Source organism: Equus asinus, chromosome 22 (genome assembly GCF_041296235.1).
Source record: "Equus asinus isolate D_3611 breed Donkey chromosome 22, EquAss-T2T_v2, whole genome shotgun sequence".
NCBI classification, from domain to species: Eukaryota; Metazoa; Chordata; class Mammalia; order Perissodactyla; family Equidae; genus Equus; species Equus asinus.
In genome coordinates, this window is record NC_091811.1 from 56,225,240 (window position 1) to 56,284,181 (window position 58,942).

Below are 58,942 nucleotides of genomic sequence, written 5' to 3' on the forward strand. Positions count from 1 at the left end.
GTTGAGTAGTGGCTATGTTGGATAGCACGGGCAGGGAAACTTCCACTGGAGCATGCCCAATTCTGAGATCTGAATGACAAGAGATCTGAATGACGTGATGTCTAGAGAAAGAATATCACAGAAAGATGAAATAACAGATGCAGAAGGCTTGAGCTGGCAATGGGCTTGCGTGACAAAGGAATAGCAAGATATTCGCTCACATAGAGCAAAGTGAATAAGAAAAACAGTGATGGATACATTTTAAGAGCATTGGAATGGTAAAGAAGGCCATCCAGGGGATCGCAAGCTGCTTCCACGCTCTAAAGCAGGGCTGCCTTTGTTTTCTTCTTCCCTGCTAACTTGACCCATCTTTGTTAGGATAGAAAGCAAGGCATTCCTGAACATTTTAAAGCAGACAAATTCTCAAGGCCTAGGGACTGTTTCCCAGTGGGTCCTGAGTCTTTATATGCTCCAGTTCAGCCTCAAAAGGAGCCGATTTGGACCTAAGGCAGAAGTGATTCACCAGCTTGAGGTAGGAGAGGGTTGGTGACGGCTACATTTAACTAGAAACATATAGTCTCCTTATTTTGTTTGTGTACATTTCACATTTGCTTGTTGATGCAACTGCACACACTTTTTAAAATAAAATTTGGAATGATTTAAGTACATACAGGTAACAAACTCAAAACATAACATTTTAGTACATATATTTTTTTTTTCAGGCAGTAAATATTACACCATACTCACAGAATTAAAATTAAAGTGGTAAAATAAATCAAATGACAAATATTCTGTTTTTCCACTATGCCCATTCTTCTTCTCACAGATTTGATTTTCTTAACTTTCTTCTTAAATGTAATCTAAAACAATGCTCCATAAACTAATAGATATCTTAAAGCTTTGGGGTCCACCACAGAAGGAAACAGAAGCTAAACATGAAAGTGACATATAATTCATCATGAGGATGAGTTGTCTTTGAGAGTGTGAATTCATAACTAAAGTTATCCATAAAAGAATTGGGGAAGTTCTTCCACACCCTTTTAACTGCACATAAACCTTATCTTTTTTTTTTTTTCAGTGACCTAGGGGTAAATCTTTTGAAGACAATATGTTTTTTTGCCAAATAAATTCTCTTGGGATCAGGTATTAATTATATCACCATATACATACACATATGATTTTATACATATATATATATAAAATATATATAGCACTGATAGAACTAATCTTTACTATAAAGGAGTATCATCTTTTTTATGATGAAAGAAATATGTTTAATATAAATTTTACTTCTTAAATAAAAATTATCATTTTGTTCATCTTTTATTTAATACATGATGAGACAACTTACTATTATAAAATTTTGCTTTACTCTCGTTTTTGAACACTCATTTATTCATTCAGTAAAGTGGTTCTATTAAGCGGGAATCGACTGCAAAGTTTTGTTTTGTGAAAAAATTACTATTTAAACAATGGAAATTTCAAAATATTAACATTCTTTAGTGAATGCAATTGCTTGATTATTCACTTTTTAAGTTAGAATTTTGTCTTAATATCTAGGATCTCAAAATAGAAGATTACATTGATATCTTCAAATTATCTGACACACTAGTTATTTTTATGTAGAAACAGAAAATTTTACCAATTGTTCCCATCCCTAATATTTATTTCAACTGACTGTGGCAATATTACAATTTAATGAACTATTTTGTTATAGGGGAAGTAGTGCCCTAATATTCCTCTAAATGTAAAACATTCTTATGAAATTCATTATTTGTACATAATTTTTAATTTCTCATACTTGTAAATGTGTACTAATTATAAATTAGTCAAGATAACGTATTCAGATGTAGACAGCCAAAATTTCAATTGACACTTAAATTTACATTATTTGTACATTAATCTAACTGTTCATTAACATAACAGAATTCCTTCCCCCCCCCCCAAGTCCCCCCAGTACATAGTTGTACATTTTAGTTGTGGGTCCTTCTAGTTGTGGCATGTGGGATGCTGCCTCAGCACGGCCTGACAAGTGGTGCCATTCCGCGCCCAGGTTCCAAACCGGTGAAGCCCTGGGCCACCAAAGTGGAGCGCGAGAACTTAACCACTTGGCCATGGGGCCAAGCCCCAGAATTTCTAATATAACACTGCATAGCTGCATAGCATCTTATAGCCTTTAAATATACAACTTTCTACAAAAGTGCTAATTGGATACAGTTATAATATTAGTAACCCTGAAATTTTCCAGATACAATTTTACTAGATAATGTCTTCCTAAGTTGGCAAAACTGCCCTTTTTCTGTATTAAATATTTCTGTAATTTTTAACTTAAGATATAAAATGTGTGACTATTGCTAACTTATCATGGATTATAATATGAAAATACACTAGCCTATGTAGTGAAACAATTGATCAAATGAATAGAATTTTATGATTTTTTGAATAGGAAAAGGCATTCTGTTAGTAATATTTCTTCCTGTCTGATTATGGAAAATATTAAAAGAACATTCTGAAGGAACTGTATGCATAAACTTAATTGAAGCTTTATTTGCATAAAACTCTATAGCATTCAATAAAATGGGGCTATGAGTCTAAAGATAAGTCAAAAATATATTTTGCATTAAAATGTTACTAAACTGTACAATTTTCCGGGCTCTGTATAAAAAATATAAAGGAATAGGAGCCTATTCTTCTGGTCAATTCATTGGTGTTAAAGTTGGACAGATAAAGAGTGCATAACGTGATATAACTGGAAAATAACTTGACCTTACGACTCAGTGTTATGTTATGGTAAAATTTTATAAAGAAGAGGAGAAACAATTGTTGATTGGAATGGTTAGATAAAATTGTACAGAGAATTGAGCTTGAACTGACTTTTTAAGGCACTATACTGTGTTGATAGATTCTGCGTGCACCAAGAAAGCACAGTGAGATTGTTTTGATTTACTATTTCACCAAGGACTAATCCATATATCTATATTAAATGGTGATGGCATTTACTGAGCCCTGACATGAACAAAGAACTGTAAGCAATATGAATTCCGAACACTATTAAGAATTAAAAGAAAAATCTATACAGGCTTTGAGCTTCAGTAGGCACACAGAATTATTATTCAAAATGAGAAAGTTGAAATAAGCAAAAAATACAAAACAACGAGAAGAAAACAAGCAAGCTCAGTGTTGTTCCTATAGTTCATACCATGCATTATATTGATTTTGTTGACTAATAAACTGAGAGTTAAAAGGCTAATTTAAAAAATCTCAAATAAAACATACTCTCTAAATTTGCTTTAGTTTTGTGTATGCACATGTGATAGCACACAATAACAGAGAGGAAAATCAGTGTAGAAGGAATGAGAACAAAAATATAAACAAGTGGGAAAATGGTGAGAAATAAATATTGATACTATTTAGAAGAAATGATTGAAAATGTCCCTAAGAAGCAGGATCTTTGTTATTTCTGCAATAAATTAGGAACATGTGTTAATTTTTTATTAAAAGATAGGTCATTTTAAAAATAAGGGGTCGAGGAAGATTCAGCGTTTTGAATTTTACTTTTAATTATTTCTGACCTTCATTTTATATTTCAATAAAAATCTGGAGCCTTTTGTTTTATTCCAACATTTATCATTATTATTTTCTGCCTTAATTTGTCTGAAGTTAACCATGGGAAACCAAACATCAGTGAAAGAGTTCATTCTTCTTGGTTTCACAAATGACGCCGAACTTCAAGCTGTGCTTTTCTTCCTTCTGCTGCTAACTTATGTCTTAAGTGTCATGGGGAACTTGACCATCATCATTCTGACCCTGCTGGATTATCACCTCCAGACTCCTATGTATTTCTTCCTCCGGAATTTTTCCATTCTGGAAATATCTTTTACCTCTGTCTTTGTTCCCAAAATGCTGGTCAACATAGGGACTGGAGACAAGACTATCTCTTTTGCTGGTTGTTTCACTCAGTACTTTTTTGCCATCCTTCTGGGAGCAACTGAATTTTACCTTTTAGCTGCCATGTCCTATGATCGCTATGTTGCCATTTGCAAACCCCTACATTACACAACTATAATGAGCAGGAGACTCTGCATTCAACTTGTCCTGTGTTCTTGGTTTTCTGGTTTTTTAGTTGTCATTGTGCCACATACAATGACTCTGCAGCTGCCTTTCTGTTCATCCGACATCATCAACCATTATTGCTGTGACTATACTATCTTACTAAAATTATCTTGTTCAGACACACATTTCATAGAAGTGATTGCCTTTGTCGCCTCTGCGGTCCCCCTCATCTTCACGTTGATGCTCGTGATCCTTTCCTACATATGCATTATCAGGACGATTCTGAGAATCCCCTCTGTTCAACAAAGAAAAAAAGCCTTTTCTACATGTTTCTCTCACATGATCGTGGTCTCACTTTCTTACGGAAGCTGTATCTTTATGTTTGTAAATCCCTCTGTTAAGGATGCAGCAACTTTTAATAAGGAAGTGGCTGTTTTAAATACTTCAGTTGCCCCTCTGTTGAACACCCTAAGGAACAAGCAAGTCAAAATAGCCTTCAAAGATATGGTCAGGAAGATAATTTTTTCAAGAAAGTGAAACTATCTGAGGTTCATTATTACAATAAATAATAAATGTTTGGATGTCCGTAGATGTGCATTATTATAATTTAAAAATATTTTCTATATGACATCATTAATATCCTATCTGAGCATGGAGACAGTAAAACTACTTATTTAAGTGAGCTGATTTTCTCATCACTTTATTGTTCATAAAAATTTAGAGGGGTGTGTGTAGGTATGTGTATGCGTGTCCTCTAAGAGTTTCATACTTTTTTCTTCATTTGTACTTTACTTCTAAAGAAAAGATTGGAGAGAAATTCAGAATTGGAAAAATGACTTCTAATAATTTGCTTTTTTTACAACTGAAATTTTCTTATCTTATCCATTGCCATATGGTCTTCAGTGTCTACACTTGTAACTGAATAATTAAATACAAATCCCAAAGAAATTTACTTTAGTTTGTTAATAACAGCTTAAGTAATATATTAGTGAATTGATGCAAAGTTGGTTCTTTTCAAATTATAATATTCATACTTAAACTTAGTCTTTCCACAACGATCACTTAATGAGAACATGGGCATATTCGATTTTTAAGGGGAGAAGCTCTGAAGAAGAGAAAATCGATATGTCTTTGTTTCATTATTGATGGGAAAGTGCTTCAGGATGATTTGCACACAGATTAAACTCTTTGAATGAATCCATGAAAGAGGTAAAGGGATGATTCGAATTTAAGCTAATTAGAAATAGGTCCTTATAGTAAATTGCATATGATTTAGTGTCGTGCCTAGTGACTGTTCTGGTTCTCATTTACAAGAATATGAAGTAAAACTACATTAAGATTGTCCACGGTGTTAATGATATTGTAGCCTTAAGTTATATTCTTTCTAAACTTCATACTAAACTTTAAGAGTTTATAATTTGATATCCTTGTGCGGGCTTTCCATCACAAGTAAAAGCTGACATTTTCTGAACGTTTCTTGTCCATATGAATTTTTCAAAATGAATGTCACAGATTTCTAGCATAGTTAATTTTAAAATTTAAAGAGACTATAGATATTTCTACTCCAATACTTTCAAGATACTGATGAAGAAAACTGAGTCCTAAAGACGTTAACAAGCTTCTATTAAAGCACATAGTTAATTAGTGCCACATTTCTACTCTTGATTCTTTATTCATCCGTCTAATGATGGCGAATCTACTAAGTAGCAGAGATCCTGAAAGAGTACCCCGGGAAACCATGAAGGAGAAAGATGATTGAAAATGTTCAACTTGTCAGTTTCTATACACCTAGTTATAATTATATCAAAAAACACCTCAATGCCTAAAACATAATTGATGTTAACAAGTAAATGTTTGTTACTTTGTTAGTTATTTAGATCCACAGATCTTTGATTCATTAGTTCACTCGTTTGAACTAAAATAGCTGACAATCTGGAGCAGAGAGAAAAAAAAGTTAAAGTCTACTAAAGATCAAGGTCAGGGAATCCTAGGACATCCAAAGGAATAATAAGAGGGAATAATAATTCAGTCCTTCATTCAACTAGAGCACGAGTTGAGTTCAGGCTGGGTTGCAGGTTTACTGTTTTTTTTTTTTTTTTATTGTTTCTTTCTTTCTTTGTTTTACAGTTTTGTCGAGTTAAAATTCGTGCACAATAAAGCCCAACCAAAAAAGTTTATAATTTGAGGAGATTTCCATAGGTATCCACCTGTGAAATCACTGCAAAATTCAGGATAATAAACTCCAAAAGTTTCCTTAGGCACTCTGGCAATACATTTTTGGACACTTTGTAATGTTTCAACTTGGCTAGGCTGAACTATTTTTCTAGGATTTCCCTTCCATCTGTGTTTCCTGTAAGGGTGAACCACAGGGGAGGATATTTGGGATATTTGGAGGGTGGAGTGAAGCGGAAGTCATTTTGTAACTCACACATGTTGTTGCTTATCTGCTGGTTATTTTGTTGGTCTGAGGGAGCTGCCAGGCTTGTAATTATTCCATTTTTGCCTGGATCTTTTTTCAGCTTCTTCAACTCCAGATCCAGGTGTGTATATTGAGCTCCTTGACACGGTGCCTTGGCTTCCGTAGGATACCAGTAAACCTGAGTTCAGAGGCAACAAGAGCTAATACAGGTTTCAGTCCTTCCTCATGTGGATCTCCCTGTGCTAGACACAGACATTACACTCACAAAACTGGACTCAAAATGGATCGTGGACCTAAATGTACACTGTGAAACTCTAAACCTCCTAAAAGATAACATAGGAGAAAAGCTAGATGACTTTGGGTTTGGCAATGATCTTTCAGAAACGACACCGAAGGCAGAATCCATTAAAGAAATAATGGATAAACCAGACTTAATTTAAAGTAAAAACTTCTGCTTTGCAAAAGACAATGGCAAGAGAATGAGAAGACAAACCACAGATTGGGAGAAAAATATTTGCAAAAGACACATCTGATAAATGACTGTTACCCCAGATACATTAAAAAAAAATCAAAAACCTCTTAGAATTCGGCAATATGACAACAAACAACCTAGTTAAAAGATGGGCTAAAGATCTTAGACACTTCATTGAAGATGATATGCAGATGAAAAATAAGCACATCAAAAGATGACCCACGGCATATATCATCAGGGAAATCGAAATTAAAATAACAATGAGAAACCAATACACGCATATTGGAATGACCGAAATTCAGAACACTGACAACTCCAAATTCTGCTGAGGATGTGGAGCAACAGGACCGCTCATTTCTTGCTGGTAGAATGCAAAATAGTACAGCCACCTTGGAAGACAGTTTGATGGTTTCTTACAGAATTAAACACTCTCTCCATACGATCCAGCAGTCACCCATCTTGGTATTTACCCAAACGGGTTGAAAGTTTATGTCCACACAAAAACCTGCACACAGATGTTTATAGCAGCTTTATTCTTAATTGGCAACATTTGAAGTCAACCAAGATTTCCTTCAGTAAGTGAAGGGATAAATTGTGGTACATCCAGACGATAGTGTTTCTCAGCATTAAAAAGAATTGAGCTATCAGCTGTGAAAAGACATGGAGGAACTGTAAATGCATGTTACTAAGTGAAGGAAGCCAATGTGAAAAGGCTACCTATAGTATCATTCCAACTACATGCCATTCTGGAAAAGACAGAACTATGGAGAGAGGAAACAATTGGCAGTTACCAGGGGTTGTGGGGTGGAGGAAGAGATGAATAGGCAGAGCACAGAAAAGTTTTAGGGTAGTGAAATTAACCCATGTGACACCACCATTATGGATACATGTCATTGTATATTTCTCTGCACCCATAGAATATACAACACGAAGAGTGAACCCTAAAGTGAACTGTGGATTTTGGGTGACAATGTTTTCTCAATGTAGGTATATCAACTGTAACAAATACACCAGTCTTGTGGTGGATGTTGATAATGGGAGAAGTCATGTAAGTATGGAGGTAGGGGGTATAAGGGAAATCTTTGTACCTTCCTCTCAATTTTGTTATGAACTTTAAACTTCTCTAAAAAATTAAAGTCTTAATTTTACAAAAACACAAAGAAAAAACAAGACGCTACTACACACCTATTAGAAAGGCCTTAATCTAAAAAAAGACCGCACCAAATGCGGGCAAAGATGCGGAGCAACAGGAATTCTCATTCATTGCTGGTATGAATAGAAAATGGTGCAGCTACTTTGGAAGACAGTTTGCTGGTTTCCTATAATATTAAATGTGCTTTTACTACATGATCCAGCAATTGTGCTCCTTCATATTTAAACAAAGGAGTTGAAAACTTATATCTACACTAAAGCCTGAATATTGATATTTAGTGCAACTTTATTCATACTCATCAAAACCTGGAAGTAACCAAGATTTCCTTCAGTAGTTGAATGCATAAATAAAGTGTAGTACATCCAGACAATGGAATAATATTCACGACTAAAAAGAAATGAGCTATCAAGTTGTGAATAGAAATGGAGGAACTGTAAATAAGTATTATTAAGTGAAAGAAACCAATCCGAAAAGACTACATACTGTATTATTCCAACTGTATGACATTCTTTCAGGTAATGTACCTTTGAATAATAGAATAACTTTTAAAAATTATTTCTATATATTTTTTCTTGTTTGCTTTTTCATTTTTAGTGTCTTTGCTGGACTATTTTATTGAATTCTGTTTGCTCTGAGAAGCCACTGGTGTCACTTCTCTGAGGCACAGCCTGAGGCTTGTGTACAGTTACTCTTGTGCATAGTTACTCTTCGATGGCAGGGGTTTAATCAGGGCTGCCTTTGGCTGTGTCTTCTCTGATCATTTGTGCCTCTGTAAGTTTCCAACCCAGCAGATAGCCTCCACTGCTTCTTCTTGTTCTGTGGTTTTGAAAACATCTGGGAAACATATTGCTGTATAGCCTGATCCAATTAGATTTGGTCCCCTTTACAAGGATAGTCTTTAAGACCAGTCTTTGAGGTTTGTTCCAGCTGCAGGATGGCCCTTGTTAGCTATTTTCTTCCCCAGTTCTCTCCAGTAATCTAGTTGATCGACAGTTAGCTTTTTGCTCTCATGGAGCTACCAACCTCCTCTTAATTGCTTATCACCAAATACTTGTTATGTTTGAGAGTTTACTTATGCTTAAACATTCCCATATTTTGTTCCAAATAAATTCTATGCACTTGGGTAAAGCTTTGGAGCCTTCTCTTATTATGGCCTGCCTTTCATTCTGGGTAAAACCTATGTTCAACTTTTCTGGAACTGGAGCAGGAACAGTGGCCCAGGTCTTTCAGAGTGACACCCCTGCTTTATGAGCAGGTTTCTAGGTGAGGTCAGTAGCCTATGGCCTTCGAAGCTTGTCTCTCTTTGCATAGAACCTCTGACCTCTGAACTGGGGTAACTGAAATTGGGGCCCCATTATTCTTATCCTATCATGCCTGGGGTAAAACGTCTACCTATGAGTGGGGCCAAGTAGAAGAAGAGATCTCTAGACATTTTAGCTGCAGTTCCTTTGAATAGAGCTTCTGTGACATGGAACTGGAGAGGATAAGAAATGTGTGCAGCCTGCCACTCTCAAGGTGATATGGTAGACTTTGACTGGAATCTGGGTGAAGAGGAATCCCTCTATTCTTGTCTATAGTTGCCTGAACAATTGGACCTTCTATCGTGGTGGACTGAGAGAGGGCAGAGATGGAGTGGCCTCTGACTCGAATACAAATATGTGAATTTTCATACTGACTTTATTCAGAATAGCTAAGAACTGAAAGCACCTCAACTCTCCATCAATTTAAGACTGCAGAAACAAAGTCTGGTATGTGTGTACAATGGTAAACAGAATACTACTCAATACTATGCAATAAGAAGAATGAATTATTTATACATATGACAAAATGAATGCATCTCAAAATCATTTTACTCAACGTAAGAAGACTGACAGAAAAGAGTACATACTGTGTGTATGTGTGTATGTATATGCAAAAAAAAAATTACCTAACTGGTTATCTGAGAATGGAGTTGGAAGGAGGCGTGGACTAAAAAGGGTCAGGACAAATCTTTTGGAGGTGATGGAAATATTCTGTATCTTGATGTGGTGATGGTTTCACTGATGTATAAAACTGACAAGATACACAGAATTGTACACTGTGAATGAATACAGTTCGTTTCAGATAAGTTATTCATCAATAAAGTACTTGAGAAAAAATAATGAGCCAAGCTGCTTTTTTAGATCCAAAGACTTGCATTTGTCCATAAGGACTGCAGTAGCGTCAGATACAAGCAAATAGTCTAATAATAGCCCACATACAAAGAACATTTTCTTCTCTGGTTGTGTTTATCCTTGGGAAGTTTCTTTGCACTTTATTTTCTTTATAGACAAAGAAAAACTTTGCAGTATTTATCACAGCAGACATATTGATAGGCATGGAGAAACAGATTGAAAAGTTTGTACACTACGAGAGACGTTTTAGATAAATGAATATTTTAAATTAATTATGTAGTAAATTACATTTGTTATGATTTTAAAAGGACAAAAATTTATTCCAAATCAGTTTACCTGTATTTCTTGAAGCACACATATTTTGTGATATGACAAATGTCTTCTAAATCACAAACTCAGTCAGGTAATGTTTTGCTAATTTTATGCTTTTCTATGTTTAAATACTAAACAATTAGAAAATATAGTGAAGGAAATGATGGCATTCCATAAAATTACTTTAAAAATCCTTAGTAAAAATATTTATGAGCAATCAGGACCTAAATTTAAAAATTCTTTAAAAACTACTGTGTGACTAAAAGACTATATTTAAACCAGAGACATAATACTATATTTGATGAGCCTAATATTATAGGGATGTCGTTTTTTTCTCAAATATTTACAACAGCTAATTGTAATCCTATTTTTAAAAATTCCTCTTTTAATGAAAAATTATTTCTAGAATTTTTCTGGAATTTTTTTTTGGAGTATAGATAGCAAAATGATATGAGGCCAGAGCTTCTCCTTCTTATAGTACAATATTAGTAAAAGTTTGGTCAGTGTTGGAAGGGGAAGCAGTTTAAATATTTTAAACAGGAAAATAGTAATTAAGGTAATATGAGGCTGATCAAATTTGGAAAGGCTGGAGGAACTTTTGGATGACAGCTTTGTAATGATGCTTAGAGTAATATAAGAGTAATTCACAAAGAGGGCTACCATTGGAGGTATGATTTAAAAACATAGCACTATAACTCTGATCCAGGGATCAAATACATAGACTCCGAAAGATGTCACTACTTCCTCAGCCATCAAATAACTTCTCTAGGAAGTTTAGGACTCAACAGTACTGCAGAAAAAGCACACATCTTTCCACAACCTTCCTAAATGATAGAAAAAGAAGAGAAAAATAATTCCCTTCTGAATTCTGTTTGTATGGATCTAATTGGTAGAACACAGTCTGTGTCAAGAACCCTAGTAGTAGGAGACATTTTAACTTTCTAACATCTCCAAGTAGAAAGCACATGGAGTGGAGCTTGGGTGCCTAATCTATAAAATGTACCAGATTCCAATATTCTGTTTCTCATGTTTGAACTTCTGACAATAACATCAGTAACAACAACATGCTACTGCTTATAAATATGTAAGAAACACTTACTTGCATTCACAACAGATGGGACATAAAGAAACTCTCAACAAATTCAAAGATTGAAATCATTCTATGTATGTTCTTTGATCAAGTCAACTCAATATGGAAATCAATGACAATTAGATAACTACAAAAATCTATGGGTATGGACATTAAAAATTGCCTTCCTAAAAATCCATGGATAGAAAAGAAAGCAAATTGAATTACAATAAATTTATGATAAATCTAAGCTTCTGGGATGCAGAAAAAGAAGTACTTTGAGGGATATACCAAGCTTTATAGGTAAATATTATAAAGGAGGAAAACAGCAACATCTAGATTAATCTTCTATCTTAGTAACGTGATATAGAGAACAGCAAGTCAAAACAAAAAAGATAAAAGAATGTAAACAATTTAGATAAAAATTAGTTAAATAAAAAATATGGATAATATAGAATATTCACCTTGGTTCTTTGAAAGGTTAGTAAGGTGTATAGAACTCTAGCCAACTTAACAAGGATAAATCAGCAACATTAAATCATAAACATCAGCAATGAAAATGGGAGATCACTACAGATTCTCCTGATACTAAAAACAACATAGTAAACAATATTTTTACCAAATATTGGTAATTTTTAAATAAAAATATTTAAAATGGAACAAGATGTATAAAAAAAGAAATGTGAATTTTAAAATATCTATTAAAGTCATTAAATTTTTATTAATAATCTTATAAAGAATGATCATTGCCTAAATGGCATCACCAGTGTTTACTTTCACATGTTTAATAAAAGAATAACACCATTCTTCCATAAACTCTTTCAGGAACAGTCATAAAGGAAATACTTCCTAACTGCCTTTATGAATCCATCATGAATCTCAAACAGACATTAAAATAAAAAGTTATAGGGGCCAGCCAAGTTGCGTAGGGCTTGAGTTTGCATGCTTTGCTTAGGCGGTCTGAGATTCACTGGTCCAGATCCTAGGCGTGGACCTATGCATTGCTTACCGAGGAATGCTGTGGTAGGTGTCCCACATATAAAGTAGAGGAAGATGGGCATGGATGTGAGCTCAAGGCCAGTCTTCCTCAGTAAAAAGAGGAGGATTGGTGGCAGATATTAGTTCAGAGCTAATCTTCTTAAATAAATAAAGATAATTTTCTAACTTCAAAAATCTTTAACAAAATATTAACAAACAAAATAGTCCAAATATAAAGAATTATAAAATCTCACTGAAGCATGTGTTTATACTACAAATATAAAGACCATTTAACCTTTAAAAATAATGAATTTAAGATAGTTTCCTATCTTCTCATGAAAGAATAACTACTACAAGATTTCCCTTCCATAGCAAAAATCTAAACTCTGGAGAAAATATTTGAACCAACTATTTTTGGATGCCGTACAATAAGCAGTGAAAAACTGCAATTTCCAACAAAAAGGAAACAAATTCAGAAGAAAAGATTTTAAGCTTGAATCCATAGCAATAGAAACAAAGATAAGCACAGAGTTAAAAGGAAAAAAAATGAACATTCAATGAGAACTGAGAAAATGTTGGAAATGGAAATGGAAGGAGAGGGGCCAGAAAAATATTCGAAACTAATGGGCCAAAATCTTTTCAGGGTTGGCGCCAACTATAAACACGCATGCAAGAAAATTCACGAAATCCCAAGCAGGATAAACAGAAAGAAAAGCAGATGAAGGAATAGCAGAATAAGATTTCTGAATATGAGTCAAAAAGCAAACATTAGCCACATAGCCAGAGGGAAAAGGAGACGCTACACATAAGCAAATACAAGTTAGAACATAGATTTTTGTCAGAAACAATTCAAACCAGAAGACAATGGAATATCTTCGAAGTGCCTACAGATAAGAGGGGAGACCAAACCAAAATGTTATATCCGGGAAAAATGGACTTTAGAATTGAAGGCAAAATAAGGAACTTTTCAGGATCAGCTCCATGGTGTAGTGGTTAGTTTCAGCATGTTCCACATCAGTGGTCCAGGTTCGTGGGTTTGGATCCCAGGCCCAGGCCCACACCATTTATCAGTCATGCTGTGGCAGTGACTAACATGCAAAATAGAGGAAGATTGGCACAGATGTTGGCTCAGGGAAAATCTTCCTCAATGACAACATCAAAAAATAATAAGAAGAAGAGATGGAACTTTTCAGATAAAGAAAAATTAAAAGAATGCATTATGCCAAATTTGTACTCTACGAAATGCCAAAGACAGTTTTTCTAGCTAAAGGGAAATATTATCAGAATAAATTAGGGTCTCTAGGAACATTTTGAAATGCACAGAACATGATTGTGGAAAGCCTTGAAAATTTTCATGTAAGACTCTCTTTCCCAAAATGTTAGTTGAGGAACCTTTGCACATTCTAGAGTAGTGGTCATCAAACTATAGCCTGTGGGCCAAATCCAGTTGCCCCCACTCATTGACCTATTGTCTATGGTGCTTTCACAAGACAATGGCAGCACAGAAGATGTAAAAAGAGAGGGAATTTCTTTCTCTTTCAGTATGCTTCTTGTGATGTTTCTCTTTTTGGTTCCAGCACCTGGTAGGCACCACGGTTCTTACCATGGATCTCATTCTTGAAGAAACTCCCAGACCGCTGGCATCTTTTAACACCACCTCTTCTTGTGCCTTGAAATCATAGATGGAGTATGACTGCCTCCTTTTACGAATCTCTATGTTACTTCAAACCCCCTCCCTTTTTTTTTTGACTCTTTCATTGACTATTTAGATTATTCTCTATATTTATTTTCTTCTTGTGCAAGCATGATGTATTTACAGCAGAGACAAGAAATGAATTTCTAAAATTAAGGGTTGCAATCTATTCAAAGGAAATATCACAAATGTCCCTCAGTTTAAATCATGAAAATAAAATAGGAATCAAGTACTTCTCATCCAAATGTTTTTCTATTACATTGTTTTAAAGTAGAAGTTTAGTTCTCATGTCCTCTAGATAGCCCTTCTAACTTTCGAATGGTCTTGTGAGTTTACTAATTGATAACTTTTCTCATTTTTCTTTTTGCATTATGACACAAAATACATTACTAGTGAGAGAACCCTTGGTCCTGGTTAATAGCTTGCAGAAGAAATTCCAACCGCTCTGATGTCCCTCTCCATGAGAAGGTTTCTCTCAGTACTTGTTCCAGGTCTCTTTCTTGGTTTAATCAATGAAAAAATAAATTTTTAAAAAAAAGAGAGAGAGAGGGAGATAAGCTACAATTTTTGCTAGTACCTGTTCTCAGTAATTTGAGTCATGATACAAGCCGTGAGGAAACGCAATCCATGTTGCAGAAAAACTTCACGCTAAAAAACGTTGTTCATTTCTTTTCATACTTTTATTTCTTCATGGGTGTATTCTTTTTCAAATATAGTGAGAGTGTATCAAGATAAGAAGTAGTATTTATCCTTGAGATTCTCTCTCATACTTAGTTTATTCTCAACACTCTTCTTTTATATAGTTTTGGTTACATCTTTCTTTTTTCTTCCGATTTTTCTGTTGAAACTAGAAACTCATTTAAAGCAAGGTAGCATTTTTTCAGTTAATGGGCCCTGTCAGAGATTATTTTGATCATTCCTATGCCTTCAAAAATCAGTCAACATTTCTGTAAACTTTTAATCTTTTCCAGAAAGTAGATATTGTAACTGAACCAAATTGATTCTAATGTACTTTCATAGCCCCAATCTATCTTAAAATAATCTCAAAATTATTGAAACAATAGCAATGAGAATAACAAAAATTAAATAGATATTATGAGACATTTTAAAATTTATATCATATAATTTTATTTTAATTATCAAATTTGTATAAAAATTTATATATACAGAAATAAAAATTTTTATAATTTTAAAAGACATGTCCTTCCTAAGTGAATTTTTGAATTTGTTGTCTGTCATCTTTCTTTTATGGTAGATTATTGAACAGTAAAACACCATGCTGCTCAATCTCATGACTCTAAGTCTCTTATATCTGCTTTTGTCTCAATTTCCCCATTAATAAAATTAGAATAAAAATTTCTTCCTTTCTCTAACTCTCCACTCTGCATTTTATTTAAGAACATTTTATAGTCATAATAGTAAAAGCCTAAATAAATACAATGCAAATTTATTTAAACACATTTCTTTTTCTTCCCATTTGTAGCTGTCTTTAAATTGTCCCAAGCACCTTCTATCATATGGACATTGTTCATATGGACAGGTCTTTGCATTTGCAATTAGATTTGTCTGTTTCTGAAAAGACAGAAAAATCTCTACTCAAGATTTTAGAATTCTCTACTTGCATTTCAATCTGCAAAATCCAAAGAGAATGAAAGAGAAAGAAGAAAAGAAGGAAGAAAGGAAGGACAGAAGGATGGAAAGAATGAAGGATGGAAGAAAACAAAGAGGGAAACAATAAAAGTCTGATTTTATTGTGTTTAGGAAATACAAGCAAGTGTCACTTTGGATTTTAGCAGATGAACTGTGCCACTAAGAGTGTATGTTGCCACAGGGACCAAAATAATGAGAAATAAGGATATGAGGTTAATATGTAAAAGGATGAAACTTTTGTCAGGATCTGAAGTCTTTCTCCAAATGTAAGAAAGACAGATACAATCTTTGCATATTATTTTTCTATAGTAGATAAAGAAACTAAATAATCATTTAAAAATAAAATAAGACCATCAATTGAATTGATTTTTACTCCAAATAAAATCTTAGATGAATTATAATGTCTGTGAGAAATTATTCCCACTAAAGTCGGCAACTTTCAATGTCAGTAAACAGATAATAAATAAAGAAAATTAATAAAAAAGCTTTTGTTTGTTTCTAGGCATTTTCCTAGAATCTCCATTTCTCCAAAACGCTTAGAGAGCAAACGTCATTATTTGCAAATAAGTATCTAAAAAGGCTGACCAAGCAGATTGAACTCTTCATTAGGAAGACTGTTTAACCATTCTTTATGGTCATTGGTATTTTGTAAAATTTTAGGTAATATGATATGAAATAATTTTTTTCCATGCTGGTTTCTAGTGGTTTTTACTAAAACAAGTATGCTAATCATTCATTTCTTTCATTTTTACCACCTCTCCGGTTCCACCTGTAGTTCAGCTATGAAGAGAAGGCCTATTAGGAACTACTCAGAGGTCACTGAATTTATTCTGCTGGGGTTCAGGACCCCTCCAAAGATACAGATCCTCTTATTTCTAGTGTTCTTGCTACTCCACGTGGTCACTGTGGTGCGAAATATCAGCATGACAACTGTCATTACAATGGACTCCAGACTTCAAATCCCTATCTATTTCTTCCTTAGAAATTTGCATTTATATCTCTGCTACTCCACAGTCATTGCTCCCAAAAGTTTAGACAACTTCTTGGCTAATGAAAAGAACATTTCTTACAATGGCTGTGCTACTCAATTTTTCTTCTTTGCCCTATTTGTCACAACTGAAGGCTTTCCACTGGCTGTCATGGCATTTGATCGATTTTCGGCCATTTGCTCCCCTCTCCTTTATCCTGTGCACGTGTCCCAGAAAGTCTGTGTTCTTTTGGTAACTGGATCCTATATCTGTGGATGCATTGACTCCATGATACAAACAAGGTTCACCTTCAGTTTGCATTTCTGTGGAGAAAATAGATTGGACCACTTTTTCTGTGATGTCCCAGCCCTGATCAAGATCTCATGTGCTGACACCTTTGTGAATGAGATCGTACTGTTTATTCTCTCTGCTCTCATCATCATCACCACCACAAATGTCATTCTTGCTTCTTATGCTTCTATCCTCTCCACTGTCCTGAAGATCCCTTCCACCCATGGCAGGAGTAAGACCTTCTCCACTTGTGACTCCCATATAGCTGTGGTGAGTTTATTCTACGGACTGTGTTCTTCATGTATGCCCAGCCTGGGGCCATCTCCTCACCAGAGCAAAGCAAGATTGTAGCTGTGCTCTACACACTTGTAATACCAATGCTAAATCCTCTAATATATAGTCTGAGAAACAGAGATGTGAAAGATGCTGTGAAAAGAATATTACACAGGAAATGAATCTCTCACTATTATTTGTAAAACCATTATACAATGAACAAATTTTGTTTTCTATGAGTCCTAGTTATGTTCTTGTAAAATTATTATATCAAGATACTTATGTAAATAGCAGCAAATATTTTTTGAAGTTTACAAAATAGTATTTCTAAGAGTATAGGTATGTGCATCTTTATTTTATTTGTTTAGAATATATGTAAGCATATATGTTTCCAAATAATGATGTAGTAATAATATTTTCATTTTTACTTTGCCTTGACTAGAAGTAAATATTAATTTATTATTAAATTAATAATATTTTGTGTATTATATAATAATTAAAATAATATTATATTTGTGTGAAGTATTCTTTAATTTTTATCCTACAAAGCAAATAAACTGATATCTGTTCGGAAAAGATAACAGCCCCATTGTGAAGGTGGCTCTTAAGATGGGATGGTAATGGTTACACAGAACACTTTTGAATAAAGGTCTTATTCTTTCTCAAAGATCCAAGTCTGTATTCTGAGAAGAATCATCTTTAGCATTATTGCTCCTATGAAAAGGGGGCCACAATGCATTATTTGAGAAGCAATTTTTCAGATAAAAAATGTGTGTCAATAACATTCTACTAATTTTTATTTTCCCATTTTCTTCTTAATATAAAATAATATGTTTTGTAATAATAAAAGCTGATACTTAAAGAATGATACATATACCATTATTATCACCATTTTCAAATAAGGAAATTGAGGTACCAGGAGACTAGGTAACTTGATGTCTCTCAAACTTGGTGCTTCATTAAAATTAAAAAAAAAAAAACTTCTAGAGGCCGGCCCCTTGGATACCTTAAATATATGTAATAACATACACAGATTCATAATTAACATTACTCATTTATTTTTCACTTTCAAGTTAGTCTTAAAAACATCTCAGAATAATATAGCTGCTTATTATTATGTTATAGATGTAGAGTCTAAGGAACACAGTTTGTTCCAAGTTGAATAATGAATAGCTGGGAAAAGTATCAAATGTGATCTCTCTAGGCTGTATTTTATTTTTAACCAAAGTTACCTAGATTTAGTACACACATTTGATTCAATGTTTATTTACTTATACATAATAAAATATAGCATAAATATAACATACCTTATGATTTTTTTATTACACTATGATGGTGTGATTTTTTTTGTCTCAAGACAAAGAATGACATGGATATTTTAATCTCAAGTTCCTACTTTCAAATATCTTTATTTAAAAGCAACAGGGAATGTGTATAAGGGCATGAAAAGCCAGGGAAAAACAAAATCCCAAAGAAGCCACATCATTTAATTGTTTTGAATTTATTAAGATTTTACAGAAAATCAACTATAAGAGAAAAATTTACTGCACATATATGGATATAATTAACAGTCTTCATGAATTGATACATAAAGTTGATTAAAATAACCTTTCAAATATTTGGAACACTTAAATGAAAGGAGAAGAGAAGAAAGGGTCAAATTTAAAAATTCCTTATAATGGAACAGAAAAATAAAGTTTTGAGATTTTGAAAGGGAAGGCATTATTGAGAAACAATAGCTAATGTAAACATCATGACACTTCAGAAAGAAGTTAAAGGACAAAGAGGATTATCTACTAGATAGTGCAATAGGAAAGTTGGGACCTAATCCAAGCACTTCCCTTGCAAAATTCCTTAATAGTTAATTTCACTTATAGATCTCATTATGATTCTACTTGGATAAAGACAGGCCTTTTTGTACCAAGTTCTTAAATGCTTGCTTCACCTGCTGGTTCCTTAGAGTATAAATAAAGGGGTTCAAAAGTGGGGCAACGGAGGTGTTGAGAATTGCAACTCCCTTCATCAAGGATATCCTCTGTTTGACCGAGGGTTTAATGTACATAAAGATACAGCTACCATATGAGACAGAGATGACAATCATGTGAGAAGAACAAGTGGAAAAAGCCTTTTTTCTCTGGTTGGAAGAAGGAATTTTTAAAATTGTGAGCGCAATATATGTGTATGATAGAATCACTAATACCAGAGTGACCAAGAGAGTCACCAAAGCTAAGATGAAGCTCATCGTTTCCAGCGAACGTGTGTCTGTGCAGGAGATTTTCAAGAGAGGAGCAATGTCACAGTAGAAATGATCAATGATATTGGAGTCACAGAAATCCAGGCTTAAGCCTAAGATGAGTCCTGGAAAAATGATGAAGAAACCAGCCATCCAAGAGCTAAGGACCAGCTGGATACAGATTTTGCTGCTCATGATGGTTGTATAACGCAGGGGCTTGCAGATGGCAACATAACGATCATAAGACATGACGGCCAGGAGGTAAAATTCAGATGCACCAAGAAGGAAGGCAAAAAATAACTGAGCTGCACAACAGTTATAGGAAATGGTTTTGTCACCAGTTGCCATGCTCACAAGCAATTTGGGGATACAAACTGTTGTATAAGAAATTTCTAAGAAGGAAAAATTTCGAAGAAAGAAATACATAGGGGTCTTCAGATGAGAATCCAGCAAAGTGAGGGTAATGATAATCAAGTTGCCTGAGATGCTTAGCAAGTAGGTGAGAAGCAGGAAAATAAATAGCACGATCTTCAATTTTGGGTCCTCTGTCAATCCTACTAAGATAAACACCGTCACTGTTGTACGGTTTTCCATTGTTGCCTCCTGATCTGCTTCCACTCTGGTAAAAATATTAAGAAAAAAGTTAAGAAGAGGTACTGAAGGTAAAATATGAAAATAACAATGTTAAATATTAGTAATTGCTATTGATTATATATACCGATGAGGCACTTTTTTCAAATGATTAAAATAAGATAAACTCTAGCCAAAATTGTTACTTTGTACACACTGAGAAAAATATTTTCTAAAAATCTGATGAAATAAAAGAATATCTTATAAATCATCTTTATATTCTGGTTTAGTTATATTTGTGGCAATGAGGTGAAGAGATGAACATGTGTGCAAAAAATTAATTTCCTCTTTTCTCAATATGTAACAGCTAAAATGTCACATTAAATACACTCAGCCTGATTGATGACCATGTAAATATCATTGACTCAAGGAGCTGACTGTCAGTGCAATCGACAAGAAAGATGATTTATAAATGTTCTTGATGGTTGAAAACAGAAATCCAGCTTTAGGCTTAAGATAAATACTTGAATTCAATATAATCATGACCATAGCTCTTCAGTTGTCTGGCCTTTTGTCACATCTCCCATAGCTAATCACCACTCTTTGTCTCAGTCCTTCTGAGTTATTATTTCTATAAATAAGCATGATGTGTTTTGTCCCTATTGCCGTCTCTTCATATCTTCTGCCACTCTTCACTTTTACCACCTCTTATTCCAGTATTAAATCGACCTGATTATATAGTAAACCGGACCTGAACAGAGTTAAACAGATTCAGTGTTTCTTCTGGTTATTGCTCTGAAAATGGGAAGGGAATAATAAAATTAAATGCAAAATAAAGTGAAGAAGGAGTCAGAAAAAGGGAAAAATAGAATAGGGAAGAAGAAAAGAAAGAAGACAAAAGTAGAAAACAGTTAAAACAGTAAGGGAAGACGCTGAAGACGAAAATCTACCATTAAGGCTGGACTCTTCTTCAGAGAGAATCACTTCTATTTAGCCCTTTGCTTCTTCACTGATGTATTGACAGGATTACAGCAACACTGTAATTTACTTCCACCTGGGAGAATACAGAGGAGAAACCCTAGTAAATTCTACTTGGATGATCAATCACTGGGCAAGTGTTCAGACACTTGCAGGTAATACTGATGGCTCTAAAATAGTAGAGCAAGTTAAAAGCCAGGCTAATTCAAATGAAGTTAATTGTGGAGATGAGAATTTTATAAACTCCCACAGAGCTAATGTTGTGAAAACTCCTAGGTGTAAACATTTCATCCCTTGCGGGAAGATTTCTTCTCTGATGAATAACAAACATTTATTAAACAATTTTTATAAGTCCAGGGAGACTGCATTGTTATACACCAAGGAATCAAATAAGCATAAGATAACTCCCTGACTACTGCAGATTACCAACATATTGAGGAGACAGGATGCATGCCTGAATGTAACAATGTCCAGTGTGCCATAATCTCAAGGGTAATGAGACTCAGTTTTACTACGTGGCATGGGAAATGAGGAGAGGAGATTACTCTGGAGCTTGGGGCAGTGGGGGAAAATTTATATGAGAGGATGTTATAACTGAGGATATATCTTCAGCTAGACATTGGCGATAGATTAAGAACTAGAATAAGGCATTTTAGGAAGGAAAAACAGTGTGAACAAATGTATATAAGAATGAAAATTCATGAATTGATTAAAAATTCATCACAGAGAATATGGAAAGTGTTTTAAAAATAAAAAAAGAATAAAAGTTTTCTCCAGAGAATATTTAAGGCTCTGGAGATTCTGACTGTTAGTCCCAAAGTGTAATAACACCTTCCTAGTATTTAAAGACACTCTCCCAAAACCTAGGGGCAATTTCTGAGGAAATGAATTGTATTATAATAGCCAGAGTCACTTCTGTCAGTAATAGACCTCTGCTCGCCACAAATCAGAATTTTATCAAGTCAGACTTACCTTTCCTCCTCCTCCCCAACCCCCTGCATATACACTGGAACAGTGTTGCAATATGTATAGAGAGCTTATTACTTTTATTTGTATTTACATTAAAAACTGAAAGGAAATTTTCCTCCCAATTGTGGGAAGCATTCCCCCAATCTAGCTGCCATTGTATTGTGACAAGGTCTGGCAATGGAAGGAGAATCGTTCAGGGCACTTCTCCAGGGAACATAAATCTTTAAGCAGAATCCTTTGTCCTCCTTTCTAAAGCCTATTACTGATTAACGTCTTCCCTCTGTCCTGGAAGCCTTGTAAAAACAGGCAGAACTAGCAATAAACATATCTCAAAGAACAAACAGCAGCCCCCAAGGATGCGGGGGTCTATATTCCGTTCACTATGTACTCGCTGCCCTCCTAACTTCTTTGAAGACCCTGAAACTACGTAACCTCTTCCTAAACAATCGATATGTATGCTGCACATCTGGTATGTAGATAACCACCTTTGATGATTACCTTTAGTCACGCACTGCCCCTCACCTATTGTTCCCATGACGACAATAGTTAGACCACCTCGTGTGATTGTTTCCTATATAAGTGTACCCTGTCCCCGAAATAATCGGACTTGCTTGCAACTGCGTCGAGTCTCACGTCTAGCACTTACACTTTCGCCGACGCCGTCTCTCCTGTGGGAACCTGGACTCTGCCGAGGCTGGACCCCGGCACCCAATGTCATGAACAAATTTTTACTCAAAAATGGTGACATTTAGTGAATCAGTTTCAGATCTTCCACAATTAATATCAAATCACTGTAATTAAATTTAAATCTATTAACATAAATGAAGTTCTCAGAATTTTAGGGAGATTTACTTTCAGTCATATGTGGATTTATAAATCAGTCTGCAAAATACACTAAAACTTCCAGACTGTTACTCTTAAAGTTATAGACACAGAATTATTCAGGCAAAGGATTTTGTTTGTTGATGTTCACATTCTTTGTATTCCTCTTGCAGGATGAAGAAATCAGACTTTTTTTTTCCTTTCCAGGAGTCACACGGAGATGTATAATTATTTAAAACTTTTAATACTTGTAGACATGTTGTGTTTAGCTATTTCAATCTCAGATCAGCAATTTGGACTATCCAACTATCTCCTTTATTCCTCATATTCAAGAGTTTTTAAGTTAACACAATAATACTAAAATGAGACAACTATTTACTCCATTAAGTGATGACGATTTGCTTATTTCCAAGGAATCCCTTAAACAGTGTACGAATCTCTCCAAGGAATTCCAGTCCAAAGCAGACATTACCCTGAAGATCTTTGCTTTTATTACTTTATGAGAGATGCCAAAATGCACAGAGACTTTTCTCTGTTTCCTTCAACTATGTTCTCAGGAGATTCTATACAAACTATACTATGTTCAAGTCACCATGTACTCCTTTTACCCTCATTTATTTATTAATTCATTCATTCATTCCTTGAAACCTAGCTATTGTGTGCTTGAAATGTGTCGTCTATGTGTCAAGTTCTCTGTCCTGGACATAAAAGTGAAATCAAGACGCATGAATATGCACGTGAAATTGAGAATATAAAGGGCTAAGAAATAAGTTCAGAGCACATCTGGAGGACTTCTGTCTTCTGCTCCAATATGTAAAGATCTGGATCGTCACTCCTGTACGGACAATAAGAAAAAGCAGGAAAAGAAAATGAATGACCTTCTTGTACTCAGCAGAGAGATGATGTTGCAAGGCAAATCACCACACCAGAATCTGGAGAGACAGGTTCATCCAGAGAGACTCAGCCAAGATCTGCCCACCTGTAGCAAAAGCGGCTGAAACCATAAACTGGTGGCAACACTTCAGTGGTGACTTTGATGAATTGCTAGATGCTGAGTGTGGGGTAATGTGAGAGTGAGAAACTCTTGGAGGCTGAATTCTCAAAGGGGTCCCTACATTTTCATGGGTTTTGCTTCCAACATTCCACCAAGTTCTCAGAGTGAAGAGCCAAGAAAGATCCCCTTTTGTGGAAGAAGAAGGAGAAGAGTAATCATGAAGAATGACCAGAGCATTCTCCATACAAAGGCTAGTTTCCAAGGGATAAGACTTTACCAGAACATTATTGCACTTGATGGAAGGGCATTTCTCACAGTCCAGCCCCCAGTCCCCTTCTTGTTTCACCCGAAATTGGAAAAAATTTATACCACTGGAGAAATACTGTGAAGATCACAGCCCTGAGACATAGGCCCACCAGAGCTGGAGGTTTAATCATAAAATTACAGACTGCTTCCTCTACACCACAGATTGATACAACATCAACAGAGCTCCAGTATAATAAGTGAATTACAGCTGAAAGAGCTGTAAGATGCAGACTCCCTCTGAAGAGGAGCGCTTAGGGGAACCTAACGTCAATAAGAGAGCCACAAAAAGGACACAAGAGGAATTTGAAGCCACTGGCTCCAATAGCTACAGAAAACATTAAGCACAACTCATCTCTTAGGGAGATTAACATAAAACCTCACATTAAAGGCCTATTCATCTCAGGTCCTATTGCTTGATACATCATTTCCAGCTTTCAACCAAAAAGTACAAAGTATGCCAAAGGGCAAGAAAAGTCACAGGTTGAAGAGAGAAAGTAAGCATCAAAATCAGAATCAAATATGATATAGATGTTATAATATGTTAAAGGCTATAACAGAAAACATAGATAACATGCAGGAACAGAAGGAAAATGTAACCAGAGAGAAGGAATCAAAAGGAAATGTGAAAATTAAAAAAAAAATAAAACTGTAGCTGAAATAAAGAATGCCTTGGATGGGCTCATTAGTAGACTGCACACCGCCATGGAAAGAATCGGCAAGCTTGAAGATGGATCAATACAACATTCTCAAACTAAAATGCAAAGGGAAAAAAGATGAAGAACACAAAATAGCATTCAAGACGTAGGGGATAATTTCAAAAGATACAACGCATGCTTAATTCGAAAACTAGAACTAGGAAAAAAAGAGGGAACAGAGCTGAAGAACTGTTTGAAGCAATAATGACTGAGAATGTTCCAAAGTTAGTCTCAGACACTAAGTCACAGATCAGGAGTCTAAGACAACACCAAACAGGATAAACACTTCCCCACTCCACCTAAAAATCCTACACCTAATCATACCATATACAAGTTGCAGAAAAATATAGCCAAAAAGAAAATTATTTTGGAAAAAGTCAGAAAAAAATTATCTCCAGATAAAAAGGGATAAAAATTAGATCAAACTTCTTGTCAGAAACCATGCAAGTGGGAAAAGTCCAGTGAAATATTTAAAATAGTGAAAGAAAAAAATCCTACCAACTTAGCATTTTATACTCACCAATATATCCTTCAAATGTGAAGGAAAAATGAAAACATGCTGAGAGCAACTGCCATAGATGGAATGTCTGTGTTACCTCAAAATGCATATGTTGAAACATAATCCCTAATGGGATGATATTTGAAGGTGGGTCGTTTGGGAGCTGATTAGACCATAGCAGTGGAGCCCTCCTGAATGGCATTAGTGTCCTTTTAAAGAGGTCCCAGAGAGTTCCCTTGTCCCTTTCTGCCAAGTGAGTGTATAGTGAAAAGACTATGAAGTCTATGAAGGAGATTCTCACCAGACACTTAATTGGCCGACACCCAGATCTTAGATTTTCTGGCCTCTAAAACTGTGAGAAATAAATGCTTGTTGTTCAAGCAACAAAGTTTATGGTATTTTGTTACAGCAGTCCAAATAAAGATAGAAATTAAAACAGAGTATTCATGCCAACAGACTTGTCATGCAAAGAATGTTAAATTTCTTTAGGAAGAAGGCAAATGATCCAGGTGAGAAATTCAGATCTACATCAAGAAAAGAAGAGTTTTGAAGAAAGAATAAAATGGATAGGTATATTCAACTGGATTTTCCACTGAACTGACTGAGTTTTTCTAAGTAGCACCGACTCTCTATTAATTACCATTTATTAAAATTAATTACAACTCCAATGTTATTAGTGTGGTTCTGTCTTTAATAGATGGCAATATTATGAGCCCTAAATTAGATTATCTCAGAATGCCTGCCTGCTGTATTGCTCTCTCTCCCTCCTTCACTCCTTATTTTCTTCCACTTTACTTCCATCATTCCTTCTTCTGTGTTCCTTTCCGTCTTTCTTTTCCCTTCTTTATTATTTCTTCTTTTCTTGCAATAAAAGAGTAGAGGTGTAATGTCCAAAAGAGTCAGAAGCCAACTTGAAGAGTTTCCTTCTGGCTAAAACACTCCAAAGGGGTAGAGATGTCAATTTAAATCTCCCCTGAAATATTTGTGTAATCACTAGTGTGACCTACAACAAATAAAACATTTATAAATCCATATAATCATAAAGATACTAAGAAAAAGATACTATAGAACACTGAACACTGAGAAAAGAATAAAGAAGGCATTCATCTGGGCTCTCCTGTATAAACTATAACGATGAATAAGCAATTGGTAAATGATAGACTAAGAATATAACCATTGTGCAGCACATAATGAATGAATGGATCCAACCATAGATCAACAATGGAAAAAAATAAACTAAACATGTATCTCCTGTCAGAAATTTAAAATTCCATTTCTGGAGAAGTCTTGCCAAAAAAAAAAAAAACGTTTCCAAACCTGTATTAAGACTCTAAATAGCGATTACGAGAAACCATGAGGATGAGGACGCAATGAAGGGTAGCAACACTGCACACTTGCCTCCATTAATAATGACAGTTTCTTGTGGTTTATTAATTGGGCTTTTAGAATAAAAGCATAACACCATTTCCCTATTACCACGAAACTGATCGATAAGAATAAGATATTATATACCTTATGGGGAGTTGCTTAGCGAGTAGATCTTAAATGTTCTCACCACAAAAAAGAAATTGTAACTATGTCAGTGACAGATGTATTAACTAATCCCACTGTAGCAATCACTTCACAATATATAAGTGTATAAAATCAACATGCTGTATTCTTTAAAGATACACAATATTATATGTCAATTATGTGTCAATAAAGCTGGAAAAAACATGAATGAAGTGGACAAGGGTCTCACTCCCTCTGATATAAAGCCACATACGCCAAAAAACTCCTTTACTGAGTTAAATAAACCCAGTATAAGCACTGACATAGATTTGAGTTATGCCTACCTTTTTCTTCCATTTTTTTCCACACTCTCTTCTAATTTCTCTCTTCCAGTAAGTAATTCCCAAACAGACTAGGATTCCAGCTGTGGTTTAGTTCTACATTGGTGACTGTATCATTATTCGATTGCATAAATTTATTATTTTATTTTTTATGTTAAATGTATGTTTTGTTATTGCATTTAAACATATAACACTTAGCTAATATTAAGTAGTAATATAACATATCATTAGTTTAGATAATTATACAACAAATATGTAGCTTATTATTTACTGATTACATTTAATATAATTTTTTCTTATCATAATACTTGGACACATAAAGAACAACAATAAAAAAAGTGATTAACAATTCACTAACCAGAATTTGAAATAAACAAAAGACTAGTATTTTGTGATATTTTTCATTAGAACGTTGAAGATATCACTTTTTTTGTTAGTGCTATTGAGTCAGTTCTGAGTCCTAGCAATCGTGCAACAACAGAGTGGAACCCTGCCCAGTCTTGTGTCTTCTTCTCACCTTCCAGCACTATGTCAGACAATGCTCCTGTGCTATTCACTGGGCTTTCATGGCTTATTTTTCAGAAGTGAGTGGCCAAGTCCTTCTTTCTAGTCTGTCCTACTCTGGAAGGTCCCATGAAACATGTCCACCACGGGTAAACCCTACTGGTATTTGAAATATCAATGGCATAGCTTTCAGCATCCCAGTGACATGCAGCCTCCACAGTATGACAACTGACAGATGATAGATGGGTGCTGTGGTTGTCTGACTGGGACAAGAACCCAGGCTGCAGCAGGAAGACAACTGAATCTTGACTACTAGACCACCAGGGCTGGTGAGGACATGATAAATAAATGTAAAAGCCAAGATGAAAAAATAAGATGGACAAATTTACCACTGCAGTTAAATATTGCTCTTGGTAATGAGGATAAAACTAGTTAACCTATGTAATAGCATTTTTAAAAATTATGAGTACCACATGTGCCTTACAACAGTTATAATTTAACAGAATAATCTTGCTTCTTGATGCTCCAGAACTAACAAGGCTTATTGATAAGCAACGAAAGAGTCTATGTAGAAAACTTTTATACTTCAAGAAGGTGATTAAATATAAATTAGATGGAGTCCTATTTTTGTCAGGAAGTAGATTTCACAACTATTTTTATTACTTCTTAAATATTAAGCAATTGTGATTAATGGAAGTAATTAGTTTTTAGAAGTCAACATTTTATGTCCTCTGTGGGATACAAAGATGCACATAACTGTTCTGAAGGGAGGTTCACCATGAGGAAGAGTTAGGCGGCTACTGAGAAATCCAAGGATGGCTTTCAGAAATCCCTCATGGTCTGTGATCAAGCAGAGATGTAATTCTCTCTTTAAATATTGCTTTCTTAAACTTCTAGATCAACATTATGGAAGAGGACTATGGTATATTTCCACATCTTCTCAAGGTTTCTGACATCCCATTTTTATTTCTTGAACTATTTCCCTGGAGTCATCATAAAATACAGAAAAAATAAAATCTAATTTGATTAGTGTGAATTTTGTGAGTGTCTGGCAGAGAATCAATAATTTTGCCCTCTACCCTTCACAATAAAAATTTGACTCTCTAGGGGCCGGCTTCATGGCCGAGTGGTTAAGTTCGTGCCCTCCGCCGCAGGCGGCCCAGTGTTTCGTTGGTTCGAATACTGGGAGCCGACACGGCACCACTCATCAAGCCACGCTGAGGCGGCGTCCCACATGCCACAACTAGAAGGACCCACAACTAAGAATATACAACTATGTAGCGGGGGGCTTTGGGGAGAAAAAGGAAAAAATTAAAATCTTAAAAGAAAAATTTGACTCTCTAAATTATGGTGGAGCTAGCTGTCATAATTTTAGCAAATGAAATCTACAAGTTAGTGTATCACGCACAGCTGGGAATTAGCTGAATAGTTTAGGATGAATGGGAGAGGTTTTCCGTACATTCTGAAATATCCTTATGGATCAGTAGTCTCATGTAAAAGATAAATGTGGAAATGTGGGGCAGAATTACAAGGCAATAAACATTTTTTTCATAAAGCTTAATAGCTCAGAAAGAAGAAAGTTCAAATGGAAAATGCAGTGGGCTACATTCTTGGTGACAGAGCTGCTAAGATCTGAGGCAAGTAATTACTTTTCCAATTTGTGCTTCAGTGCAAAATGAAAAACGTAAATACTGAATGTCCCTTTAAGCTCAGAAAAAAAATGTTTCTATATATACATTTCTAGCAAGTCATGGAAGATGTCAAACATGAATGGTTTTGATGGAATTATAAAACAAACCAATCAGTAAGTGAATATGTTCTCTATGCATTAAAAATTAACTAATTTATTCTATCTTACAGTAAATGTGTATATTGCCATATAATATGTATATACTGTTATACTATTTTGAAAATTACATCAATAAATATTGATATTAAAACAATATTAATAATTATGTAATTAATAATTAAAAATAAAGCCTATTTCATTTGCTAAGAAAATCACTAGCTGATTCTTATAAAAAAGAAATAAATACACTGAGAAATATACTTTCCATAAAAAGTGTAATGGGTTATTACTTTAGTCTCCTGAGTTTCACTTTTACCTTTTTAAGTAGTTAAGATCATGCATTTCTGTTTTTAGATGGTAGCATCCTCCAATAAATACATTACAGAAAAGAAAGAAAAATGAATATTATATATGATTGTTTCAACAAAAATATATTTATTTGCATAAATTGGAAAGAGCAAAGATTATTGATTTTAATTACCATTTCTCCATGATGTGACGTTGGATGAAGATTTCCTAACTTCTCCTGCTAGATTTAAAATAAGAGAACTAATAAAAACACCAGGACACACAAACGTGTATTAAATCATAATGCAAACGAGATTGTCAAAAGGAAATAAAATTGGCATGGATTACATAAAATGTTTTAGAATTGTATTAATGATGATGATATTCATCTTGATGAAATACATCTTTCCTCTCCTTCCTTTAGCACTCTTCTTTTCTTTCAAAGAAGTAAAAATGAGAGAGAGAGAGAGAAATAAACCACACAATTTGTCCTCCTAGGCCTTTCTGATGATCCTGACCTTCAGATTCTGATTTTCCTCTCTTTATTGATCATATATGTATTAAGTGTCACTGAACATAATCACTATGGATAAGACTATTTCCTAAAGCAACTGTGCAGCCTGACAATTTTTATTTATTTTCATGGAGGTGACTGAATTTTACATCCTAACCGCCATGTCCTATGACCGCTACGTTGCCATCTGCAAGCCCCTTCACTACACAACCATCATGAACAGGAAACTCTGCAGCCTGCTTGTGCTCTGCACGTGGCTGGGCTGGTTTCTGACCATTTTCCCACCTCTTATGCTTCTCCTCCAGCTGGATTACTGTGCTTCCCCCAATGTCATTGATCACTTTGCATGTGACTATGTTCCCCTTTTACAACTATCTTGCTCAGACACCTGGCTTTTAGAAGTAATTGGGTTTTACTTTGCTTTGGTGAATTTGCCATTCACTTTGGCATTAGTGATTTCATCTTATAGGTACATTATCAGAACTATTTTTTGAATCCCACCTGCCTGTCAGACAAAAAAGGTTTTCTCCACTTGTTCCTCTCATATGGTTGTCATTTCCATTTCTTATGGAAGCTGTTTATTCACGTATGCTAATCCCACTGCAAAGTAAAGGCAACATTGCCCAAAGGAATAGCTACTCTCAATACTTCTGTTACCCTCATGCTCAATCCCTTCATTTTCTGAGGATGTTTCTTCTCAGACTTGTGTTTGGAGATTCCTAATTAGAAAATTTTGTCCAATTTTTTTTAAATGAAGCTCGTAATCTCTTTCTCCCTCTGTTTCTGTCTGCTGCAACTCAGCACAGCAAAATCAGTACTAAGAGGGAGGTTTATAGTAATAAACATATAGTAATAAGTCATTTTAACACAATATATTCCAAAATTATCATTCCAAAATCTAATACATATATATATATATATTTTTTTTTTTTGAGGAATATTAGCCCTGAGCTAACTACTGCCAATTCTCCTCTTTTTTCTAAGGAAGACTGGCCCTGAGCTAACATCCATGCCCATCTTCCTCTACTTTATAGGTGGGATGCCTACCACAGCATGGCTTTCTGCCAAGTGGTGCCATGTCTGCACCTGGGATCCAAACTGTCGAACCCGGGCAGCCAAAGCAGAACATGCAAACTTAACTGCTGTGCCACCAGGCCAGCCCCTAATACATATTATTAGTGTGATCATTTCCCCTTTTTTCTGTACTAAGTCTTTGAAATATGATGTGCATTTATATTAACACCACTGCTCAGTTAGGACTAGCCACATTTCGAGTTTTAGTGGCTACCATATTGGACAATGTAAACATAGTTAGACAAAGTAAACTGTTTCTGGTCTACTTCTTCATTTTAGCTTTTCAGGAACTTCAGAGGCGATTTATAATAAGTATAAGAAAATGTGGAAATTAAATAACACACTCATAAACTACCTATGGGTCAAAAAAGAAATCATAAAGGAAATTAAAAAACACTTTCAGAGAAATGAGAACAAACACACAAGATACCAAAACTTATGGAACACCGTGAAAACTATGTTCAGGGGGAAACTTATAGCTTTAAACATCTGCCTTAAAAAACAAAGATACATCTCATATCAATAATCTAACTTCATACCTTAAAGATCTAGACAAAAAGAGAGCAAAATGCCCAAAATCAGAGGAAAGAAGTAAACAATAAATATTAGAGTGGAGATAAACAAAATAGAGAAAAAGAAATACAGAAAATCAACAAAACCAAAAGTTGGTTCTTTCAAAAGATCAACAAAAACTTGTAAACTTTTACTAGATTGAACAAGAAAGAAAGAGAGAAGGCTCAAACTGCTAAAATCAGTAATGAAAATTGGTTCATTACTATTGACCTGACAGAAACAGAAAGTAGTATAAAAATATACTATGAGCAATTGTGCACCAAAAAATTAATGTAGCTAAAAAGTACAAATTTGTAGAAATCCACACATGACCACTTAGTTAAGGTGAAATATAACAAGACCAATAACTATTAAGGAAATTGAATCGTTAATCCAAAACCTCTGAACAAAGAAAATTCAGGACCAGATGAATTCTTCCAACGCTTTAAAGAAGGAGTAATGCTAATCCTTCTCAAACTCTTCTAAAAATTGAAGATTACAAAATTCTTACTTGATTGTATGAGGGCAGCAATACTCTGATACTAAAGCCAGATAAAAACATCACAAAAAAGGAATAATACAGATCTATACACCTCATGAGTAGAGATGCAAAAATTCTCAACAAAATACTAGGAAACTGAATGTAGTAGCATATAAAATATTATACATCACAACAAAGTAAGATTTATGCCAGAACGTAAGGATGATTCAAGTTTCAAAAATTAATGAATGTAATATACCACATTAACAAAATGAAGGGAAATTAAAGAAAACAACACAATTATTGCCACTGATGCAGGATGAGCTTTTGGCAAAATTCAAAACCCTTTCATGATGAAAATACAGCAAACTAGGAATGGAATAGGACTTCCTCAACCTGCTAAAAAGCATTTATGAAAAACTCACGGCTAGCATCATACTCACTGGGGAAAGAAAGTGTTTGCCCAAAGATCAGGAACACAACAAGGATGTCTACTTTCTCAACTGCTATTCGTCATTCTAGTGGAAGTTCTAGCCAGAACAATTAGGCAAAAATAAACAAATAAAAGACATTTGATTTGGAAAGGACTTTCAATTCTACATAAAACAACGGAATAGAATTGAAAGTCCAGAAATAATCTGATACATCTATGGTCAATTAATTTTCGACTAGGGTACCAAGATCATTCAATGGGCAAAACAATATTCTCTTCAACAACTGGTACTGGGACAACTGGATAGCCACATGCTAAGAATGAAGTTAGAGCCCTAGTTCACACTGTCCACAAATTTACTCAAAGTATATGACTGACCTAGATGCAAAAGCCAAAACTGTAAGATTCATAGCAGAAAATACAGAGGTATAGCTTAATGACCTTTGATTTGGATTTAGCAATGCGTTCTTGTAAATGATACCAAAAGCATGAGCAACAAAAGAAAACAATTAATTTGGGCTTCACCAAAATTAAAAATTTTTGTGCATCAGGAGACATTATTATGAAAGCATAGGGAAAACCTACAAATGGTAAAAAATATTTTCGAATCACATATTTGATAAGATTCTAGGGTCCAGAGTATAGAAAGAACTATTACAAATCATCAGCAAGAGCAACACACAAAAAACCCACAAATAACACAATTAAAAAAATATGTCCAAAGGATTTGAACAGACATTTCTCCAAATGGCCAGCAGGTACATGCAACGATGCTCCACATTCTTAGTCATTATGAGGATGCAAACTAAAAGCACAGTGAGTTAGGCTTCAAACTGCCTAGGATGGCTATAACAAAGAAAAAGTGCATGTGGAGAAATTGGAAACCTAGTATACTGTTGGTTGGAATGCAAAATTATTTTCCTGCTGTGGAAAAAGTTTGGCAGCTCCATTAAAAAGTTAAACATAAAATTACCTATGATTCAGTAACTCCATTCCTAGGTATTTACTCAAGTAACTGAAAACAGGCCATCAAATATTTATACACTATCCTGTTGTTCATAGCAGCATTATTCACAACAGCCAAAAGGTGGAAACAAGTCAAATGTCCATCAAAAGATAAATGGATAAACAAAATGTGATATATGTGTATAATGGAATATTATCCAACCAGAAAAAATGAGGCATTAATAAATGCTTCAACGTGGATGAACCTTGGTATCATTATGCTAAGTGAAAGAAGCTAGACGTCAGAGGTCATATATTGTAAGATTCTACTTATATGAAATATCCAATATAGGTAAATCCACAGAAACAGAAAACCAATTGGTGTTTACCACAGGCTAAGGGGAGAAGAGATAGAAAATCACCACGAAATGGATGCAGTTTTCTTTTGGTGTGATCAAATGTTTTGGAACTTAATCTAAGGGGTGGCAGCAGAACATTGTGAATGTACCAAATGCCACTGAATTGTGCCCTTAAAAATGGTTAATTAAGAGAAAAACTATGGATATATCATCAAAAAATAGAAAAAAATAAGTAAAAAGAATATTAAAGAATTATATCATGCAAATTTATTTTCTGCCTTTTATGATTTTAAAAGCTTAATTAAATTTGTGGTTTGTTATGGTTTTCCTCACTCAAAATAGCATTCATACTGATTCCTAATTCCATATTTATAAATTTTGCGTTCATAATTTTGTAAAATGTTTTCTAAAAAGAGGGCACTGTGATGTGAGGGAACTTAAATATGCTCAAAACATATTCATGCTTGATAGCAGGTATAGGATAAAACTAATCTCCCTGAAAATAAGGAACAGACATCCCAATACAATAGTGGAGCATCGGACCTAGAAAGCAACTAGTTCTGACACTGCTGGGAGGAAAAAGAGTTCCAGGACTGATAGTGCTGAGAAAGAAGAAAATGAAAGAGAGAATTTGCCTAATATATTTGAATCTCTTGAGGGTTAGCTGCACTTCTGGAGGCCAGCCTGGGGAGGGAAGACTGAAGAGTATGTAAATAGCGATGCAGCTATTTTCACGAGAAAATTAACCTCAATGGAAATAAAATCATTGTTAAGGAAAGAAACAGAATACAGGCAAAGATGAGGCTCAGATAGAAAAAAAAAATTACACTGTCAAAATAATGTAATTTAGAATAAAAATCTAACCAATAATTGTAATAAAATTATTTTAGAAACATAATTAAAAAAGGAAAAAGAAATGTGTGTAGGAGAGATGGGAGATATACGAAAATCAATGCTCATCTTCCATATCATAAAGCCAGTAACTGGTGTACAACTGAATATGTTATTTAAGAAATGAAAATATATATATAATCGGGGAAACAAACCCTACGAAGGGTGGAAGTCTCTGGAGAACAGGAGTTAGGATGGAAGAGGTTTGGAGCAGTAGGCTGCTAATTTTCATTAACAGAGTTCTAGAATTGATGACATTCTGAACTTTGTATATGTATACTTTTAATAGAAACTAGCACATTTACTGAAATAATATTTTGGGGAGGAGGAATAACACAATAATTAAGTCACGTTGTACACACAAAATTCCTTAGACAGTCATAATGATGGTAATTTGTATTCAGTTTCTCAGAGATAAGGAACGGAACTAAAGAGAAATTGAAGATAATTTTATTCAGTTCAAAGTGAACCCTGCTTTGTGATACAAAACTTGGATGTTTTCCTCATATTTGTTTCATTTATTAACTAAAACTTTATTATTATTATTATTTTAGAGTAGGTTTAAGTTCATAATAAAATTGAGAGGAAGGTACAGAGATGTCCCATAACTTTTGCACCCACACATGCAGAGTCTCCTCCATCATTGACATATCCCGTTACAGTGACACACTTATTAGAGTTGATGAACATACATTAAGACATCATAATCACCCGAAGTCCATAGTTTACATTACAGTTCACTGGTTGTACACTCTTTGGGTTTGAACAAATGCATGACATATATTCTTCATTAGGGTATTATACAGAGTATTTTCACTGCTCTAAAAATCCTGTCTACACTTATTCATCCCTCCCCCTCCACCCACTCTGGCAATCATTGATCTTTTTACTGTCACCATAGTTTTACCTTTTCCAGAATGTCATATAGAGTCATACAGTATGTAGCCTTCCAGATTGGCTACTTTGACTTAGTAATACACATTTAAGATTCTTCCATATCTTTTCATAGCTTGGTAGCTCATTTCTCTTAAGATTTACCTTTCTCCTTTTAAAACATTTTATCTTAAAGTTATTTTCAAATGCTTCCAGAGTTGTAAAAGTTTGAATTATTAGTTTTCAGTGTAGATTATTTTACTTGAAAATTGAGAAGTATATCAGAGACTTTTATATAGATGACATCCTGAACTGAATATTAAAAATTTCGCTCATTAGTACTCTCTGTGTCCTCCAAATTTCCTCCATGCTCAATGCCCAGGCTTCCTCCTGTCATGCTCTCTGTCTTAGTTAGTGACAATGCCTTATTTCTTATTCCATCTTGTTTGGAATTTCAGAATAACTTTCAATGGCTCTCCTATCCAAAAAATTTAACTTTTTTGTTCTTTAACACGTATTTATTCAATTTCTAATTAGTGTCAGAGATATTCCAGATCCTACGTGTTGATCAATTCAATAATTGAAGTCTCAGATAGGGTTCTCCTCACATAGGGTCTACTCTCAAAATGACTTTTTGTGGAAATGATATTTAATCTGAAGTCTGGAATTTGGTGGAAGAGTGAGAGCAGACATAGGGATAGAGATGACAAAAACTTTGAGGAATGGACAGAAACTGTGTTACAATTGATAATGGAGTAAATAAAGAAAGAATGCAATGGAAGGATGTGAAGATAGTCTAGGTAGTGGAGAGCTATACCAAGGCTTCTTTGCCGGCCGTGCATTACCTGCAATTCAACTAGTTTTCATGATATAATTTTAGCAAAGATGTAGAGAATTTTGAACTAAATTTTAGAGAACATAACTTTATCTTCTCTATAGAAAATAGATTGGATGAGGGAAGGAAGCAAAGATTATTTGGAAGGCTACTACAAGCTACTGTTAAGACCAGATGGGTTGGACTAGAATGAAAGCAGTTGTAGCAGACACTGGTCACCTAATCACAAAATATTTCCTGTTTGACACCCTCTAGACAACCTCTGGACAGCCTCTAGATATCCCCAACTTTTTATGCATTCTACTATATCTGTATAACTGTGTTCTTATCAATGGAAAATGAATGGAAGTTACAAAAGCCACTTCCATGCCTAACAATATAAATCTCCCATGCAACTCACTACTGTCTTTTTTCCTTCATCTGCTGGTTGACTCTAGATATATGCTGAAGATGGCAGAGCCTTAATCAGCTTGAATCTCTGAATGATGCATAAAGTAGACAGATCACCCCACCCTCTTAACAAACAAATAAAACCCCTGCCATCCATGTTGCTTGCTTAACGTTAAATTTTAAGGAAATAACTTCTCATTGCCATTGCGTTACAACTGACAAAACTGATCTGATCCACTGGAAGAAAGGATAAAGACTAAGCCTTGAGAGGGATAGTGATCAGAAGAGGTTAAGAGCAAAGACTCTGGCATACTGGTAACATTCTCTTTCTTCATCTGAGTGCTACTTATGAGGAAATGTTGAGTTTGTGAAAAGGGATCAAGCTATATAATATGGTAATTGCATATTCTATATGTATTTTTTACTTCACTACAATATTTTGAACTATCAAATGTGTAGTGTTGCCATGATTTTAAAGTTTATCTGTTATAATAGATAATATTAGTTTCAGTACTTAGCAGTGGAAATGGAGAAAGGTAAAAGGAATCGAAATAAAATTTTATGGAGAAGCCATCAAATATCCTGCAGATTGGATATAGACACTTAAGAAAGTAAATGCAAGCATGTTAGACTCTCATTTGTCTGTCTCAAGAAACTCAGGAATCTTCAGTCCAGATCTCCACGATTTAGATCCTTAAATGGTAATCTCACACCAGTTAATACTTTCTTTGTCAATGATGACATGTCTTTGCTTTCTACATCCTAAACCTGATTGAATCTCTAAATCTGCCACTCAAGAGGATGGCCTTCAGAGGCTTAATTGAGGTAGGTATAATATAAACCACTGATTGAATCAAAGGTCAAAATTTTACTAATCCCCTTAAGATCTTCTCACAGTATAGATGAGTGAGTTTCATTTTTCTTGTTTGGGATGTATATTTGTCATGGATATGAAAGCTAAGTTAAAGTTCCTAAAACTCCTTGTGGCTCACAGCATATATCTACCTCAAAAAGAAGTTTTTGTATACTTAATATTTTGGATTATATACATTTTTCCTTGAATAATTGTTCATAAAATATTTTTAACATCCTTGTACAATAGTCTCCAGGGAAATTTTTTCTTTTTTAAAAAAATTGTTTAATTAATCCTCTTGATACTAATAGCACAGTGTACAAAAAGGGTTACTCTTCTTGTAATTTTCAAAACTAGAAAACAAACAATTTTGCTTCTCATGTGGGCCAGAAGCATCTCTAAGTAAAAAATGAGTCTAAACTCTTGTCTTTTTACCAATCAATTCTAAATTTTTTAAAAAGGAAATACATTTATTTTGTATGTAATGCAAAAAATGTGGTACAAATTTAATACAACATTAATTGGAAAAAATTGTCTTTGTAAAAAATGTAAGAAAAATTGAAACTAGATAATTTTCTTGTCGTGATAAAATTTTTGAGCTTACACGGCTTGAGTGTGAGGTGCCGGTGCTAATGTACTTAAGGATGAGAATGGAAGATGGAAGTAGACTGAAGCAATGCAAAAAGCATAACGTTTATGCTACATTCTGAAATTGCCTCTGTTCTGGTACTCATATCAAAATGAAATTGCTACTAAAGACATTAAGGTTTGGAAAAGCATTTTCATTTTTATTTTAATCATTTTAATTTTATTATATGAAACTGAACAAAAAAATGATTCATTTGTAAACCATTGAAATATGTTGCATGAAATTAGAACTATATCTTTTACAAAGCAAGCAATTAGCCAACCGTTTTGAATTCATGTATCAATTCATATATGAATTCACTCTTAACTTTATAAGCTGGCAACCTATATAATTCATCCTTTGTTGACTGAAGTTTTCTTATCTTTTGATCTTTAAGAATAGACTAATCTTGGGTTTCAAAAATCTCATTAATGAGTATGAAATTCTTAAATGTGCAGAATACAGACATTTTCAGAAATCTGGCAAAGGACAGAAAAGAAAAGAAAAAATGAAAGTAGTAAAAGAGGGAAGCAAAAGAAATCTTAGTTGTATCATAAATATTTAAATCATTGGGAATGTTTGTGCATTTTTTAACCCCTGAACTGGCATATAAGAAGTGTAATAAGTTTAAAATACAATTTAACATATAGCATAATATTCTTCTTAGGGAAAGTATTGTCATTCTTTATATATTTTTGGTGACAGACTTTTGGGCTGATAAACATGAGAATGTAGGTGTTGTCTGAAAGAAGATGGATAAACAAGAGAAAAAAGAAAAAGTTAATATAATTTTGAATTGTGTGCTGAAACAGAAGGAGAGGTTTGTCTTTAAGAAGAGAGAAGAGGCGAGGGTACCAAGGCAACGGGGCAAGCATGAAGACCAATGACACTAATGTGAGCTACCAGGTATGTCTAGCTAACATTTTATTTTTAAATACCATTTTTTCTAGACTCCCTCTTCAGTCACTGCAATTAATAAGTAAATTCACGCTACATAACCAATGCAGATATTATTCATGAGGATACACTTTTTATCTGCTTGGGTAAATATCAGAGAAGAGGAAACAATCAGAGTGAGTGAGCAGAAAGAAAATTCAAGTCTTCGGCAAAGAGGGGAAAACAGAAACAAATGTGGTCATGAGGATTTAAATCTTAAAGAGTTTTCAGAAGTTTGGTGAAAGCATTAAATTCTCACTGTAAATGGGTTAGAGATGTTTAGGTGTAGTTTATGTTATTTTAAAAGGCAGAGTCCTCAGCTACAATCTCATTTACTGAATAACATAGTCTGCCATAAGGAGGAATACGTAGAAAAAGAGAGATGTTTACCAAAGGAGAATGAGTCACCTGATGCTGTAAAACAAGTTAATATGAACTAAATAGATCGGAAAAAACTGTAAATATGGAAGATACGAGTTAAAATATTATGATAGTTTTTCTGTTTCTTTCTTTGTTTCTATTTTTATATGACATTATCAATGCAATATTTTATCCTTTTGGAAAGCCTGTATTTATGACACTTGAGAAAATAAAAACTCAGAGAGCGTCACTGAGTTAGTGAAATTTTGAGTAAAAATTATGAATGAAGTTTTATAAGCTGTTACTGCTGACTTGCAGAATATTGATAGAGGTTGGGTGTGCATAGCAACATGTTTATGGAGGCTCTCAAGACAATAGGTATTTCATGCAGCCTTTTCCTCTTTAGTTCTCATTTTTTCTTATTCTTTATTTTAATATTTTTTTATAGAAGTCAATCGAGAGAAATCACACAACAGTGACAACCTTTATTCTTCTTGGACTGACTGATGATCCAAAATTACAGGTGGTCATTTTTCTTCTCCTTTTTTCACATACATGTTGAGTGTCATTGGGAATCTAACCATCATCACCCTTACCCAACTGGATTCTCATCTAAAGACACCCATGTATTTCTTTCTCCGAAATTTCTCATTTTTAGAAATCTTGTTCACAATTGTCTGCATCCCCAAATTCCTTGTCAATATGGCAATAGGTGATAAGGCCATTTCTTACAATAGTTGTGCAGCACAGCTGTTTTTTACTATTCTCTTGGGTGCGACTGAATTTTTTCTGCTGGCTGCCATGTCCTATGACCGCTATGTGGCCATCTGCAAACCCCTGCATTACAACACCATCATGAGTGGCAGAGTCTGCAGCTTGTTGGTCTTTGCTTCATGGTTGGCTGGTTTCATAATAATTCTTCCATCACTCCCTGTGGCTCTCCAGCTAGATTTCTGTGCAGCCAACACTATAGATCATTTCTTCTGTGATCTTTCTCCTATACTGCAGCTCTCTTGCACAGACACAGATTTAATAGAACTAATGGCACTTCTCTCAGCCATTTTGACGCTCCTGGTTACACTGATGTCAGTGATTCTCTCCTACATAAACATCATCAAGACTATTCTGAAGATTCCTTCCTCTCAACAGAGGAAGAAATCCTTCTCTACGTGTTCTTCTCACATGGTTGTTCTGTCCATTTCTTATGGCAGCTGCATCTTCATATATGTAAAACCCTCTGCAAAAGAAAGAGTGTCTTTAAATAAAGGGGTAGCTCTGCTCAATACTTCTTTTGCCCCCATGTTGAATCCCTTCATTTATACACTGAGAAACAAGCAAGTGAAAGATGCTTTTATGCACATGATCGAAAGAATGGAATTTTTCTCGCTGAAGTGAATCACTTTATTAGTGTCATTATGAGTAAAGTAAAACAAAAAGCGTGGGCATGTATCCCAGAGTGCTTCAATATTTGTATTCAAAATTATATTACCTATCTTTTTCTACATAATTTTCATTGTGGCTTGCTTAATTTCAAAAGCCTAATCCTCTCCCCTATTTTTCCTTCATGTAAGAGCGCATGTAAAAATCTTCCTTGTTTTGGGCCAAAATCCTTTGCCTTTTTGTTTGGTGTTTTTATTGATTTCCTCTCAAAATTGTCAGGGGGAGACAAAGTTGGACTTCAATTTCCCCGTGTTCCTTTCCATCGTTCTGGAATTCAGACATTCAATTTGACATATGTTCTACCTAGAGTTAATATACTACCTAGATTTTTAAAACTTAGCTGAAAAGGACTTATGTACAGAAGCCCACAAATTATCATTGACTGAAGGCAAATTACAAAATGGGGACAGACCTATAACTGTTAAAGAAATTGAGTCACTTATCACTATGCCCTTAAGTATTATAAATTTGTTTTCTGTCTGTAAATAGAGATCCTCAACTGATGTTTATCATGGTCTATCAGTAAAAACCAACACAGAACACATTTAAAAAACTATGTTTTCACATTATATGAATATATATTGGTTTATAAGTTATATATTTACCAGAGTATAGAATATTTTGAATATTTTTATAGAATAATAGAAATTAAGGGAGAAAATTAGGCAAAAGACTCAACATATTTTATAATAAAACTTCCAATTTCATTTATTAATTGTGCAAATAGAGATTCAATTTGATCAAACATAATTACTATATTTGCAAATATTGATTTAATTCTGTGATAAATCATCTGAAGGTCTTATTCCAAGTTTATTTTATGCTGGTACTAAGTTAGCAGGGCTGCCAAATGCAAATTCAGTGCTTCACAGTAACATGCTGATTACATCCATGAAGTGGAAATCACACTAATTATTCTTCTGTCCCATTCAAATTTGTTTTTGATATTGAGCTACTATATTTGGCTCCTCTGATGTTAATTAGCTATCTAAGTTTTTATAATTACATAAATATTTTTGAAGTACACAGAAAGTTTATATTTGGAATATTTTAACAAAGTGTGAAACAGTTTTGCCTGAAGTCTTCCAGTGGGGGAGGAACATTTTCATAATTAATAACACTATACTTTTCAGTAACAATAACCATATCAATAATTTCAAACAATCAACTTCTAAATTTATTTTTCTTATTACAGCTTTCCTTTGAAAACCGGTTACTTTTTCATTTATTGTTAAAATACCGTCTATTTCAGAACAGAATGATAGGGAGATATCTTCTTGAAAGCAGACCGTTAACAGGTAGTTGTTATGGTAGATACGGGAAAATTGGATCCGTCTATTTGTAAAATAAAATTACATACTTCACTTTAATTTTTCTTTTAAAAATATTTTTTCTGAAAAGTTCTGATTCTCTATATGATACATTTTTAAAAATGACTTCCTAGCATATCGCCACACGCTTCCTCCATCCTTCTCTCGTCCTTCTCCGTTCCTCCTTCCCTCCTCTCCCTCCTTCTTCTTCTGATAACCCTCTAAATGTACAAACTACTTCTAGATGGAAGGCTGTACGAAAACAAGCCGTGTGCTGCTTTTGCCCTGTGGGCTGTGGTTTGCTTGCCCGTGGTCTTACTTATATCAAAAGGCCAGAGATAGCCCTAAAGCGAGTATCAGGGTCTACTATTTTACCTGACAGACAATGTAAACTACTTGCGTTATTATCTATTAATCCATACAAGTGCACTCACAAATTGATAATTCGAGATTTAGTGCCAGGACTGTTTTGACTTAAACCAGAAAATGGGACATAACTGAAAAGCCAGTTGCAATTGAAGTTACCACCTGATTCAGTCTATGAAGTCACTGTTACCCTGTAAGATTCACCTGTGTTAGGACAGGTAAGCAGTTTAATTGAATGGCCATGTGGAATGGATCGCCACTACTGCATTGTTTTTTAAAATATTTGAAAGTAACACAAAATACTGGAGCTCCCCCTAGGAAACATGCTTTAGTGTTACTATGTGTTACTCAGAGAGAACTTAGCCTTGAGTTTCTCTCTTCTAACAATATATTCAGGATGATTTTTCACATGCAGTGGGATCACTGTAAATGAGACTAGAACATGACGGCCACTGATCAATAAACCTTCCTCTGTTCCCATTATCCTCCACTCTAATAAGTATATATAGTGGCATTCCATAGTCATTGGAATTAAGATTAGCTCAGAAACGAGGTCAAACAATCCCTGAAAGTTCCAGGTTTCACTCTCTTTAGTGGACAGTTTTCCTGGCAAAGCAACATTTATCCTTTCAGGAAGACTGGAGGGATATTTAGATATTAGTATCAATCATCGCCCTTCCTCAAGGATAACTTCCTTAAATCGATTCTGGCTCCATGAACTCACTGAAGTCTTTAATTGGATAGGGAACTCCAAGTGCATTATGATGGATGAATCATCCCTCTCCCCTCCCCCCCACCTGGAGGACTTTCAATTATATAGACAAATTAAGAACTTAATGGATTACCTACTTATTTCAGTCTTAGGACCGCTGTGATCTGTTATCCACTACTAGGGTGCATCATGTAATTTGGATCACACTAACTCTACTGACTAGAAAGTAACCACACCCATATGCCAATGTCAATTAAGCCCTATGATGTAGTCTTTGCCTTTGCATGATGCCATCATGTCCACTAGAATCAGGGAGGTCATTTTAATGAAAGCATGTCCCCCCTTCATTTCAGGCCAGCAGTTATAATACTTTTGAAAGCTGTTAGTACCCCCTTGTGAATACATCAAAACCTTGAAGAAAGAATTCTCCTCTGGTTCTTCCCCAGCAACATAGTTGAGTGATATGTAGGTGGATTGCACATGATAAAACTGTTCCATATCACTATCATTCTACATTGGATTTACTTTTATTCATTGAAATGATTTCTAGTATTTCAAATTTAATCAAGAAAAATCATTCAAGTCCAAGTTATTATCCAATAGAACGAGAAATTACAGCCACCATCAGAAGCTTGAACTATTCCATTAAATCCACAATAACTAAAAATACATCAATAAATTTACTCCAATGTTAAATTATATTTACTTTTGCTCTGGAATACTACCCTTAGAATCTATTCCCACATATATTCCCCAGGATGTTGTCAATGAAAATTGATGAATTACTACTATTGTCTGAATGTGTCCCCCAAAATTCATGTTTTGAAATTCTAACTCCCAAAGATGATGGTATTAGTTGATGGGGACTTTGGGAGGTGCTTAGATCATGAAGGTGGACCCTCATGAATGGGATTAGTGTCCTTATAAAAGAGGATCCAAAGAGATCTCTTTTGCCTTCTACCATGCCAAAATATAGAACAAGAAATCTGAAACCCAAAAGAGGTCCCTCATAGTACCATGATGACACTCTTATGTCCGGTTCCAACCTCCAGAACTGTAAGAAATGAATTTCTTTGTATATAAGCCATGCAGTCTCTGGTCTTTTGTTATAGAGGCCCAAAGGAACTAAACACTCCCTACAATACTTTTAGCATACAGGTCTTCTCCTTTGAGATTTGATTTTTATTTCACCCTCTCTATCATGCTGGGCATGACTATTTTTTAAGATGGGGACAATGAATTTTGGTAGGCACGGGTCAAGAAGACACATGGAGTCCACTTTAAAGTTAGCTACCTCCTTTCTGGTCATTATTATTTTAAACGAAGTACCACCAATGTTATAAGACATGAGGGGAGAGAAGAGCATAGCTTGTGCTGTAAATGAATTACTGTCTGATTTTTCCTTAGGAAAATTAGAAATATATGAAATGTCCCAAACATATCTATTTTGATTTTCTCCTAACCCCTCTCTATTTCCAATCTATGAACTTTCTCAAGAGAAATCTGGTAAGGATGTAATTTCAACTGAAGTTGCTATTTAGCAACCTGAAAGATCAGAGTCTACCTTTGTTTTCAGCAACAACTGACACAAAGCTATAAAGAGAGAAATTTATTTCAGGCAGTCATGAGAACTTCATAGTTTGCTGATGATAAATCAAACTAAGAATTTAAAGCCACAAGCTTGTCATTTTCTTCCTTTAACTCTTCAACGTCCTGTATAGTGCTACAGTGATTGTATTTCACACACTTACCATATTTCTCTGTATCCCCTACATTCAGTGTGAGAAAGGTCACCCTTTAATAAAAACTTCTTTCTAAGCGATGATCTAGGTAATTCTGTCAATACTTGATGCCATGGACTTCTAATATCCCATCTTCTTACAGTCCCAGCACTGTCTTCAAACTCTTCAAAGTCAGAAAACTAATTCCAAAAATCCTCCTTAAGTGTCAATTTATGCAACTACCTGTGCACTCATGACTGTTGGGTGACAATTCTCCGTGGTCTTTCTACATATCTTGTATTAGCTCTTGTTCTGGATTATTTTTACACGATGTTTTTATATCATTCAGCCATGAAGAGTGAGATAATATCTCTTTCCATTTAAGAAGGCAGATTTCTTTTTCCTGATTAGGATTGTAAAGATAAGGTAACCCCGTTAGGCAAGTTGGACAGATTTTCCAGCAGCTTCTTTAAAATATTGAGGGTTTTCTAAGCTCAACCTCTCTGTGTCGTTTTGTGGGGATTGGGAGGCAAGGGGAACTGATGCAAACACGGAACTCACGCCATCTGCTATACTATGAGTAATAATGTCTGTTATCTCTGACTTAGGAGTCTTACACGTTCTTCCAGAATCTATGAAACTGTTGGCTGACCTATTGTACCCCTCCCAGTCTGGACAGTTTTCTTGAAGGGGGTGAATTGCTGGAAGAGATAAATTTTTCTGGAAGAGGAAGGCACAGTCCTTCCGTATGCAAAGTTAGGGATCTTTTACTCCTCATATTCAGTTGTGGATCCTCCTGCTGAAGTGCTGAGTGAGGGAATATGAGTTCCCAACCCTCCCACCTGTTAATGAGCCTGAGGCCCAGGATGTAGGATTTAAACTAGCCACCCACGCTTTTGGTTGCTGCCCACTCTTCTAGGTAGAAGAAGGAGGAAGGGTCAAGGATTCCTCAAACCTGGCTTTGGGTGTAATGCAATAATGGGTGTTTCTTTGAGTGACCCTAAGCGGATATCTGGCTGCTTGTAATGATAAGTTAATGTGTCAGTGACTTCCAGTTTTAATTCAAACATATAAAGTGCTTGAAACCTGTCACTTAGATCCTCATGACAAGAAAAGGCTTCACAAATGTAAACAAACAAAAGTTATAAGAGGTTGCTCATGATTAAGTGAATGTAAAAAATAAGTTCATGAAAAATAACAGTACTTTCTTTTCACGAATATATGCCTATATTATTAACATGATTTTCATGGTTGATCTTATTACTTTATCTTAGAGTTCCTGTAAATTGTTCTAGATATTACTGAAAACAGCTTTTATTTGTCGTTATATGTTTATTTTTATTTATTTATATATGCTTTTCTAATAATAATGAATCTATTAGAGGTTGGAAATAATGATATGGATATCATCAAGACAGAAAACATTGTCTGATCTAGGGATGACCAAAACTTAATCATTTCATTTTCTTGATGATGAAGATACTGAAGAAGGAAATTTTCCTTATAGATACCATTAATCTTTTTTTCTTTTTTAAAAATGTACTATAAAATGTCCTATAATTATTTGTACAAAAATGTTGTACTTTTAAGAGGACAACTTTGGAAAATACACTCTTTCAAACTTAATCCTAATTTCCAATACACTAACTGTACAAATCTGAGGAATATGACTGTCTCGATGTATGCTGGGTGTTGAGAATAGTGTTCTAGAATCAGTATTTCTTTAATTATGAGTTAGCCAATCATTTGAATATCCTTACGGTAGGGAAATGTATGCCTCCTAAAACTTGTGTCACCACTGCTATGAGATTCATTATGTGTTGAAATTTACCAAATACTCACCCTCATATCTTTTAGGACATGCTGATCTCAAAATTGTTTTTGTTTCCATTCTGTATTTTAGACAAAGAATAAAATGGTAAGTGCAAGGAATAGAAGTCGATGGAGAGAAATTTCATTGTTAAACAATTTTTCTCCATAATTTTTATTTACTAATTTTTACTTACTAAGTTACATGGTTTTACTTACTAATTTACACACTTTTAATTTTTAAAATTTTTAGTTACCAATTTACAGCTTTTAAATATTCTTTTAATTTTTTCTACAAACTCACTATCCATTTACTAAAAAGCCCTTCTTCCCTTTCTAGGTTACCATAGGCTTAATTTATTTTTCTCTTCTCTTCTCCTCACAACTCGTACAATTTCCTGATTATGTTTATATATTTCTATCTGCTTCTGTATCCTTTATTCTCTATTTTCATTTTATTTTACCTCATCCATTCTCAGAATCCTAACATGCATAGGAAAACTGAAATTTCTTGTTACACACATTGAAATCACAAACTGTTTCTGCTGATTGATTTTGCTTCAGGGTACAAAGTGGAAAGTGTCCGGTGATAACAGAGATTGAGGCGATGGAAAAATCTCAGTGATAAATTAGTGGCTTAACTTGGATAGAATGTTTTAAGCAAACTCATCCTGGTTGACACATAACAGAATCAAAATGAAAATAAATACTGAGAGAGTCTTGGGTTTTACATTTATTAGGTTGTCTCAGTAGATTCTTTTTTTTTATTTTCTGTGTTCTTAAAATTTCTAAAAGTTAAATAATGCTCCAGGATTATTAGATCTATTTTCTCAAAATGGGAAAAGTATATACATAAATGATCAGGGAAAAAAACGTAATCAATTGTTTAAATAACCATAGTTCATGAAATCATAATGAAGACAATGTAAATGCAAAGTGTCATAGAGAAGCACATATACAATGTTTGTGCAACAATCTAAAATTAATTGGAAATTACATGACCTATGAAATGCTTACTCTGTTAATACATATACTTCCATGCTTGTCTACTGTTTCCCCCCAATTTGGACGACTAGGCAAATAAATGAGATAAAAGCCTAGCACCAAGGGACATAATGGACCAAGGGCAGGCAGCAACCACCCTGGCGCCGAGGGACAATATTTTGATCATCAATGCTTTCTATCAAAAGATTATAGATCAAAAAGGGAAAATGGCAAATAAAAATGGCAAATAATAGGATATATTGGAGTACATGAGGAAGCCATTTGGTATAAACCTAATTCGGCCTGACCTTGTCTTTCCAAAAGGGCCTGACCATGGCTGTTGAGCATGCATTGTATATCTGCTTTAGATATTCCCTATGGCAAGAACGAAGGCCCTTGAGATAAAGGTGCAACTTCCCTCCCCCTCCCAATGTTGGCATTACTTAAGGATTAAGCATCTTTCCTTAGGCTAGGAACTGATTGCTGCGCTCACCTGTCGCCACCCAACTCGAGACAATGGACTTGCCTCCTGCTGCACCCTCCAAGACAGCAGACCCACTACCTGCTGTGTCCGTCAAGTGCTGTGCCGACAGGGCGATCTTGTGACTATTGTGGGAGGGACATTTCAATCATATGTAAAGCACCCTCTTTGGGAGTATATAACCACTCTGTACACCTCATTTCTTTGGTATCCTTTCTTCCTTTGGAAGAAAGGCCCCGGGCTATGGTCCTCAGATTTTAGCTCAGAATAAACTCACCCAAATTTTCATTTATAGATTGGTTATGGATTATTTTCGTCGACAGGCCTTTTCAAGGCTTTATGCCCTCCAAAGATTTCATTAGAATATTTTGGAATCATTCCCACTTTGCTAATTTGTAACTATTTTAAGTTTGCATTTATTTATGAATTGCTTCTACAGCTAATATATTACAATAAAATAAAGTGATTTCCACAGTTTTCTTAGCTCATTCCAAAACACTTCAAAGAATAATGTTATGTCTCCGCCTTCTCAATTAAAATAGTCTCAGAAAATCCAAGGATAAAACTTTCTAAGGATTAAAAAAAAGAAAAATCACTTACTGCTTTATGGCATTGACCATGTTGGACATAAGGTACTGCTTCCACGAAACAACATATGAATCTTGGTGCTTTTTACAATGTTCTCATAGTAAAACAAATCAATAGCCAAAATATTTAAGTATAAGACAACAATAAAATACAACTAATTATCAGCGTAACTTGATGTGGTTAATCATTTAAAAAATATTATTATTAGGAAAATATGTTTAAAATTTTAAAAATAAGATTTAAAATCATGTAAGTTTCAAAAACATGATACACATTTCTCTTATCTACATAGGACCAAAACTACCCCACAAATAAACAAATTTTCAGGAGAAAACTAAATTTTATATTCCTCACATAGTTTTGGTATCTTAATAGTTATAATCCCAAGGGACTTCACCAGTGTGCCCAATAGACCCACCAAAGAATATCTATTATTGAGAAATACTTATTGAATTGCAGTCATTATGACTTAAAGAAAATATAACCAGTTTCGTGAAAATTCTATATTTTCCCCTATGAGATTAAAAGATTTGTTTAATTAACAGTAGTCCCTTCTAATGTCCTAGGGATCATTTCCCCTAGGCCAGTCATACTTTTTTATATTGTTACTAAAATATACCAACCATTTAGTGCCAATGCAAAGCAGGTTAGTCTGCCTAAGGTGTTTGCTTAATTCTGAAGATTTGAGATAATCAACGGATTTCAAGATCAGTTAACACTTCTCTCAAAGTATTCCTTCTCTTTTAAGAAAATCATTAAACTTTTAATTAAAAAAGAAATATGAGGATGTATTTGGTAAGACATATTAAGATATTTCTTTATGATTTATTTTGTTCCTCAATTTTTAAAAAAGCAGTTTTATCTGTGTATCTATATATGACAAAAGCATTTTAAGAAATATATATAGGACCTTGTTTATGGAAAAGGGAATAACTTTATGCTTTATTAAAATAGAAGAAAGCAAAAACAATAGGACCCTGCTCTGGCTAGAAAGTTATAGAATGCTAAGGAAAAGAGTATTAAGAAAACAATGGTTGTGTATTTAAGAAATGCTGTGGAGTATAACCATACAGAATACTTTCAAGTCAGCTACTGAGATTAAGTGCTCTCCAATTTTTACCAATTTATATTTCTGGTTGTTAGAAGTGCTGTTCCAGTGAGAGAAATTTAATGATGATCTCAGCTTCAGGTTGTGCTCCAAATATGATGCTGTAATTGCATTGACCCATAATCATTTTTATGAGAAACCATATATTTGTGAGAAAGCTGGCAGAATGAGAGATAAAGTCTATTTTCTCAGAAAAGGTTGAAGTTGCCTTGCTGAATGGGAAGTGAAAAATCTCTTCGGCCTCATCAAGACATAGCCAATTAAATTATTGAACTTAAGTAAATGTCATTAAATTACCAAATGCCATACTACAAGTAAAATAGTACATTCTCTAGAGCTTTGTAGTAATCATGGCAACTCAACCACAGTTTGCAACTTTTTAAAAAAGACATCAGTGTAAATCTGTGGTAGTGATTGCATGTCACTGCTGGTGAATCTCTTTTTTAGAGAATACATGCAATGTAATCTGTAGTTCTTTGAGGATATGGAAAGACTGAGAGGGATGTTTTTTATTTTGGTGAGGAAGATTGGTCCTGAGATAACATTTGCTGCCAGTCTTCCTCTTTTTGCTGAGGAAGATTGGCCCTGAACTAACGTCTGTGCCCACCTTCCTCTATTTTGTGTGTGAGATGCTGCCACAGAATGGTTTGGTGGAGCAGTATGTAGGTCCGTGCCTGGGATCTGAACCTGAGAACACCAGGCTACCAATGCCTGGGAGCAGGTGAACTTAACCGCTTCGCCACAGGACCAGCCCTTGAGAGGGATATTTGCAGGTACATCCTGTGACACTGTTAACCCCGAGTTCTCCAAAATTTTACTAAATTTAAATGTGCCCATTCAAAGTAGAAAGTGTGCAACACTAATTATCAAAAAACTGGTAATTTTCTTGGGTAGCTTTATTCATATTTCACAGTGGAGACCATGGATGGTGCGCTATAGAGATTGATCACTCAAAGACCAGCCGCTCAACCTAGTACTGCTTTCTGCCGTGGCAACATCAGAATTCTGAGAGGTGGTTATGGTTGAGCCACTTTAAGGGTACACAAAAAATTGTTAGTCTATTATAAAATCTTGATACCTTTGTCAACTCTCACGTTGTTCTTTTTTTCTCAAGACAGAACTACAGCAAGTTTAGAATTTTTGCAAAATGCTGGTGAGCATAATAATGCATATGAAGCTTTTTATAAACTTTTGCTAAATGTGCAGGAATAATGTTTTTGCTGTTACTGATGATGGGAATGGTATTGAAGCAGGTTTTGCAACAGTGATGAGAAGGTAATGGTCACAATCACTGTCACACCTATAACCTATAGGGGGACGTCGAGGGACACAGACTGCCTGGGATCGCCAGAATTCCTTTCGTTATGCTATTGACAATATTGATTTGAGAACTTACGGTAAGCAAAATAGACAGGTGAGATATTACCAAAGTATGTATCTTTAGAGTTACAATTAAAACATAGAACTCTTCAAATGGGCTACTTATCTCATGTTAAATCAATAGGCTGTGAGTTTTCAGCTCCTTACTTTCAGAGGGTAAGTCTATTTTAAATAAGAAACAGGAGCCCAGTGAAGTGAAATTATGGTTCAGCGGACAATATCAAAAATCACATAAATTAGCAGTCTCATGAAGACTACAGAAAAGCGCCAAAATCATAAACATTTATTATGCGTATATCTTTGTTTACTCATGTTTATTTACTGAGTTTCTCTCATATATACATATATTTGTGTGTGAATGTTTATGTATATGTAAATGTATATATGTATGTACATAGTGGATGGGATGGTGTAAAATGCGCTCCATTCAGTAGAAACATGTCATTTATATAATCAAAGATTAGAAAAGTCCAACTAGTTCATAATTTATCTTTTGGCACCCTGAATTTATTTTTAAAAATTAGCAAATGGTTCTATTTTAATGATTATCTTTCTATACTATCTACTTAACCTGGAAAAATACCATGCCTCAGATGAAGAATGTGAGCCTCAGACTGTGACCTCTGAAGAGAAAAAAGCTTCACCTGGATGATCAGCAATTACTAGGATTCATGCAAAATATTTCTTTTCCCTTGATTTTATCTCATTGTAAACATTCTTTCTGGTTCAGAGAAATAGAATGGTAAGACAACTGAGAATAGAGACGTGTTTATGGATTTTTTGAGAATTTTGAGCTTATATCTATATTTAAAGACTATCCTTTGATGCACATACTTGGATTCTTAGAGAGAACTAGTCTCAGACATGATTTGTGAAAACAACACCAGAGTCACTGAATTTGTTCTTCTTGGTTTTACAAACAACCCTGAGATGCAAGTTTCTCTTTTCGTTTTGTTCCTGCTCATCTACACAGTCACCTTGTTTGGCAACTTCCTTATTGTCACAGTTACCAGTGTGGATCCTGCCCTGCACACACCCATGTACTTCTTTCTCCGAAACCTATCACTTCTTGAAGTCTGTTTCACCTTGGTCATGGTGCCGAAGATGCTGGTAGATCTAGTGTCCCCAAGGAAAATCATCTCTTTTGTAGCCTGTGGTACCCAGATGTACTTCTTCTTCTTCTTTGGCAGCTCTGAATGTTTCCTTCTCTCTATGATGGCTTATGATCGCTTCGTGGCGATCTGTAACCCTCTCCAATATTCAGTCATAATGAATAGGTCCCTATGCTGGTGGATGGCCATAGTCTCTTGGATGTCTGGCATTCCTGTCTCTATGCTACAGACAGCTTGGATGATGGCCCTTCCTTTCTGTGGACGAAACACCATAGACCACTTTTTTTGTGATGGTCCCCCAGTACTGAAACTAGTCACTAAGGATACAACCACGTATGAAATGCAAGCACTTGCCTCCACACTACTATTTATTATGTTTCCCTTTTCTCTCATTTTGGTCTCCTACACTCGCATTATCACAACTATTTTGAGGATGCCCTCTGCTACTGGTCGCCAGAAGGCATTTTCCACTTGTTCATCACACCTCATTGTGGTATCCCTTTTCTATGGAACAGCCAGCTTGACCTACCTACGGCCCAAATCCAACCAGTCTCCTGAAAGCAAGAAGCTAGTGTCATTGTCCTACACTGTCATCACTCCTATGTTAAACCCCATCATATACAGCCTAAGGAACAATGAAGTGAAGGGAGCAGTCAAGAGGACAATCAGTCGAAAAGTCTTGCAGAAGTTAGATTTATTTTGAGTCCTATTGTGTAGAGTTTTTCTAAACAAAGTAGGGAGTTGAACCCATGAACAAAAGCTTAAGAGGAGTAGAAGATTTGCTCTTATTTTGTCAGTGTCACTTACTATGATGGATGGATCTCAGTGTCTCAGTCAGAGTCCGGGCAAGAAAGTGACGGTACTCTCAAATTGGAATAATTCAGAGAATCTTTAGGAAGAGAGTATTTAAAGATTGGGGGGCGGGGTTAGATAATTGTCACACAGCTCATATGATGGAAATTCTATATCGCTTGACTGGAAAGTGCAAGGAGAAGTATTAACTGGAACCTGGAGAATACTAAACTATGAGAAAAAGCCACCCACCAGGAGTTCTGTTCTGGGAAGAGGAAGGCTGCCATCCCAGCCTTATTCTGCTCTGACTTTCTCACATTTACTGCTGGTGCCTCTTCTTGATCGAGCCAATTCTGTGGCAGATGACAAGAATGTCTGTTGATGCAGTATATAAAGGCCAGCCTTCTGGGGCACTGATCAGGATGGAAAAATTCATGAGGGGGAGATGAAAATATCCGACACAAACCGCTATATATTCTGCAGCTAATGTGATGCAAAGATCAATCATTTAATGTGTTTTAAGTGACTTTTTAAAAGATCTATTGAAAGGCGGGGATTTGTAATTGCCAAGAATTCGTGGTGCAAATTCTTTATATGAGTTGCTGGTTTAAATGAGGTTATTTAATAAAATTACCTTAGTATTAATATTTGGTGACATGATTCTAGATTTCTTTGATTATTGGCTAAATAAGATATTAATTTTTATTAATCAGTTGTTACTTCTTAGAATTTATACAGCAGTTTTCAGGCAGTTGAGAGTAAAAAAATTATGCAAAATGATGATTCCTTGTGGAACGAAACATACACGCTTGGCAGTGAGATGATCACTAACTTGAATTCAGACCCCAATACTCAGTAACAATTTATTTATCCTCCGTACACCATCATTTCTGTACAGATTTGTGGCAAAGTCACGAGAGTTTTCACTGTACTATTACAATGTAATATATTCAGAAAGCAGGGACAGTGGTTATTTACGAACCGCTTAGCCCCTGCACTTATTTTGTGAGTCTTAGGAGAAGGCAGGAACCATTTTCCAAGGAACAGACATGAAGACCAGATACATAATGCACCAGATTGCTTTATGGCTAGTTTGTAGGCATGTAACCTAAGCTTAATGAGTTGGATTTTGAATTGCGATTTAGTCGTGCAAAGAATGGAGACAGTGGGGATTCGCATGAGCCACAATGAGACTGCAGTAGCAGTGGCGGTTGGCAGCGTCCAGTTCTGCTAGTGTGATCTCAGGCTGTGGCATCCAAGTTTTAGTTGTGGCCTCAGCAGTACGTTTGCACAGCTGATTCTGGAGTATAAATTTGGATTTTCACTGTGGTCCTGACTGCTGCTTATTCTTGCATTTCCCTTCCCAGTAATACGTGGGGTTCTTCTCAACACCTGTTAGAATGGCTATTATCAAGAAGACAAGAGGTAACAAACACTGGTGAGGTTATGGAGACAAGGGCACCCTGTAGCTCTGTTGGTGGCAATGTAAATTGACATAATCACTATGAAAATCAGTGTGGATGTTCCTCAAAAAATTAAAAATAAAACTACCATTCAAGACAGCAATTCTGCTTCTGGGTACGTGTCACAGGAAATGAAATCACTATGTTGAAGAGATATCTGCCCCTCATGTTTATTGAAGCATTATTTACAATAGCCAAGACAAGGAAACAACCTCAGTGTCCATCTACAGAAGCCTGGATAGAGAAAATGTGACATCAATAAAGTGAAGTACGATTCAACCATAATAGAAGGAAATCTTGATATTTGTGACATGGATGGAAGTTGGGGGCATAATGCTAAGTGAAATAAGTCAGGCAGATAATGGCAAACAATGTGTGATCTCACATATATGTGTGATTTAAGAAAAAAAAAACTCATAGAAAAAGAGATCAGATGTATGATTGCCAGAGGCAGAGGGTAAGGGTGGGGAATTGGATGAAGATGGTCAAAAGATACAAACTTCTGGTTTTAAGATAAGTAAGTACTGAGGATGCTATGTACAACATGATAATTATAGTTAACATTGCTGTATGGTATACTCAAAATTGCTGAGAAAGTAAATCCTAAAAGTTCTCATCACAAGGAAAAAAATTATTTTGTAGCTATATAAGGTGATGCATGTTAACTAAAGTTATTGTGGTAATCATTTCACAATATATATATGTCAAGACCTTATGGTGTACATCTTAAATTTATTAAGTGCCAACTATACATTATGGAAGGAAATAAATAAAAGTAGTAAAATCTGAAAATAAAATAAAATAAATGTTACTTCTGATTCTTTCATTATCTATCTTGGTGACCTTAGTCAAGATATAAACTATTTGAGACTCATTTTGATAATCTATAGAGGAGAAGTTTCTAAAATTATATGATACAAAAATTTGACAGCAATAAGTAATAAGGTATGTATTATAAGTGGCAAAGTAGTTCAGAGATGAGTTAGGAGTTTTCATGGGCTAATCTCAAAAGGAGTTTAAATTTAAGTTTAAAAAGAAGCATGCCTTGTTTTTGACAGGGAATGCAGATAGTGGAGGGCAAAAAGCAAGGAAGAAAGTTTAGTTAGTTTTCATGTTAATTGACATTTCCTCTTTTTCTTATAACCTTGTTTAATAGATTGGGCTTTTATAAATTTTATGAATTTACAAGCTTTTGTTTCTAATTATAATCAGGGTATTTAAGTTCTCTTAAGTACTTTCTATAAAGTATATATGATTACTGTTGTAGACTGAGGTGTGCCCCTCCCCCAAGAGATGTAGAAGTCCTAATCTGGGGTACTTGTGAATGTGACCTTATTTGAAAATCGGGCATTTAGAAATGTAATTAGTTTAAGATGAGGTTATACTAGGTTAGGGTGGGCCCTAAATCCAATGACTAGGGTCATTATATAAGGAGAGAGAGATGTAGAGACTCAGAGATACACAGACCCATGTGAAGATGGAGGCAGAAGCTGTAGCGATGCAGCTACTAGCCAGGAACACCAAGGATTGTTGGCAAGCATTAGGAGCCAGGAGAAAGACAGGGTATATGTCCTTTCTCTCTTGCACTCACCTGATTCTCATGAGAACAAGGCAAGGCTAGCCTGCTGGAAGCAGAAAGCTCATTCATCCCAGCTGAGGCTATTCTAGATTAGCTTCCAGCCAATTGATTCCCCAAAATGTGGAAGAACCCAGTCCAGATGAGCAGAAATGCTCAGCTGAACCGTAGACTCATGAGCAGTGACAAACGCTTGTTGTTTTAAGACACTAAGTTTAAGGGAGATTTGTTATGTAGAAATGGCAGTTATAAAAGATGCATAGCTAATTCTAGGTAATGAAACTAAGAATCTCGTCTATCAGATGCGTCCTTGACTCTAAGAGAAATTGTTCATACAATGAAGCACAGTACAGAGAAGGTGGAAATGTTAACTATGAATTATACCAGAATCAGTTTCTTGTACTCGCCTTTATTGCTACCCGCTTGATTTATTGAATTCTCCCTGCTTTCATCTGCTTGCATCTCCGAATATTAACTCGATCCTCGAGCTTCTAATTTTTTTTCTATCTTTTACTTAGACTATCTTACATTTGGATCTGAATACTACATTGATCACAGCATGAACTATTGGTTCAGTCAGGAAATAATTCTAACAACCCCGTTAGCCCTCAGATACCACTACGCTCAGTATAGTCCCTATGAATTACCCTTTAGAAAATAAAACACTCATCTGCTCACTGAGGTTTATAATAAAAAGTGATAAATAATAGCTATAAATAACATTTGCTATATACTGTATTTAAAAACTGCAGAAAAGAAAAAAATGGTAATGCCCTCATATCGAGTATCTGTGGAAAGTACACAAAGGAAACAATATATTCGAATATCTTTCTTTATCCCTGTAACGTTAATCGGACAAGTTAGAGTTGGCAATTAGTAAAAATAGGTCTTCATCCCTTTTCCTTCTGAGTGGCATTTAACTGCCCAGTTACAAAGCTGATAAGTCTTTCCCTAGTGAATTTATCTACTCTGTGAGAGTGGGCTCAGAGGAGAATAGTAGAACTTGACACATACATAGCACTGACTACGTGCCAATCTCTGAGCTAAAACTTATTCATCATGGTAAACCATGGGGTAGATGCTAATATGATCTCCCTTTACAGGTGAAGAAACTGCAGCACAGAGATCGTAGAGATGTTATTGTGATTTTCTTTCTCATTTCCTATTGCAGATTAATTTATCAGTCATTTCCTTGACCCATTTTCAACCCATATCCTTAGGACTTTATCTTCTGTCATAAGTGGTTTTCTGTCTTCTTATTAAATAAATTAAGTTTATTCACTAAAAGGAAACATAATGCTAGCTGGTGAAAAATAATCAGCTATTTTTTCCCTCATCCTACTGCAATTATGTGGCATGGAATGTATACTGAAAAATATCTTCTATTTGAGAATGCATGCATCATATTCAGAGGACTGCTAGTTTCGGATTCACTGTTTGAGGTGCTAAAATGTTCAAAGTTAACTATTGGCAAAATGGATTTGAAACATATATTTATGCCATAATATAGAAGAATCTGGATGCCAGCTAATGTATTAGAAATAGTAACGTGGGTAATGGGTTGGTTTTTAAGCAGGGTAGTTACAACTTTAAAATTGGACAAAGGGCATGATGGGTGGTACAAAACACAAGCTTGATTCAGAGAGACCAATTAGGATATTACTGTAGCACAGCTAGTGTGTGATGTTAACCTCCTGTTATAGTACTAGGGGAGAGACTGAAAATAAAAGGAACAGCGAAAAAGGAATCACAAAGGAGATACTTGATAATTCGTTGGCTTTATGAAACAAGATAGAAAGAATAACAAGATTACTTCAGACACAGGAAAGTAGTGGACTCAGTCACAGATTACAGATTTCAATCCAAGGATTTAGAGGATGGATGAGTTGAAAAGATAGCATTTGATAAGGCTTATAATCATGCAATTATGTACATATAATTTTTTTATATAATGCTAACACGCTTCTTTTCATATACATGCTCATGTCTTTTTTCTTTAAACACACATTGATGTGAATCTAAGTAATGCAAAAT

The 58,942-nt window shown here is 34.9% G+C and overlaps 4 protein-coding genes and 1 pseudogene across 4 annotated transcripts; 4 read left to right on the forward strand and 1 right to left on the reverse strand.

Moving 5' to 3' along the window:
* Positions 1–3,645: 3,645 nt before the first annotated feature.
* LOC106832596 (olfactory receptor 2AP1-like) lies at positions 3,646–4,569 on the forward strand. The gene has a single exon (XM_014843432.3). It carries the CDS (start codon positions 3,646–3,648, stop codon positions 4,567–4,569), a length of 924 nt encoding a protein of 307 aa, XP_014698918.3.
* A 12,144-nt stretch (positions 4,570–16,713) lies between these two features.
* LOC106832597 (olfactory receptor 9S13-like) lies at positions 16,714–17,645 on the forward strand (annotated as a pseudogene).
* A 1,709-nt stretch (positions 17,646–19,354) lies between these two features.
* On the reverse strand, positions 19,355–20,290 carry LOC106832638 (olfactory receptor 6C74-like). The gene has a single exon (XM_014843471.1). It carries the CDS (start codon positions 20,288–20,290, stop codon positions 19,355–19,357), a length of 936 nt encoding a protein of 311 aa, XP_014698957.1.
* A 10,327-nt stretch (positions 20,291–30,617) lies between these two features.
* On the forward strand, positions 30,618–41,461 carry LOC106832599 (olfactory receptor 6C74-like). The gene is given in 4 exon segments (XM_014843435.3): positions 30,618–30,925; positions 39,583–39,676; positions 40,515–40,611; positions 40,614–41,461. Coding segments are annotated over 4 exon segments (1,347 nt in total).
* An 11,368-nt stretch (positions 41,462–52,829) lies between these two features.
* LOC106832639 (olfactory receptor 10A7) lies at positions 52,830–53,780 on the forward strand. Its single transcript, XM_014843472.2, has one exon. The coding sequence runs from the start codon at positions 52,830–52,832 to the stop codon at positions 53,778–53,780; it is 951 nt and encodes a 316-aa protein (XP_014698958.2).
* Positions 53,781–58,942: the final 5,162 nt, after the last annotated feature.

What these genes read in the sequence shown, in the direction of transcription:
- LOC106832596 (XM_014843432.3), top strand. Translation starts at nt 3,646, where the DNA reads ATGGGAAACCAAACATCAGTGAAAGAGTTCATTCTTCTTGGTTTCACA.
- LOC106832638 (XM_014843471.1), bottom strand. Translation starts at nt 20,290, where the DNA reads ATGGAAAACCGTACAACAGTGACGGTGTTTATCTTAGTAGGATTGACA.
- LOC106832639 (XM_014843472.2), top strand. Translation starts at nt 52,830, where the DNA reads ATGATTTGTGAAAACAACACCAGAGTCACTGAATTTGTTCTTCTTGGT.